The following is a 72,089-nucleotide window of genomic DNA, read 5'->3' on the forward strand; positions in this document are numbered from 1 at the left end:
CTATCACTAGCTTGTCCAATGCATAATGACAAGCTTATATAGATGAAGAAAGGAGGAGGATTCGATGAACCGGGACACCTTTTGTGGATTAACATTATCCCCAAAAGCCATTAAAGATGGAGATAGGATAGAGCTCGACATAAAGCTGATTTTTTATCCTCAAAAAAGCTCCATGTAATGAAGGAAACAACAGTCGGACGTGCGTTAAGGCAAAAAGCATGACTAAACTTGGTTGGCGCGACTGTTGCTCTAAGACAGAGCGCCAATGGTCGCGCCCTCTTTTGAGGATCTCCATGATTGGCGTGGGTAAGACACTGTGGACTTGCGCCAATGGAAAAAGAGCACTTTTCAGGGATAATCTGCAGAAGGTGTCTTCAGGGAACATGGAGTACATACTCAGGGGAACATAATGTAAGTGTTTTTAGACTTTGTCACTTCTTATAACTCCCGGGATGAGTCCTCCAAGGTACGACAAGAGGAGTAACAGGGATGGTGACAAATTACTGTGTAACACAGACCATTGCATACATCAGGCTACCGACTGCACTTGCATATGGAACACGGGACATGTCCTCTTCCTCTTCTTGTGTCTTGGGACACTGTTCAGCAGATAACCTCACACCTACATGAATAGGAACCTTCACCGGTTTACTATCCTGCATATTAAACCTCTGCAGTATTGTCTCGACATACTTCCTCTGGTTTAACCAGAGCTTCCTCTTTGCCTGATCTCTTTTAATTTCCATGCCCAAAATATAGTTTGCAGCACCAAGATCTTTCATGTCAAATTTGGAGGACAATTGGGTCTTCAAATCCTGGATAATTTCTTTGTCATTTCCAACCAGCAACATATCATCCACATACAAGACCAGATAAATAACACGGTCACCAATTAATTTAAAATACACACAATGATCTGCTTTGCTTCTGGTGAAGCCAAGTCCCCGTATAAATGTATCAAATTTCTGATACCACATCCTTGGTGACTGTTTTAACCCATACAAAGACTTCTTTAACTTGCATACCAGTTCTTTCTTACCCTTCACCGCAAAGCCTTCAGGTTGCCTCATGTAGATTTCCTCTTCCAAATCCCCGTGAAGAAATGTTGTCTTCACATCCATCTGTTCTACCTCAAAATAAAAAGCAGCGACAACAGATAAAAGTAATCTAATAGAAGCTACCTTGGCAACAGGAGAAAAAATATCACCAAAATCAATTCCCGGCACCTGGGAATAACCTTTTGCTACCAACCGAGCTTTGTATTTCTCCACCTTTCCTTCTGCATTAGTCTTCTTCTTGAACACCCATTTGCTGCCAATGGGTTTCCTTCCAGCCGGCAACTCTATCAGATCCCAAGCCTCATTTTTGTGCAAAGATGCCATTTCATCAACCATGGCCTCTTTCCAGAGTTTTCCATCCTCTGAATCCACTGCTTCCTTCACAGTTCTGGGATCATCATCAGTAACAGACAAAGCAAAATTTGAACTGAAAGCAGATGGACTATACCTTTCTGGCTGCCTTCTTTCTCGACCTGATCTTCTCACAGCCGGAGTTTGTGGCTCTGCTGCAGAGTCTGATTCTTCCTCCTTTGGCTCAAACTCTATCTTCTCAGGTTCCTTTGGTTGGACTTTAGATTGAATAACATCTTTTACCTCTCTGAACACCACATCTCGGTTGTACACAACCTTCCGTGTGACTGGGTTCCAAAGCTTATAACCCTTTAAACCATCCTTATACCCAATAAAGATGCACTTTTCAGATTTACTATCCAACTTGGTTCGTTTCTCCTTTGGAACATGTACATATGCATCACATCCAAATACCCTCAGATGTGAAAGAGAGGGTTTCTTACCAGTCCATACTTCTTGTGGAGTCTTATCCTCCAACGCTGATGAGGGTGATCTGTTGATCAGGTAACGTGCAGTATCCACCGCCTCTGCCCAGAATTCCTGTCCTAACCCGGCACCACTGAGCATGCTTCTTGCCCTTTCCATCAACGTCTTGTTCATTCTTTCTGCGACTCCATTTTGCTGAGGTGTATATGGAGTAGTCTTCTGCCGTGCTATACCACACTTCTTACAAAATTCTTCAAATTCCTTGCTGCAAAATTCTCCACCATTATCTGTCCTCAGCACCTTTATCTTCTTCTCTGTCTGATTTTCCACCAGAGCCTTAAATTCTTTAAACCTGTCAAAGACTTCAGATTTCTTCTTAAGGAAATATATCCATGTATTCCTTGAGAAGTCATCTATGAATGATACATAGTACACAGACTTACCCAGTGATGGAACCTTCACAGGTCCAAACACATCACTGTGCACAAGCTCTAATATCTGTTTCGTCCTCTTACCACCAGAGGGGAAACTCACTCGATTCTGCTTCCCATACACACAATTTTCACAGAAATCAAAATCCAGAGAGCTATCATTCATACCTTCTACCATACCTTTACCATGAAGTATTCGAAGGCCCTTCTCTCCAATATGTCCAAGCCTTTGATGCCACAACATGGTCTTCTCTCCAGAGACCACTAGATTTTCTACTCCATTTTCAGGAACCATAGAACTATTGCACCCATCAACAACAGTGCTACCTTGCAGCTTGTACAGAGTTCCAGTCCGAACTCCCTACATCAATATCAGTGCTCCTCGAACCATCTTGCAGGTATCTTTCTCGAACACCGTCTTTACACCTGCATCATCCAACTTGCTTACAGAAATCAGATTTCTAGCCAATGCAGGAATATGTAGAACACCCGGAAGTGTTCTAACCCTTCCACCTTGCAACTTCAACTTTACTTTTCCCCGACCAATGATTCTAGCCTTCCTATCATCTCCTAAGAAGACATCACCACCATCATATTTCTCATACTCGCAGAACCACTCTCTATGGGGAGTGAAGTGAAAGGATGCACCTGAGTCAATCAACCATGCCTCATGATCTACATGTGTACTTGAAGAAGCCAAGTACACATCCCCACCTTCATCTGAGGTGGTTTTCGCCTCTGCAGAAGGAGCATCATCAGATCCCTTTCCTTTATCAGGAGCTTTAGATTTACAATCCCTTTTGAAGTGCCCTTCCTTTCCGCATTTCCAGCACACCACCTTTGTAGGTTTTCCTGGAGATTTAGATCTCCCTCTAGATTTAGATCTCCCACTCGATGACTTATTTTTGTTTCTATTCTGGGACCGTCCTCGTACAGACAAGGCATCACCATTCTGGTTGTCCATATTCTTCCGTCTCATCTCCTCCGTCAGCAAGGCTGAGACTATTTCATCAAACTGCAAAGCAGTTGCATTGCTACCTATTGCAATAACCAGACTATCCCACGAATCTGGTAGAGAACATAATAGACTGATGCACTTATCTTCATCTGAAATTTTAATATCAACAGATAATAATTGACTTACCACAGTATTAAACGCATTCAGATGCTCTGTCACCGAGTCTCCATCTTTCATCCTCAGGTTATACAGCTTTTTCCGCAGGAACATTTTATTCACCAAAGACTTAGATTGGTACAAAGTCCCTAACTTGACCCACAAAGCCTTTGCTGTAGCTTCCCCTGATACATTCAGCAATACTGAATCTGAGACACACAATCGTATTGTGCTCTTTGCCTTCCGATCCAATTTCTTCCATTCTTCATCGGTCACTCCCGATGGTTTAGTACCCGGATCTACCACGATCCACTGATCTTTATCGACCAACAGATCCTCCATCTTGAGTTTCCACAACTCAAAACTCTGACCATTGAACTTCTCAATCTCGATCTTTCCACTGCTCGCCATCTTCTTTCACCACTAGAATCGATCTCGTAGATCTCCCACTGAACAGGGTCTACCACAGGCCCGAGCGAAACCCCTCAGCAACAAAGGCGTCCCCTTGAAGCCAAAATAGCTCCGATACCAAATGTAGGTTTTAACCCTGTACAGAAATTACCTGCATACGAATTCTTAAACAAAGAAAATAAACAATACGAGAGCATAACCCATAAAACACATATGCACAGAGATTTTTCCCTGGATCCCAAAACCGGGACTACCAGCTTGATTTTTCATTATGTTCCTTTCAATGTTACAATACATATTTATACATGCCGAAGCATCCAATACCATGGACCGAAAAACCATCGCGTCCAATACCATTTGCGAAAATCATGCACAAAACCATAGGTAGGTTCGCCCAACCTAATATAGGGTCCAAAAAAAAAATTTCCCGGGGCGCTGCGCAATCGGCGCAACGAAGGGGGGCTGCCGCCCCCCTCTAACCCCCCATTTAACTACGTGGGTTAGTCATGGAAAGAATATAACACAACCCAACAAAGAGAGTGAAAAGGGCATAGTTACATGAATCCTTTTCAACAGAACAAAAACACTGAACATGAAATTTTCCCACAAGTAGAGAAATAAAATTGAATTCTACCTAATCTCACTCAGAAAATTTCACTGGAAATGAACATGAATTGAATTATGAAACATAATGAAATACATATGAAAACATAAGAGACACATTTGCTACACTCACAACCACAAGAATCTCATGAAACAGAGCCGCTGCCTTTCATTAATTCTCTGTCAAAAATATACAATGAAGAAACAGAGTTTCTTTCCCACAGTCTCCTAGAAGTTACAAGCCAACCAACCCTTTGCAAATAGCTTACATACAATATATAGAATGTGCCATGAAGAGATAGAACGCCCAAGGGTTGGGGAGTTACTCGAATCATTACAAAATGGAAATGAAGAGCCAACCATCAGTTACAGGTGCAGCGTTACAAACATGACATTTGGCTTGGGTGACCGTTTGCCTTCCTTCGCGACTTGGATAGAAGCCCATCTAGAGAGAAAATGATTTAAATGCCACCATTGGTGCCAAAAAACCGAAGTGTAGATGAGCGGGCCCATTTGGAGAAGTCGTGAACTTAAATTTCGCGAAACGGAAGCAAATTTGGCAATTTTTCCTCTGTGTGCCGCACCATTTTCTCTGTGTGTTGTGATACTTTGGGGCCTATTTTGGGGCACTTGTAGGTGTCCAAATGTGCCCAAGTGGGCTTGTTGGAAATCCTGTCCTGTCTACTTTCTAACCCAACTAGAATTTTTGAATTTGGTGCTCATTTGCCCCTCCAAATATTCATTCTCCCAAGACTGCTTCCTGTGTGCCAAAAAAGGGGCAGAGAGGTCATTTTTTGGGTGTTTTTGACCTCTAGGGGACTCAGATCTTGCGCAAATTTCTTGTCCGGACACCAATAGTCGTGATTTTCCATGCTGAATCCAAAAATTCTAACCATTCCTCATTTGGAGCTCTAGATTTTTAGCGCGCACCAGTGGCACAGCGCACAGGGAGAAAAACCCTGTATTTTGCCCAAGAATTTGTCATGTGACCCAAAATGCCCCAAAAATGCTCCAAATTTCTTGTCCAAGCACCAGTAGTCATGATTTTTCATGTTGAATCCACAAATGCAAACCATTCCTCATTTGGAGTTCTAGATTTTTAGCGCACAGGGAAGTGGCACGGCGCACTGGGCTTGAGGCGCGGTGCATATAGCCTGTGCATAGTGGTTTTTGCAGGAGACTTTTGGAGGCCTTCCTGATGTCCAAATTGGGCGCAGGATAGCTCGTTAGAAATTTATTTGAGTCTATTTTCCAAACCTACCATAATTTGTCAATTTGGAGCTCATTTTACCTACAAAAAGTCAAATTGCACAAGACTGGTCAAAATGTGCCAAATGAGGCTGCCTAAAGGCAGAGTGCTGTTACAGTCAACGTTTGAATGCCTTCCTCAACTCCAAATTGATCTAATGATGGCTCATTGGAAATATATTTGTGTCTATTTATCATGTGACACATCAAACAAATCATTTGGCCAACTGAGCTAGGAGAAAATTTGATTTTCCCAAGGTCACTTCATAGGTGCATCAATTCTCCCGAGGCAACTATATTTTTGACATTTCTCCAAAACCATGACACCTGTGTAAAAAGTGAAGGAGGTTTTTCTTCCTTGGCATGTTTTGGACAGAAAATTCTCTCAATTTTCCCAATTTCATCTTTTATTGCTCAAAAACCGCATTTGAGTGAAACCTATCCCGATGCGTGGAACAAGGGATTTGTCAAAATGAAGTGAAATGAAGGGGATAGGGAGTTTCTAAATTCTTGAGGAAATTTTGGGAAGTAGGGAGGGATGTTAGGAAGTAGGGGAAATTTTAATCTCAGATATTGAGTGAGGGGAAGGGGTCCAAAAGGAAAAACACAGGTCCAACCTAGAAAATTGCCAGGTTGTAGCAAGAAACTAGGGATTGTGGGAAAATGAGGAATTTGGGGGATCTCAGTGATGGGAAGTGTTTGATAAGGTACATTATGGATAGGGGAAGGTGTATGAACATCAGGATACAAGTTGTTTCCAATGATTTGACCGTCCAAGAGAAATTAGCTTCAAAACCCTAGGAGAGGGAAATGAATCTTACCTAGGCGCAACTTAAGCATGAACAAGGTGTAAAATGACCCAGTGGAACTTGACATGATGATGAAAACCCTTTGAATGATGGTACACTCAGTTGAATGGTGACATGGAACGTCATTTGGACAACTTTGACAAGGGTAAAGTCAAACCCTAGACCTAATGCCTAGTGACCAAATTTTGCTTGAAGGCTCACTGAAATGACAAAATTTGACCTTGACACCTTAAAATCACTTTGTAAGAGAATGTTTGATCACTGGAGGAAGGCTGAAAAGACTAACACTAACACCAAGATCGGTAATCCGCGATGGTGTCCATTTACTGTAAGGTGACATCTTTCTGGAACCTGACTCTTGCCTCCATAACATCCAGGTACACTACTCAGGCTCCTCTGTCCAACTCGTCTGATAGCATGTGCATCATTGTTTTCAGAGTGGCTAAACCAGCAAGATACTTGCGCATGGTGTCTGCACTAATTGACAAGTCTAGGCTGGTGGCTATGTGCATTAACTCGTCAAAGTACGAGTCAAGCTCCATTTGGACCTGTGCCTTTGTCTTCGCCTAGGTGAGAATCCCAATAGATGGGATCGCATGTGCGCACACCACAACATCCATACTCTTGAATACACATTCATGGGAAGCCTGTAGACTAGTGATGAGTTGTGGGAGCTCTTCATAGTTTCAGATCTGACTATAGATGCATGCCTTCAGCTCGACCACTCTGGGCTTCATCATCTTAGGCAAGTGAAGTGGGGCTCTCTTGTATCTCATCGTCCATGTTTGCATGTAAGAAACAGTAGCATGCACATTCGACAGGATACATGCTCTTCTAGCACATCACTGATACCATCTGTTGAGATATACGACTGCCTTATGCACGGTACCAAACTTGGAATACAACGCCCGCATGACTGTGTCAAGGGAAAATACGTCATCTAGTATTGCCTTCTTAAATTCTTCTCGGGTGGACATTGTAACAAACTCTCCTCCTTGCTTGGATGTCTGTAGCTCCTTACCCTTTCTCTTATTCTTAGCTATCAGGAAGCAAACACTCAAGCTAGTGGCTTTGGCATATGCTCTAGTAGCATCGACCAATTCTGTTGGATGTTTGCGCATGTCAGAAATGATCACTCATTCCTTGAACTGCACAGGAGATGTATGATTATCTGGATTCGACACCCTATGAGATTTCAAAACTCTATGTTGAGACTCGTCGAATGGGATGTCGTGCATCTCTCCTTTCGAAAGATCTCTAATGATCTCAGTGTCTCCTTAGTCACTTGGTACTTGCTCATCTTCTAGATGCAGTGAAGTTGGTGGGTCGACCTCTTGGTGGTGAGGCATGAGGTCGATGTCTTGCTCCAACTCCTGCTACTCCATATCCATATCCATCTGTTCAAGTGCTCGCTCTATATCTTGAGCGAAGTCCTGATCCTGTGATGGTTCACCCTATCTACCTAATGCCATCTATTATGATAATTCCACTACCTATACGGGCACAATTTCATCTGTCTGCAAAAGTTGCACCCCCTTTTGTACCTATTCCTGTTGTGCTTCCTTCTCCAGTCTACGTAGCTCCTATTCCTTCCAGAGTTTCTCCTTCAACTCATGCAACTCCTTCTCTATTTCCTCCATTCTTTGTTTCTCTCTCTACCTTTGCGGGTTTTTCTTGTCGCGTTGTTGCCTCTTTGCCTCTATTTCCAAAGTTGCTTTCTACATAAGTGGATCTGCTTAGAACTTGCAGCTTTGATCTTTCTCCATGCAGTCGAAAATCTTCCTCTTGCCCTTGTTGTGCACTGGCATGTTCACCTCTATTGTTGTTGCTGCTTCACGCTATTTCGCTATCCATTCCACAGCAAGGTCGACCGGTTGATTGAGTTTGGAGGAGTTGTAACAATATCTGCATGAGTCTTCCTCCGCCCAATGACATGCCCCGTGGATCTAGATGAACTGTACTCTCGTGCGGTGATCTTTCACATGACAATGTGGGTCATACTGATTGTCACTTCGGAGGTCGAATGGATATTTATTCATCTGCCCTGCTTTGACATCTCTATGCTTGAAACTATGTATCTCGTATAACCCGGTCCACAACGAAAGAGCGGACCAAGGTGCCTTCTTCTTCTAGTGCAGCGTCGCTATCAATCCTGCCGAGATGTGATATGATACTTCATGCATGATGAGTTTGTCCAAGGAAAAATTCGGTAAAACATGCGAAGGCTTCTCCACGTTGTACATCCATATGAAGGTGTCGGACGGTGAGGCATACCAATCAACTATGTCGATCAATGCCTCCATTGTTGCCTTCGACATGTAGGGTGGATCCTGTTCGAATATCATCTTGTAAACTAGGGTGACAAAATAATCGGACAGTTGTGTGATAACTCCTTTGAAGCTGCATTCAGACAACATCTTACAATAAGTGTTCACAGTAGTCTCTGTCATTGTCCATGCCCACTTCAAGCCCAGGAACTCCTATCGGGCACAGATTGCATCCAAGATGTAGGCAGACATGTAGATCTCTGCTTGCATACCTTTGGGTAGCTATTGAGCGCTTGTTACCTGTTCCTTCAGCTGATGAGGCAACATGTCAGACCAGTTTCATGCTTTGCCTTCTCTGTCTAGTTGGTCCAATGCGATCACCAACTCTATGGGAATGTTTCCATGCTTTCTTAGCCATATAGTCGACATGCAAAGATGAACAATTATTGATATGCCTTCCACAGTATCTTCTTCTTGTAGAACTAGTTGGGTTTCATCCTGAACTTAATCGGCTCCTTCACCCAGTTCTTCAAGGTATCTATGGAGTTGGCATTGCTGCTAGGTAAGCTGAAGGGTGTCTCCATGATGATTACGAGCCCAACCATCTGATACATCTCATCATAATCTTGTGCCCTGAAGGTAGAAATCTTTGTCGTGCTAACACTGCTCAATTTCATCGTCTCAGGATCAGTGTGCGAGACAATCCAATGTATCATGTTCACACATGGGAGCATGGGATACCTACATGAAATCTGGTACAAACCGGACTTGTGGATGTTCATATAGACTTGGCGGTCTTCGAGGTATTATCCAAATGTGCCTACAAATGCATCATTGACCTCTTTCCATTTCAGCTTGATGTCCTTGTCTACAATCAGTTTGGTATCTTCATAGATCGGCAGACTTGTAGACACTCACTCAACTGCTGCTCTAGTTTCACTTAGGTCAGTGTCATTTGATCCTGCTCTCTTGGAGTCCATTGATCCTGGATTGTTAAGAGGCGTATGAACACCTGCTATAACTAGAGACAAAGCGACATGTATAGCAAGAAATCTATCAGTGAAAACAAAAGCAAATTTGAGGAACGACATGCAACATACTGGGAATGGACTGGCAAGGATTGCGCAATTTCTTTTGGGAGGCTCGCTGAATGGCTACCAGAACTGCGCAAAAGGTGCTTTGGGCCGTCTGGGGAGGTTGGATGGTTGTTTGAATTGTGCAATATGTAATCCAGGCTGGCCTACTTGCTGTTGGAACTGCACAATGCCCAATTTCAGCTGGTAGTGGTTGCAGGCCCAGTGACCTACATTGCACAATTTTCTGGGCTAGCAGTCATTGTCCCTCATAATTGAGCAATGTGATACTAGAGTACAGTTATTGGGCAGAAATGCGAATTTCCCGAGGGGAAGATAGAGCCTTCCTTCTCAGGTTTGCGCAATGTTTCCTTGGTGAGGCAGAGTCCGGGCGAAGGCTGCTGCTATGGGGTAAAATGTACGGGATGAAAACTACCCTCAAATGCCTTCCTGGGACCTGCGACAGACTGTAAGATTATCTGCAAAAGCTACCAGTTACACACGTGTTCATCTATCAAACATAAATTGACAGGGTATGGAAAGAGGATCACCTTTGGTTCCTTGTAGATTTGCTTGGCGATCTCTGTGCGGCAAGAAGAACTCCTTCTAAGCCGGCTCCAAGACAATTCCTGCACAAAGGACAAGGCAAACCAATCACAGCATACGCTTCTGAAAACAAATGTAAGAATCCGTAACAAACATGTATAAATGTATAACTTAACTACTCAACTCGACAAGCATCAGAATGAACAAATAAATGCACAATATCACCGACACTTTGGAGTAGGGAACACAACTGCAGTTCTATATTTAGAATGGAAGAGTGATTACAACAATCCATTGTATCAGCCTTCCTTACCCCTTCTTCCTCTCTCTCTCCTTCTTTCAGCTAGCTCCTTCAAGAATATGACAGTTCACAATAGCTCTATGGGTTATCCTTCCAAATGCTCTGATCCCTTTTGCAATGGCCCTCTCGTTGCTTATATAGCAGTTGAATTAGGGCTGCCAAGCTCCATCTAGAGTTCGTTAGGGAAAAAACCATGAACTTGCCTTGTTTACAAGCTTTTTCCCATTTGCCTTCATTCTCAGAATAAAATTTCTCCAAATATCTTGATTTTTGGAGTTTCCTTGCTTTTCTTGCACAAATTTAGGGATTTAATACCTAGATATTTATGAGCAGATTCGTTGGCATAACCTTTCGAACATCACTTAAGTTCACTAACGCTCCCCCTGGTCTACCCACAAGAGTTAGCAGGGTGACTAACACTCCTTTATGCTTGGTAACAAGCTTTATAAAGGAGGTTGTTAGTGTACAGAGAGCGTTAGTGTGGATTCTGGGCCTACAATTGTGGTCATTACTTCAGTCATCTTGTCTTTCACCTCTGAGTTGATTAGGAGGTCAATTTGTCCTATAACAGATGCCCCCTAAAGTGTGATATTACAGGCAGAGACAATGGTCAAAATACTTTATGAAAAAACATTGTAATTTGCTGTCAAAATCTTTGTAGAGAGAGAGAAAAGTTTTGGGCGGCAAGGAAAACCTGATACAACAAATATACATATATATAAACTGCTAAAATCATGTCCTGAGTCGGGTATTCCCATCCTCAGTAGTTATGTCAGAGTAATTTTCTCGTCAGAGATATAACAATGCTGGCCGCCAATATGGCACAGCGCAGATCCAGTGTCATAATATATCATCCTAAAATAGTTGTTTCCAAAGAGCAATATCGCAGCTTGGGAGAGGAAACAAGGTTGAATGATGCAAGCCTCTACCCAAGGTCTTGATTCCGCTTCACCAAACAGCATAGATCGGTACATGTGATAATATGTGTTGACATCGAACATGCACGAAATCATCTGATTACTATCCAATAATGGAGACTGTTAACAGATGCAAGGAAGGCCACCTATAATGGTGATGGTCTCCAAGATGCACAGTGCAAACTAAGGAGTGTGAAATATTTTTTGTTGTCGAACACTCTAGAATCGCTTAACCATGAGCCAATAATGAAAACCCATGATCAAACACAAGGTAACCTGCCACTAATGTCTGCAAGCACCAAGGCATTGAATGTGTTTATGGGTTATCGTCCTAGATAGAGTGTTGAAGTCGATAGGAAGAAACCTGTTGAAAGGTAGGCAATGACATGTCCTACATCAGTCGACACGAAATTGGACAAGGATGATATTGTTTTTTGAAGAATCTTTTGAGCTTTTGGGTCTAAACAATGGAGGGCATGATGAAAGGGTATGTAGGATCAGTTGATAGAGGAAACAAATGGGAACTCTTGAACAATAGAAGGCACAACAACGGTTTTAACTAGACAGCACTAGACTCATGAACACTACAGAGTGTTTAAGATATAGAGATGCAATTACATCACGGTATATAAGCTAAAAACTCATAGGTTAGTAGGGTTCATACTGAGAGGCTATCAAAATGACAGTTTATCTGAGGGAGTTCCATGTTCAAGGGAATGAATGATGCCAAACCACGCATTCGAATACAAGATACAGTTGTATTGTCCACTTTTCCCCATATGATTATTTAATGAGTCTAGACGGGTAAACTCATCAATCTTTTCATGTTTAAAGAGTCTGAAAAGGATTGCAAAAAGAATCGCTCTTTACCCTATATGATTAGTTTAATGAGTCCAGACAGGCAAACTCGTCAATTTTTTCATTTTTTATGAGTCTAAAAAGTATCGTAAAAAGAACGACTCTATATCTTGTCTGTGTATTTAAAGAGTCCAGACTAGACAACTTGTTGTTCTTTTCATATTTAGAGAGTCTGAAAAGATCATAAAGAAAGAATCCATGGTGGTCCCTTTGTCATAGTTGTTAACCGGGGGTGACAAAATTTTAATAGTATACCCAGATCGGTTACTTTTCCGTATTTTAATATATTGAACCCAGATAAAGAGAAACATTTTTCCAATAGATGTCGACCTCATTTTGTTATGAGTATGAGGCGATAGACTAAACTCATGTTTTTTCATGACACTTTAAAGAGCTCACTAACAAAAACTCAGAAGTTTCATTTTTTTAACGAGCAAGAAAAAGTACCTGAAAGAATGCTCAGGTCATCTTTAGCATGTTTAATGAGTAGCAAGACACAACTCATGATTTTTTCAGTTTAAAGAGCGAGAAAAAAGTGCCTAAAAAGGATCCTCCGTTGGTCTTTTTCAGTTTATGAGCTGGAACAAGATCAAAAAAAATCTCCACTTTTTTTCCCAAGAAAGTGCTCTGATACCACTTGTTATATATCTAATATGAAAATATATGAGAATACAAATATACCCAGAAATAATATGAAATGATTCTTTATTGATCAAAACCCTTAAGGTAGGGCAACACCATACATTCACTCTTTAAGGAAGGAGAGCACTCCACAAGCCATATGCCTGTTCATACAATAATCCTTGACAATATTCCTTGACCTCTCCCCATGTAGAATCTCTAGCCTCTATATAGGCCTCGTACATACAATACCATGGATCATTACCATGGTTCCCTCATACTATTGAACTAATACCATGGGCCCATTACATTATTACTAACTACTTGTGGTCCCTTACATGATATGGGTCAACCACCTTATTTATTACTATGGCCCATCCCATTATTACATTATTACCTTGGGTACCTCCCTTTGTACTCCATATTATCCCCCCTAGGTATATAACATTCCACCCCCCTTAGCATGTTTTGTCCCTGAACCATGGGAAGAACACAAATAATAAAATCTACTCAAAAGAGTAGTCCACTGGTACCATGTACGTGCATCTAGCCATCCAAGAGAAAGGTGAACCCTCGATCTAGCTGGTGCCTCGCTCGCTTGAGATGGAAGTTGATCCTTGTAGCTCTTCAGTGTTGATGTATAGTAGGTGGATCGTCGCCCCTCTCTATATGCCATGCAGGGGTTGTTGTCCTTGTAGCTAATTTCTTGCCATCTTGTTGGTTCTTTTATTGCTGGGTGTTGTGGGTGGTGATATGCTGACGGTGTATCTTTTTTTAATTCACCACCTAATGGAGCCTGATTGGTATCTAGTACATGTTGTGGTGCCTACTGTTGTTTCTTATCTTCCAATATTACCTCAACCACTGAGTCTTCATCCGATGTAACATTTTCTGCTTCAACCTCTTTGGAGTCTCCCTGTTTTTCTGGTACCTGGTTTGATGTTTGTGTTTGGTTGTCGACCATCAATGGCTCATCATCTGATATGTCAGTCCCTGGAACATCTTCTGCTTCAGCCTTCGTGGACTCTACCTGTTTATTGATGGAAATATCCTGTAATGTGATTTTATTCTTTTTATACCAGAGCTTCAGGAATTCCTTCTGCACACTAATATTGATAGTACTCACCTCTTCCATCCAAGGGTATCCCAAAACAACACCCACATTAGCCATATCTGAAGCATAAAAATTAGAATGCAATACATACTTGTCCATAGAAATCTTCAAATCTTTATAAACTTGAACATCCTCATTATCAATCTGTGCGGTTTGAATGTGTTTTGCTGGAACTTGCAATCTTTTTTCCAGATTAACACTTATAAGATTTTGCTTGCAACTAGGATTTATAGACACAACGATTTTCTCCTTCTGAATCAATCCATGAACCTGCAATAAAGATATACTAGTAGGAAATAACCACATTTGTTTCTCCTTATCTTGTTTTCTAGTATGAGACCATCGGTCTAAAAGGAATTTTTCAAATTCTTCATCAGGCAGTTTGTAACACTTCTTTTGGTTAAGTAATCCCCACCATGTGTCTGCATCATCTCTAAATAGTTGCACTACAAACCATTTCCAATTGTTTTCCATAACCTATTGTATTTTCAATAGTAGGACCATTATCTTTTCCTATAAAATATAGAACCGCCATGAAGAAGGTTTTGAAAAAAAAAAGTCACTTACTTGGCGAAAATTTGAAATGGCTACAATTCTATCAATATTGCTCAGAATCCCTATTATGACCTGTTTTCGGAAATGGAACAATCATTATGCATCTTCCCATGTGGTATAAATACCGATCTAGACACTGGAATTTCATATCTGTGCTACAACTCTCTCGTCGTCACCAAAAATTCTGAAAAAAGAGCTGATTTTAAATCAGCGATATCTCCCTCATCCGGACTCCGATTTGACTGATTTTTTTTTTGAAATTGGGTATTTTTTCACAAATAATCCATATCTACAATTATATTTTATAGATCTTTCACCAGGACATCCAGATATGTGCCGCAAACTCGCTGCCCTAAAAAATTGTCTACAACACCATTGATTTTTAAATCAGCGATATCTCCTTCATCCAGAGTCTGATTCAGCCAATTTTCTTTTTGAAATCGGGTATTTTTTCTCAAATAATCTAGATATTCAATTATATTTTTTAGATTTTTCCTCAAAACATACAGATCTGATCTGCAAACTCGCCGCCCCCGAAATCCTGCAAAAAAAATAAAAAATTCTCCACTTTTTTGCCCAAGAAAGTGCTCTGATACCACTTGTTATAGATCTAATATGAGAATACAAATATACCCAGAAATAATATGAAATGATTCTTTATTGATCAAAACCCTTAAGGTAGGGCAACACCATACATTCACTCCTTAAGGAAGGAGAGCACTCCACAAGCCATATGTCTGTTCATACAATAATCCTTGACCTCTCCCCATGTGGAGTCTCTAGCCTCTATATAGGCCTCATACATACAATACCATGGATCATTACCATGGTTATCTCATACCATCGAACTAATACCTTGGGCCCATTAGATTATTACTAACTACTTGTGGTCCCTTACATGATATGGGTTAACCACCTTATTTATTACTATGGCCCATCCCATTATTACATTATTACCTTGGGTACCTCCCTTTGTACTCCATATTATCCCCCCTAGGTATATAACATGCTCAGAGCATCGTTTGCATATATTTAACAAATGCAAATGATGAAAAACTCAAGGATGTTTATATTGTTTAAAGAGCGATAAAATATCCCTAAAAGTGCTTTACTAATTGTGGTATGGATGTTTAATGAACCCTACTACAAAAACTCATAGATGTTTATATTTTTTAAAGAGCAATAAAATGTCTCCAAAAGCTCTCTGCCATTGTTAGATAGATTTTAACAAGCTTAACGATGAAAACTCGGAGATGTTTGTATTTTTTAAAGAGCAATAAAATATCCCTGATAGTGCTCTATAAAGGATTGCATGTAGCTTTTACTACTTTTCATTCCTGAAAGTACTTTCATCAAAAGAAGCAAAAAGTATAAAAAAGCAGCAATTCCTATTATCTGGGTTTATGCATGATCAAAAATCATGTAGAATGGACTACTTCCTCTTTAATGATTTTTCAAAAAATCATGTCTCTCAAAGTTATATAAGGAGATGCTTTTAGCTTTCACATGCATCATTTTCACTATTTTGAAGATGTGAGAGCTTGTTGGAGCTAAAGAGGAGCAGATTTTCCGCAGACCATTGCAGGAGATCTGGGAAACCATTCGATGTGCTGTTAGTCCCAGGTGAGAGCTAAAACCTTACTCTATGCGTTTTTAGACCTTTTTTAACAATTTTATGGGTGGAAATTTATAGATCTGAGGTGCCCTAGAGCCATTTTTGCGTACTAACGCCCTCCAGATGGCCAGTAGAGAGCGTTAAACGCTTTGTACGAGCCACTAGAAGGCGTCAATCCTCCCTGTGCAGCATTGGGAGGGGCGTTAGGGTTGTAGGGCACATTTGAAACCCTCATGCATGGATTCATTAAGTGATTTTGCCCCATTTTCACTGTTTTTAGGGTTATTTTGTGCAGGTTTCAGGCTGAAATGACTCACTTATGGAGAGAACAGGCCCATGATAATGAGGAATTGCTGATGCGCAATGATCCAGCTTGCATACTTGCATTACACCGCTGTGGTTTGTTGAAGTATGTAGGGCTAGAGCTGATGAAAGTACAGGAGGTTTTACTGAGATGGATCATACAGTGCTGGAATGAACACGAGTAAGTGTTCAGAATTGGAGATCAAGAGCTGGCAATTGACCGGGATGATATTTACTTTTTGACTAGTTTGTCGTGCCATGGGGCACTAGAAAACCTCACCGGTGGTAGGTCAGATCCACGATCTACTTTAGAGCTGGTATAGATCTACTGCATCCCTGGGAGTGGGCTAGTCAGCAACAGAGTATCAATAGAGAGGATTCGATCTCGGTCTATGAGGGCAGTTTTATGGTTGATTGTGCATTTGGCGGGGTCAAAAAGTCCCCACGTAGCGACAAAGGCCCAACTATTGCTTTCCATTGACTATGTCCAACCCCAGATGTTCAACTGGTGTGAAGCAGTGCTTCGCTAGTTGAAGGTAGAATTGACAGCATGCAAGACACGTACCCAACATAGTTTTGGGTATGGTACTATCATAGTCTCATTTTTCCTTGAGAGGGTACCTGTCATGTGCCCACAGGTGAGCTTAGGTCCCTTTGATCCGAGGGAGCCAAGGCAAGGTCGTTGGTCATCACTTGATCCTCGCACAGGAGGAGGACCACTCCGGCACTTCTTTGACCAAGACTTCTTCTAGTGGCTTCGCAGCCAGATTGTGATTGTTGACGACTATGCCTATGAAGGCATGGACTTTACTGGCAACCCAGACTTGATGCTACTACCCGGGACCAACTGGGGTCCTCAAGGTGAGAATAATTTTGATAGTACTTAAGTATTTTTGTACTTTTGAATGTATATGTAATGTTTTTTAATGATGAGATAAGAACTGACATGAAACTTTTATGCTTAACACAGATGTGGCGCCAGTACGACCTGTAGGCGAACCTCGCTATGTGCGACGAGGCAGCCAACTACATGCTAGAGGGGGCGATGTCGATAGTCTCTGCGAGGTTCTGAGGAACCTAGAGGGTTTGACTATGGGTGTCCCCCCCCCTTCCTGTGAGGGAGATTCCCCCTCATATGCAGCGACACAACGTTGGTGTACTTGAGCGTTTTCTAGTTCCTCTTCGGAGGGTAGCTAGAGTTGTTTTAGCTCTTGAGAAATAGACTCATTTTAGCAGGTGTTCTGGCATAGTCATATGAGTGTTTGTAGCTGGGCTTTGAGCCATTTTTTACTTAAATCATCCAAGTTTTGGAATATTTTGATGTAAAAAACTATATTTCGATATATATATATATATATATATATATATATATATATATATATATATAGATAGATAGATAGATAGATAGATAGATAGATAGATAGATAGATATATAGATATTTTTGGTATTTTGGTGGTGTAAATGTGTTTTAAAATATTTTTTGAGACAAATTTTTAACTTTAGTAAATGTTTTACTTCTCATGCATGCTGCTATAAAAAATGAGACAAATGCCAATCTAATACATAGTTAGCTAACAAATCAGCAACTGTGTTTAATTCTCGAGGAACATGTTCATATGTGATTATTTCAAATCGAAGTTCCAAGAGTCGCACCCTTAGATAGTTACGTAACAAGGCTGGATTACGGATGTGATAATGGTTTTTAAATTGCATAACGACCAGCTGGGAGTCTAACCTGACCACCATATTGGAGATGCCCCTTGATGATGCTTCCGTGAGAAGCGAAATTATGGACATGTACTCAACAATATTGTTGGTAGCAGTACCAAGGAAGACTCCCCCGGAGCAAAATAGTTCCGAATCAGGTGTATAGATGACCCAAGCAGCTGATGCAATGTGCTGTGTCTGACGACTGGCACCATCCACGTATCCTACATATGCTAAGGGCAACGACGACATCTGCATTACGAGAAGAATGTATGAGACAAGTACTCCACTAAATAAAAAAACAATCCAATCACATCAAAAAGGTAAGCAAAACTTATGAATACATAAAATTACAAAGCACATGCCCAGCACAACACTAGGCACAATACTCTTTCACATAGAGCCCATATGTGGGCTCCTTGAGTGGGATTCTGTCCTAGTCCTATAGTTCATATACCCCCGAGGGGAGGACTTTTGTTATGACATAGGGACCTAGCCATATGGGTCGAAGCGTGCATGCCTCCAAGAGATTATCTTTTGGATGATATAGTGATACGAAATCGCCCTCTCGGAAAGAACTAATCCTAACTGCCTTTGCAAATTGGGTTTTTACCCACTCCTTGTGAGCTGCAAGTGCCAAATCGGCATTTCAACGGGTTTTATCCAGCTGTTTGAGGTATAGTAGGTGTTCTTCTTCGGTAGTGGGGCCGGGCATGGGTTCAACGGCTATTTTGAGGGAAGGAATTGGCCACCCATTTCGTTTTTCCTTGTCATAAATTTGGATCTCATGCGCGACAAATAACGGATTAAAGTCAGTCATTTCCTCATGAGACCAAACAAATTCTTCATGGAATTCCTCATGTAGGCAGGTGGAGCTTGCAATTTCCTCAGGACTGTAATCTGCTCTCATCTAGGTGTCTTCCATGGTGCCTGTCGTGACTGAAATATCTATTGGCAATGACCTAGAAGTGTCGTCCATATTTTCATCCACCCCAAGAGTTTGAATGCTTGTATAGGGTAGGGAAATGATTTTGTTTGTGTCAGAGGATAGGACTTGATGAGGCATCATGTCCGAGTCAGATGTCAGACCCCAAATATACTAATCCTCCCAATGTTGCTCTCCAAAACTCGTGATTTCTCGAACGACTTCGTCCATTGATGGGAGTTGATCGCATGGATCTAAAGGAGGAGCGGTTATGGGAAGGGGGGTGGTACCGTCAGTTGATTGAATTCCTTCGTACGCCGATTCAACTGGTGACACCGACATTTGGTCTCCGAATGTGTCAAGGTCTGAAGGCGTCGTTAGGATCCAGGGATCGGTCAGTTCATGAGGAATTGATGAAAGCATGTTGACCAATTGTGGAACCTGTGGCGACAGAAGAGGAAAACAACCCATCAAGGAGGGAGCCTTCAACAGACCGGTACCTATACTGACAAAAACGTCAGTTACACCTCCTACTAGGGGTATGGATCCATTTGGTAATGGTGAATAATCAAGGGTGTAGAAAGACAACTAATCCATTGTAATGACCTTTCCATCTAATGGAAATAGTATGATACAAAAGACAGTGGATACGATGGCCGTCATAGCATATGTCCAACTACGACCTAGCAACATGTTATAGTTGAGTCTCTTGTCCACGACTTTTACATCCACCATTATTTTTTTCCCAGCCAAAGTGATGGGAAAACTGGCTAAGTATCCTTTTGGGACAAAGGTGTGGCTGTCGAAAGCATTAAGGGAGTTCAATGACGGGGAGAGGGTTGGGGAACCCAAGGCGAGCCAACATGATGCCAACATGACGCAGGTTGAAGCACCTTCGTAGATGACAGTTTGGTGTATACCTTTACCTTTTGAAGTGATATGCACCTGAAATGCAAGCTGGTGGGAAAGTGTTGTGTGTTTTGTTCAGAGATCTTTGTTTCAGCCGGATGTATTCCCCAGGAAGTTTGTACACCCCTCCACGTGGGGGGGTGCAGGGGGGACTTGTCCCCCCCCGTGGGGGTCCGGGGGAGCCGATCCCCCCTGGCTGGGGGGTCCGGGGGCCAGCAGTCCCCCGGCGGGGGCTCGGGGGCAGCACCCCCGAAGCTAAAAACAGCTGTAAAATTGCCTAGTAAAAGTATAGTAATTTCTAGTCAATCTAGGCCGTTCATTAGGCGGATGATTTGACGGTAGAACTTATGTTTAGATTAGGGTTTTTTACCCTAGAAGGCAACCCCTCTCTTTGTATGAGGGTATTTTATTTGAGGCTGTGTGATAGATGTGTATTATGTGAGCAAGAAATAGAGAGGTGAGACTGTGAGAGAAAATAGAGGATATTACAGTGGATTTGTTGTAGGTTGTGTCTCTTCATTTTGCTGGATAATAGAAAGGAAGGACTGGCTGTTCGGGGTGGACGTAGCCCAAACTGGGTGAACCACGTATATCTGTGTCTCTCTTGTTTTGTGCATTTTTTGTGTTTATATTTCTGCAATATTTTATGTGTTCCATTGCTCCGTAATATATAATTTTCTAACAACTGGTATCAGAGCCGAAGGTCTATTTGGCTGATAAACTCGCAGGAAAGAAGGGTTCCTGGTTTGAGTGGGAGCAATGGCGGAAGATGGTAAGTTTAGGGTCAAGAAATTTAACGGCCAAAACTTCTCGCTGTGGAAGATGCAGATGGAAGATTATCTGTATCAGGAAGATCTATACCTACCATTGGGCAGAAAAACAAAGATGCCGACGGGTATGAAAGACGAAGAATGGAACCTTCTCGATAGAAAGGAACTCGGAACAATACGGTTGTGCCTTGTTGTGTCAGTCGCCTTCAACATTTCAAAGGAAACCACGATAGAGGGTTTGATGCAGATGTTGTCGAAACTATATGAAAAACCCTCGGCCTCAAACAAGGTATTTCTTATGAAACAGTTATTTAATATGAATATGTCGGAAGGTGGATCTGTTGCAAACCATTTAAATGATTTTAATACAGTTACAAGTCAGTTAAGTTCTGTAGGGGTAAACTTTGATGATGAAGTTAGAGCTCTGTTATTCTTGTGCTCATTACCAGAAAGTTGGAATGGTTTGATAATGGTCATTAGTAACTCCGTTTCTGGATCTAGTACTTTAAAGTTTGATGATGTTGTCGGTGCTATCCTTAGCGAGGAAATGCGACGGAAAAGCTCCAGTGAGACATCAGGAAATGCTTTGAGTGCACAATCTAGAGGAAGAAAAATGGAAAGAGGAAAGAGCTCAAGATATCGCAGTAAATCAAGGAAAGTTAGATCCAAGTCCAGATCGGGGATAGTGTGCTGGAAATGTGGAAAGAAAGGACACCTAAAGAAAGACTATAGATCTCGGAGGGGAAAAGAAGGAGATGCACAACAAGAAAACAATCATGAAGAAAATGTGACAGGTGAGGTGTTACAAGATGCTTTGATTCTTTCTTTCGAAAATATTACTGATTCCTGGGTGGTAGATTCAGGGGCTTCATTCCATGCCACACCTGATAAGAAATACTTTCATGACTATGTTCAAGGAGATTTTGGACAAGTTCGTCTGGGTGATGATAAACCCTGTAAAATCGTTGGAATGGGTAAGGTTCTTGTAAAACAGCAAATGGAAACCAATGGCTATTAAAGGAGGTAAGGCATGTTCCAGATCTAAAGAAAAATATGATTTCAACAGGGCAGTTAGGCGGTGAAGGTTGTGTGACAACTTTCACAGATAAAGCTTGGAAGGTCACCAAAGGAGCCCTGGTAATAGCAAAAGGCGAAAAGGTTGGTACATTGTATTTATGCAATGGTATTTCTAACTCTGTTAATGCTTTAACTTCCAAAGGAGCAGATGCAGCATTATGGCATCATAGGCTCGGACACATGAATGAAAAGGGGATGAAGATTCTTCACTCAAGGAATTTGTTGCCGGGTTTGAAGAATGTTGATTTGGACTTTTGTGAGAACTGCATTTATGGAAAACAGAAGAGAGTCAGATTTCTCAGAGTTGGGAAAGAAAAGAAGAATGAAAAATTAGAGCTTTTGAATACAGACATATGGGGACCTGCTCAGGTATCATCTCTCAGTGGCTCTCGTTATTATGTTACCTTTATTGATGATGCAACTAGAAAAACTTGGATTTATTGTATTAAGAATAAATCTGATGTATTTGATACTTTCAAGAAATGGAAAGCTTTGGTTGAGATTGAGACAGGAAAGAAATTGAAGTGTCTTAGATCAGACAATGGAGGTGAATATTGCAGCAAAGAGTTTGATAGGTACTGTTTAGAACATGGAATTCACAGAGAGAAGATAGTTCCAAGAACACCACAAGAAAATGGTGTGTCAGAAAGGATGAACAGAACAATCATGGAGCGTGCAAGGTGCATGAGATTGCATGCAGGATTGCCTTTACAGTTTTGGGCAGATGCTGTAGATACTGTTGTTTATCTAATAAACAGAGGGCCTTCAAGTTCCTTGGATGGTGGTTTTCCAGACGAAGCATGGACAGGTAAAAAGGTAAACTACTCTTTTTTAAAGCCTTTTGGTTGTGAGGCCTTTGTCCATATTGATAAAGAAAATAGAACAAAGCTTGAGGCAAAATCAAAGAAATGTACCTTTATTGGATATGGTGTTAATGATTTTGGTTATCGCTTATATGATTATGGAAATCACAAAATCATTAGGAGCAGAGATGTAATATTCAATGAAAAGGTATTGTATAAGAATCAGTTGCAGGAAAAGAAGAAAGAAAACGAAAACAAGGAATACACAGTTCTTGATGACATCACTGAAAAGGTAAAGGTGCCTGAAAATAATAATAATCAACAACAGCAACCACCACAACAGCGACAGGCACCCCAAACACCTGAAAGTGGTGTTAGAAGATCTACCAGGATAAGTAGACACCCTGAACGATACTCTCCTTCATTATATTATTTATTATTGACTGATTCTGGTGAACCCGAATGTTATGAAGAAGCAATGCAGGTTGAAAGCAGGAAGAAGTGGGAGGTAGCCATGGAAGAAGAGATGGACTCCTTAATGCATAACCAGACTTGGGATTTAGTCAGGTTTCCTGCAGGAAAAACTACATTGAAGAATAAATGGGTTTACAAGCTGAAGGAAGAAGATGGAGGAAAACAGAGGTAAAAAACTAGACTTGTGGTGAAGGGGTTTGCACAGAAGAAAGGTATTGATTTTGATGAAATATTTTCTCCTGTTGTTAAAATGACTTCAATCAGAACTATTTTAAGTCTTGTAGCAGCTGAAGATTTGCATCTTGAGCAGTTAGATGTAAAGACAACCTTTCTCCATGGGGATTTGGAGGAAGAGATATATATGCAGCAGCCACAAGGATATGAGGTGAAAGGGAAGGAGAAACTAGTGTGCAAGTTGAAGGAGAGCTTGTATGGCTTCAAACAGGCTCCAAGGCAGTGGTATCTAAAATTTGACAAGTTTATGTCTGAACAAGGTTATACTAGATGTCACTCTGATCATTTTGTTTATCTGAAAAAGAAAAATGATGGTAGCTATATTATATTGTTATTGTATGTGGATAGCATGCTTGTTGCAGGATCTAACATGCAGGAAATAAATGTACTCAAAAGAAAATTGGAAAATTCATTTGCAATGAAGGATTTGGGAGCTGCAAAACAAATCCTTGGTATGAGAATCACTAGAGACAGGAAAAATCGCAAATTAACATTGTCTCAGAATGAGTACATACAAAAGGTGTTGAAAAGATTTAACATGCTCAATGCAAAACCAGTTAGTACACCTTTTGCTAGCCATTTCAAACTTAGTAAGGAAATGTGCCCAAAGACCCAAGAAGACATGGATTATATGTCTAAAGTTCAATATGCATCAGCTATTGGAAGCTTAATGTATGCAATGGTCTGCACAAGGCCTGATATTTCACATGCAGTGGGAGTTGTAAGCAGGTACATGAACAATCCAGGAAAGGAACATTGGATGGCAGTGAAATGGATTCTCAGATATTTGAAAGGTACCACAAATCAAGCATTATGCTTTGGTGGTGCAAACATTTCTCTACAGGGATATGTTGATGCAGATATGGCAGGTGACAGGGATAACAGGAGGAGCACTACAGGATATGTATTTACTGTTGGTGGAACAACTGTCAGTTGGATTTCAAAAATCCAAAGTGTTGTTGCACTTTGAACAACAGAAGCAGAGTATGTTGCTGCTACAGAGGCTAGTAAAGAAATGATTTGGTTACAAAGGTGTATGGGTGAATTGGGTAAGGAGCATGATATGGGCACGTTATACAGTGATAGCCATTCATCTTGCAAAGAACTCATTCTAGGACTAAACACATACAGCTCAAGTACCATTTCATACGATCAGTGTTGGAAGATGGAGAGTTGAAGCTGGAAAAGATACACACTAGCCATAATCCTGCAGATATGCTAACAAAAGTTGTAACCAGCGAGAAACTGAGAATATGCTCAGTTTCAATTGGTCTTCAAGGATGACGATGAAGATGAGAAATAGCCAGGTCCAAAGAGGAGTCATTGTCCATCAAATGAAGCAGCGGTGGAGTTTCTGCAATCATTCTCCAAGTGGGAGATTGTTGTGTGTGGAGCATGATTGTTCAGAGATCTTTGTTTCAGCCAGATGTATACCCCAGGAAGTTTGTACACCCCTCCATGCGGGTGGGTGCGGGGGGGACTTGTACACCCCTCCACACGGGGGCTCGGGGGCAGTGCCCCCGAAGCTAAAAATAGCTATATAATTGCCTTGTAAAAGTATAGTAATTTCTAGTCAATATGGGTCGTTCATTAGGCGGATGATCTGACGGTAGAACTTATGTTCAGATTAGGGTTTTTTGCCCTAGAAGGAAACCCCTCTCTTTGTATGAGGGTATTGTATTTGAGGCTGTGTGATAGATGTGTATTATGTGAGTGAGAAACAGAGAGGTGAGACTGTGAGAGAAAACAGAGGATATTACAGCGGATTTGTTGTAGGTTGTGTCTCTTCATTTTGCTGGATAATAGAAAGGAAGGACTGGCTGTTCGGGGTGGACGTAGCCCAAACTGGGTGAACCACGTATATCTATGTCTCTCTTGTTTTGTGCGTTTTTTGTGTTTATATTTCTGCAATATTTTATGTGTTCCATTGCTCCATAATATATAATTTTCTAACAGAAATGGGAGGTTTACACTTGTCCATGTTGAAAATAGCAAGCATGGAATCCGTAGGTTCAATACCCCTGATAGCCGAAAGCAAAGCTTTCCTTTGGCTGGGGCATGTTTGTAAGACTTCGAGCGCTGACATAGCCGATGGCACTTGCGCCAAATCCTCTACAATGTTGTAGTGTTGGGCGGCACGTGCAGATGTGTTGTGTGTTGTGCATCGAAGTGCCCCCTTGGGGGGTCGAATTACAAAGTCCTCAACCAGCCTTTCGATATGAAAATCATTCGGTGGTGATGGGTTTTGACCTACGGATGGTTCTGCTACCAGAGTGACAAGAGCTCCATAAGATTTGGCTCTTGTGGCTAGTTCTACCGTTTCAAATGTGTAAACTGTAGAACTTCCTTCACCAGCTGAAGGATGTTGAGAACCGTCGCTACCCCCTGACATGGGTTGTGGTTGGTTGGCAACGAGATTTTTTTTGCTGTTGAGTAGGAAAAGCATTTCTAAGGACAGCAGGTGCCTTACCAGAATCTTTCTTGGCAAGGTAATTCATGCATTCTTGAAGACACGGACAACGCCCGGTTACGTGTTCTTTAAGACATAGTTTGCACGAATAGTTGGTGCCTTTATCCTTTTCCACATCAGTAGGCACAGCGACCTTCTATTTCAGGTTGGGCTACTTAGATGACTGCTCCTCAGAAGGAGCGGTCTTGTTCTTATTCTTCTTGTTCTTGCTACTGGATTTTTGTGTAGACTGCACAGAATTAACCGCGGTGGCAGGAAGAGCAGTCGCTTTGGTAGAGGGGTCCACTGCCAACTTGGCAATGGAGCCACTTAGTTGTTTTACAGAGACCCCGGAGGTTGCACCGACGATCCCGTCGGCATGTACTCCATGGTGCTGAGTGGTGGCAGGATTGGGGTGACCGGGAGCATAGGGGATAATGTTATAGAGAGTGCCAGACTGTGCATAAATCAAATCTAAGTGCTGGGCATGACGTATGGATTGGTCCTCTATGACCACACCACCTAGAGCGACATCTCTAGTGATTTGTTAGAGTAACGACTTATAGAACCAGTCTGTTAAGATAAAATTAGGGATGGGAGCTTTGACTAACCTCCACCTACGTCACCATTCATGGATATGATCAGAGATGTGGGTGGCAATATCCTGACGAAACGAAGTAAGGAGCTCTGTCCTTGTCTCATAACGGATAGGTAACTGAAAGTGCTTTAGGAACTCCATCGCTAAAGCGTCAAAGGTATTCACTGACACGCGTGGTAACTCAATATACCACTTTGTAGCATTGCCAGTGAGGGTGCGGGGAAAAAGATGTAACCGGACACTGTCATCCACCATAGAGTTAGAAACACACTAGAGATGGTAGGTGGTGACATGAGTGCCCGAATCCTCCCCTTGTTTTCTATCGAACTTGAGAATGTCCGTCAGTATTTTATGTAGGATCGGTGGCCATTGTAAGTTGTGGTAGATGGGTTCGCTTCTCATCTTGTATAAGTTGGGGATATCAAATGTTGCCAAAAAAGGCAAATTGTTGGGTGCCCCCGACTCGGACCATGGTGATGATGGATGACGTGAGGAGCTCTGTGCTCCTCCCATCGTTTGGTTCCCCATGGTGTACATGGGTTGCATGGTGTAACAATTTCTTTGCGGTATGGTGTTGTAGATGGTATTTCCATGAGGATTTTGATACTGGGGTATGAAATTGCCCCCAATATAAGCAGTGCCCCCTTTACTCATCTGAGCTTGTGAATAGGGTGCCCCCATGGATTCGGTGGGAATCCCTTGTGGATTCCCAACCGACACAGAACTAGCCGTATGGATTTGATTGACAGAGGGAACAGTCATGTCAATCAACGACTATCTATGCATGCCTGAGAACGGCGGGGTAACTGTGACATTCCCTGCTGGCATGTGCATATTGGGAACCGCCCCAGATATTTGAATCTAGGGGTTGGAACTATACATTGGCGGCCGACCTTGGTGTTGGTAAACTAGAACCACACCCATAGTGTCATATTGAGTGTTATATGGAGCACTATATATGGCACTAGTCAAAGGTATGCTTTGTGGCACCATAGGATTGGAGCCTGGCATCTGTTGGGTTCCACTTATAGAGGGTGTTATGTGAGTTGCAGTACCTGGAACGAACAGGATAACAGGATTCCACATTACCGGTGTTGTAATGACCGTCGACTGGGGAAGTGGTAGAGGACCAACAGTGTCTCTATAATTCCACAACCCTTGAGGCATCGACTGGATAGATGGGAAAGTTCCACCTACTGAAGAAGGAAGTACTGGTACTGTGGGAGTAACGATAGGTTCCGACAGATCTATAAGCGGAGTGTTAAAATGAGGAAGAAATCCTTCCGTAAAGAAATCCTCTGGCAAATTAGAATCGTCAGTCATCCACATAGACCCCGTGTGCGATTTAGGAGACTGATTCCTCGAAGATGAGGAATCCGAGTCAATGGAACTCGGCAGATCCTCCACAGTGAGTGGAGGAAGTCCTAACAATCGTCTGGATTGACGATGAGGGCTGGATGTAGCCACAATGATTGTTAAGTTTTATCAAATAGATTTTAATGTGATATTCTTTAAAGTCTCGAAAATGATAGCACTCAAGTACCTAAAAAGAAAAAATACACTAAATATGTCAATCAGCAAACAGAGGGAAATTACCTTGTCTGATAAACACCGATTACTGGAGATGAAACCCAGTCTCTCAATGAGTAACAGAGAAGGATGGCCAAATGTATGGTTACAGTTACTTTTGAGCTTCGCCCGAACCTCATATTGAGGGGCCAAGTACTCTCGTGAAGACGAGAGCCCTCCCAAAAACTAAAGACAAAGTAGATCCATCCATTTGAGGTACCAGGACAGCTCATCCCAGTCACCCTAGGTAAGTACCTAGAAGTTTTGGCCACTAGAGATACCTCAAATCATAGATATTACCAAAGGGGACATAGTCATAGATAGCACCCTGTGTGGGCAGGATACCTGAGTCCCTGACTCAGTTCCAAAATCCCCAAAGGGACCCCCAATACATAGAATGCCCAAAGGAGTTGTAAGAGAAGGCGGGCTACCTTCAACCACAGTCTGATGTTGTCTCGTATTTTGCTCCGTTGTGAGTGGAGTGGTCCTAGTAATATGAGTGCAGAAGGATTTTTCACTCGTTAACGACACTAGTTTTGATTTTCAACCTTAGGCAATTCACTCACATGCTTATCCCAAGGTGCTAATCTAGCTAATGTTGGTTTGCTCAAAAAAGAGTAACTGATTGATTTTAATGTAAATTTTAGTGTACTTGCTTATTTTTCTTTGGTAGGGATGTTGACGTATGAATATGGTGAGACTCTCGACTCAATAAACCATGCAAAACATTGCTTTGAAAAAAAATTTCAATTTCTTATGCAAACAAGTCTTATTCTATGCATGTATCATTTCACATATTCATGGATTCATCAGTGCATCTAAAGTCATTCAACACTTGCATAATCGAAAGTTTCTTTTCTAAATATTCCCTAACAACTACTGAAAACCAAAATGAAGCAGCCTACAACTATTTCGACAGAAGGAGATATATAGTTTATCAGCTTTTCTTTCAAAAAAAAAAAGACTTTTAAGAGAGAAAAACTAAAACATTTTCTTAAAAATAAATTTTTAAGACACCAAATTTGTTAACATGATACTGTTGCAGATCTTACTTTAGCCCTTGAGACAAGTTCTCCCCGCTTTTGGTCCACAAAATCTTCTAAAAAACGTGGAAATGGGAGACTAACGCTCTGTTTCTGTGTAAACAGAGAGTTAGTTTGGCCACTAACGCTCCCTGTGCACAGTCAAAGAGCTTTATAAAGCTCTATGTAGACTAGAAACCTGCGTTAGTGAGGGAAATAGCTCAAAAAGAGGGCTTTTAGGATCAGTTTCTGAGGAGAATGCAACTTTGCAGGATGCAACAAGATAGATGGTGGATCATAAAAGGATTTGAAGAAGTGGAAGCTCGTAGAAGAAAGAGAAGAACTGAGAGGAGTCCAGGTTGACCGGGAACTAGATGTATAGTCTCTAGTAGAGTCACCAATTCTGCTATGGGGTAAAATGCACGGGATGAAAACTAACCTCAAAGGCCTTCCCGGGACCTTCAACAGACTATAAGATTATCTGCAAAAGCTACCAGTTACACACATGTTCATCTATCAAACATAATCAACATGGTATGGAAAGAGGATCACCTTTGTTTCCTTCTAGATTTGCTTGGGGATCTCCGTGCGGCAAGAAGAACTCCTTCTAAGCCGGCTCCAAGACAATTCCTACACAAAGGACAAGGCAAACCAATCACAACATACGCTAAAAAAATGTAAGAATCCATAACAAACATGTATAAATGTATAACTTAACTATTCAACTCGATAAGCATCAGAATGAACAAATAAATGCACAATATCACCGACATTTTGGAGTAGGGAACACAACTACAGTTCTATATTCAGAATGGAAGAGTGATTACAACAATCCATTGTATTAGCCTTCCTTACCCCTTCTTCCTCTCTCTCTCTCCTTCTTTCAGCTAGCTCCTTCAAGAATATGATAGTTGACAACAGCTCTATGGGCTATGCTTCCAAATGCTCTGATCCCTTTGGCAATGGCCCTCTGTTTGCTTATATAGCAATCGAATTAGGGCTGCCAAGCTCCATCTAGAATTCATTAGGGAAAAAACCATGAACCTACCTTGTTTACAAGCTTTTTCCCATTTGCCTTCATTCTCAGAATACAATTTATCCAAATATCTTGATTTTTGGAGTTTCCTTGCTTTTTTTGCACAAATTTAGAGATTTAATACCTAGATATTTATGAGCAGATTCATTGGCATAACCTTTTGAACATCACTTAAGTTCACTAATGCTCCCCCTGGTCTAATTACAAGAGTTAGCAGGGTGATTAACGCTCCTTTATGCTTGGTAAAAAGATTTATAAAGTAGGTTGTTAGTGTACAAAGAGCATTAGTGTGGATTCTAGGCATGCAATTGTGGTCATTGCTTCAGTCATCTTGTCTTTCACCTCTGAGTTGATTAGGAGGTCAATTTGTCCTATAACAGCTGCCCAGACCCATCGACAGGCAACTGAAAGAAAATGTGATTGTGAATGCATGGAGATACTGAGTGTAAGCAGGAGTGAATGAGTATACATGCAAATAGTGAATAAAAGATTCAGGAAACGAAACAACATGCATGTGGCTGAAGTGAGTCATCGAATGAGCAACTGTTCGTGCAAAATAGTTTCATGCATGCGACAACAGTGAGATGCTAACGAAAACTGAAACGGTGCAACTGCAAGCTATTATACATGTAAACAACAGCAAGCATTCACAGAAATCAAGCAAACAACACTCACACAAGCAAAAACACAAAAATCGACAGAAATGTTGCGAAAGACAAGTTAAGCCAACTTACCCATGAATAGCTCAGCTGGATGTGTCGAAGACTCTTGGATGTGTTGTGGGATGTTAGAGCTCCAAGATCGATGTGAAGAAATGAGCTATGATGTGTCGAATAACTAAGTTTGAAGCTCATGATGCGCATGCCACAATTCTAGGAAAATGCAACACTTGGGGGAATGATTCTGAAATGATCTTTGCGTGTAACCTCCAGATGCTGAAAATATCTCCCTAAAATATAGGGATGCTTTTTGCATGTTGCTTTTTCTATTCTGGGAAAAATCCGCCCATGCATGCAAGTTAAGTTTTCTTGATCCCAGGTGGAACTGGTCAACTCAACTACACATGCAACAGTCTACTCATCTGGGAGGAAAAAATGTGCATTTTTGGGAGGGAGTTGGGCTAGTTGCCCACAAGATTTGCGCAATTTCTAGGCAGAGCAGCTGACCCCTGCCTAGGATTGCTCAAATTCTAGGTTGAGCAGTCCTGCTGCGAGGAATTGCATTATCTTCTCAATGAAGCTTGATTGGAAGATTTGCACAATTTTTTAGCCCAATAGGCTGTCAGATAGAATTGCACAATTTTTGGAGGGAAGGTTGGTTCCCCTCCAAAATTACACAATTTCTTAAGGGAGCTGCTCAGCTTGCAACTGGACCAAGTCCAGAGAAACAACCTGTGAGGGGAGTGAAACAAGCTCTCATGGACCGGTTGTCATTCTGCAAGAAAATCACTGAAGCTTGTGTACTTGACAAGGAAAGACATGTTGTTGTGAAAGGTTGGTAGGGAGGCTCCAAAACGAAGCTAAGGAAAAAATTTGGAGGGTGGTTGTAGCCGCTACAACCAAATGTAACCAACTAGTGGCTTCCAGGTCACCTTTACCAAAGATAAAATCTTTTCATGGGAAAAGGTGATGTAATCAAACTTACCAACAAGGGCTTGGGTGGTTAGAGATTCAACCTTGTCTAAGTTTACATATTCCCCTAGGGTTAGTTCTTTCATTGTGGAAAGACCCTTAAAAAATTTCCAAGAAGGTTTTCTTCATTCCTTTTCCCCCGATCACTTTGGAGTTTTCCATGTTTCTCTCGCTCCTAACTCCCTAATTTCTACCTGACAAAGTTGTTCAGCGTTGACACACCTATTAGATGGTAGTATCATACCCTTGGAATCCCATGACAAGAAGAGTGTTTCTTTTATGCCCGCAGTAAGATGGAAACCCTAGCTCCTCAAAGGTAGTAACCCTAGTTCCAAAATACATTTAATATACACCCATTGCACATATTTCCAACCGACGGTCGAATGGAAAAACTTCCTGTAGAAAAACATAATAAGGAAAAAGAGGCAGTGTGCTACAAGGTTTCATAGATATCAAGCATCTAAAATATTCCAAGAAAAATATTTTGAGACAAGTAGAATGCTCAAGGCCTAGCCTTATCTAAACCCTTATGTAGAGTTCACTTTGTCCAACTTTAGTACCATACCGCTAACTTGAAAATGATTTGTCACACAATGCATTTCTATTGAACCATTACTTAACAATTTTCTAGTGACCTACAATTTTTTGTTTGGTTTTATTTATGTCCTCTTTTAAATTCAATAAATTCACAATTTTATTTTGTATTGTTGGTAAGCACTTAATACTTTTTTCTTGTTGTGATTGCAATGAAGGTAGAAATATGTTAGATAGTAAAATTGTCTCTTTGTTATATATCAAAAAGTATGGGGATGTGCCAAATAGTACATTACACATAATTAACCCATAATGTGTTGGAGAGTACATTATGATGATTGCAATGATGGTTAGCCTTCTTGATAATCTTGATCAAGTTTTTGTTTGTTGATTCAAAGAAAACATTCCCTTAGTAATAATAGCTAGCTTAAAATCATAAGGAAATGCCTTTCCTGGTTACATCTACAAATGAAAAGTTTGATACAATATCAAACTATAGTATAGATGGGACACCAAGCCTAGTGATGATATGTTTTTACAAGAATTGAATCATTGTCATGTCATTGAAATTTATTAGTGTAACTTCTTTTACAATGTGAAGAAATTTATTGGAATCAATATGTACTTTTGTTACTTTGAGGAGTTAGGATTAATATTTACCATTACATCGAATCCCCATTTCTCAAAAGGTTATCAATAGAAAAAGAGTTGCAATGATATCACTAGTTTTCTTCGTTTTAATCCCTTCTTGCACATTTTTGACATATTCAACACTATTGGACATGTGCATGCACATATTAGAATAACATTGGTTATTAGTGCCCAATTTTTAAAACCTAATGTGTGGTGGTATCTCCAAAGAATGTCCACCTATTGAACCATGATGTAAATCAATGAATACTTTCTCAACATCATTGTCCTCCAAAACATCTCAATAACATGTTGTCATAGTTCTTCCTATAAATAATTATGTTGACTAGATAGTGTTGAGTAGATTTCAATCTTAATGCTCTTCGTTTCTTTACAGCTAGGTGACTAGGACTAGATCCATGTTGCAAATAGTGTTTCAAATCATGATAGCATGAATTTGTCTATAGGTACAAAAAGGACATTAGTTGTAAAAAATATTCTTCCAAACCACTTTGTCAGTGTAAGCTTGATCTTAAGCTCCGACTTCTAGTTTTCCTTAGAATCCTTGTGCTTGAACGATGGTTGTAATTTTAATATCTAGATTGTATTCCTAGAAAGTCGTCATCTAGTTCCTACACTTTCACCAAGTTCCATCTCCATAAATATAAATCTCATAACTGAATGTGGACAATCAATTTTTATGTATATTTAGAACATAAAGTTTTAGTTATTTCACTACTTTGACTACAACTTATGCTTGTTTTTCAACTTCCAAATAATTTAGTTCAACACCTTGTAGTCTGATGCTCATAAAAAATTTTAAAAATCGACTCCCTACTTCATCCTTCTAAGTAAGCACAACATCAAGGGAGTGGTCAGATTCAAATTTATGGAGATAAAAATATTTTCTCAAGCCCATATTTTTTAAGGATGGAGTGGCATCAATAACTATCTTGATTTCCTCAAAAGTTCCTTTCTCAACCTTATCATATTAAAAGAGTACATCTTACTTCATCATCTTTTATAGGGGTTTAATGATTTCAACAGTCATAGATGTATCAACTTATGAAATTAATATTCCCAGAAAAGGATTACATCGATTTCCTATTACATGTTTGTGAAATTTGCATGGATTTTGTTCTTTCTAGATCTACTAATATTTCATATTTTGAAATGATATTCCCAAACAATTTTATTTTTGCAAGAAAGAAAATTATGTTCTTAGAATTTAGTTAGATCCATATTTTATGCACCTATCAAACATTTGCTTCAATTGTCGTATATGATCAAAGAACCTCTTCTATTAAATGTTGACATTGTATATATAGAAAACCATGCTTTGATTAAAAAGGCGAAAGCTATATCTTTCACATATTGGAAAGTGGCATTGGCATTCATTAGTCCAAATGATTTCCATTTAGATGTGTACTTTTATGTGTCCCATTTGGTCTTGAAAGTGGTTTTCAATCTATCCTCATTAGAAATAAGAACCTAATTGTATCCCAAAGATCCATCCAAGAATGAGAGCATTTCGAAACCTATTAATAGCTACAAATTTACTAGTTCCTAAATCTTTGTTAGCAATCATAACATTGTCTAGAATTGTGAGAAACATCACCTCACCACCTTCAGTTCTATGAAGGAAATTAATTTCTTTATGAAATAAATAGGTTAAGCTAGAAAATAGTTTCCAAAAAAAACTTCCAATTTTTTTTTAGTTTGGTTCCTCCTTTAAATTCCATGACCATGTATGTCATGTTCCTTTCCTAATTTATTTATTAACCTTTTCATTTACTATTTTAAATTCAACCTTGGATTGAAAATGTATTTATTTAGTAGTTTATTAATCTCTATTAAGATTTCATAATTTTGGAATTTCTTGTCACCCACAATGCCTTCTATAATTATCTTAATTCTTATTACTATGTTTTAGTTTCATTCTTTTTAACTTCTCAATTTATCTTAAAAGAATGTGAATAAATCCATATATAATGAACTAATTTCCCTTCATATTTTTAAAAAATCATTTTTATTATCCATATATTTTACATACCATTTCAACTCTTTTTTCTTCTTTATAAATTCTTATTTATATGCTTTAAATTTTCCCAAATGAGATGGTTTCATTTTTCTTTTCAAATCTTTTAAAATTGTATTTTTTTTCTCAATAAAATCTTACTAATAATAACTCTTTTTATCTTTTAAATATATATAAGTATGATATATAAATTTTTCAATTTCTCTAGCAAATATACAACTATTTATTATTATAAAAACATTTTTATTTTTATAAATTCAATTATCATTTTAATTTCAAATTTAAAATATTATATATATTTTTTAAATATTTTCACTTTCATTCTAATAATTTTAAATTTTTTTATCATTTAAAAAAATCAATTTAACTAAACAAACATTTTTAATTAAGTTATTATCTAAATTTTCTTAAATTTATATATATATATATATATATCCTTTCTTTTCCTTTAATACAATAACTCGATTCATGGCTCAAACAAGTTGAAGGCCTCCTTCAACTTCCATGGTTCCATGGTTCCTCCTGTTTCAGCTGTAAGGAAACATAATTGGCAACATCAAATTGAATTACAGGCAGAGCAATTGGTATTATAGTGCAGTTATTAATTGACAGGCCAAGAGGTAAAAATTGATTGAAGAGGGTGCTATGTTTCACAATTTCATCGTCGTCATACACCAAACAGAGTTCAGTGAAAGGGAGAGATCGAAATTACCCAAGGGAAAGCCTCATTGTTTCCACATGCAACATGAAATAATGAACCGCCTGACAGTTGCATCCATGGCTTCAAAAACTTAAGAAAACTGCTCGCACCAAAAACAAAGAAGTAGTTGGTTATCCAACAACCATTGAAGAAATACACCAGCAAGCCAACCTCCCGAGCATGGTCACTCATGTAGTGTTTTGCGCAGTGCAAAACTAAAATTTCAAATTTGAAATAGAGGGGTGCTCAAAACTGAAATTTGAAATTTGAAATAGAGCTACGTGCAGGGTCTGGAAAATATTTGTCAATTTTTTAATTAAGTCGTCCCGATATCTGTCAGTGGTTTAGTTGAATCGCCTAGATTGGACAGTGACAACGAGTCATGTTCTTTGAAAGACCTCGAGAATGATGGATTCACCATGTATGAAAACTAGAGTCGCGAGGAAGAGCTAGAAAAAGAAGCTACTGGGAAATCGGGATAACCTGTAATATTTGCCATGCTATGGGATGACCATCATCGATGGAAACATCAAATCTTCTCCAAAAAGTCACATTATAGACTACTTCGGATATTTTCTTATTTTACGGTTGGTTGTGGCCCCGGAACAGTGGCGAACCCTGGTCATGGGGCAGTGAAAAATAATGGCTTCAGTCATAATAAGATGGTTGGTTAATAAAATACGCTTGTCAAGGACCAGGACTATGTAGAAATGTGATGCTAGGATTCTAAATCGATTGGACCTAAAACCAACTATTGGTGGTCTTTGTGGATGTGGTGGGAAAGAAGTACAATGTACTCGCTACATTTGGTATCAAGACATGGAGGTTATGCTCTACTTAGGGACAAAATTTTTGGGCCATGTAGAATGTTGACATTGTTATCAACTATATCACTTTGACAAAGACTAAGCAAGTGTTTCAGGAAAATCTTAGATATTGGATTGAGAGGAGGAGATTTGTGAGTGCCAGGATTTCTGATCCGTCAAAGTGAATCATATATAAAGACCGATGGATGAGTTGCAGTTCATAGAGAAGTTGTGTGTAGTAGTAATGATAATTGATAGATGATGTGTTAATGAGAGATCGTGTGGACCAGGCTAAATCATGTTAAAAATCCAATTCACGGGAAAGATATAGAAGTTGATAGAGTGGTCATTGGATGAGAAATAATGAAGATGGAGTGAGTGAAGGATCCAATGTGTGACGTGTGGATACTGTAAGGGTTTTGGTCCAATTTGTGAAATATTTTAATAGGTAGGTGTATTCCTCTAGGAATTTGTAAGATATGATGTTCAAGAAGACATGTTTCATGCGAGCACGCATTTTTGTAAGGTCTTAAGAGTTTGTTGAGGCATACATGCAGTGCAGTGGCACATGAAGTCATCAAGTTGTGGAATGAACCACTTTGAGAGATACCAAAGTGGCAAGTGTACTAGTATGGTATTTGACTTGAAGAGGGGAATGTGATATCCCAAGTGTGAGATGGTTGATGAATGATTAGAACCAGGTCAATTTCCCTGAGTCATGTTTAAGGGGGCGATTGTTAGCGTGGTTCAAGTAAACTTGACTCGGTCAAGTTATCGGTGGTTTTCAGGCTCCAGGGATATGACAACCCATGGTTTTTCCTATGATATTATTCTCCAATGTAACCTCTTTAAAGGCCAAACAGATTCCATGTTAAGTTGTCTCACCACCAAATTCCGTGTTTTTGGTTTTAGGTTATTAGATCAAATTTTAATTATAATCTGAATTTGATAACTGTTTAATGTTATACCAAGTGCTTTTAACACTATTGGAACATATTTCTAAGGTTACAAGTAGTTTTAATTTTTTTGTCGGAGTGATGATACCTATAATATTTTAGAAAATAAAAATATATTATGGTGGACATAAAGACCACATTAGAGCCTCTTTGTTAATCCATTTTTAAGGTGCATAACTATAGAAAATAATTGATAATTGATTCGGCATTAGTTTTAATTTGTCCATATATTACATAATTTTTAATATTAGATATAAAAAACAATATATATATATATATATATATATATATATATATATATATATATATATATATATAGATATAGATATAGATATAGATATATATATATAATATGATTATTTTAGTTTTTATTATTTGGGGTTTTATTGTGAGCTTTATTGTTTGAAATGTATTTTTATTTGGAAAAAATACTTACATTAGTAAATAAGTAATATTTGGTTTGTTGATTGGTTTGGTTGTTGAGATATTTTCTTAACAATCAATCTCATAGTTTAGAAATTTTTGGATCTCATAAATATGCAAAGTAGTGATTTTGATGTGTAATAGAAAATTTTCTTGTGTATTTTATGTATTATGGTTGCTCTTCCAATTTCTTTGTTTGTATCAAAACCACTATGGACCTGACTACTTCAAGGGAAATTCCATGAAGATGGGAAAATTGTGATTCCTACTCCATTATAAATAATTAGATTAGTATAGCGTGATTTAGCTTGTAAGTTTAGATTAGTTCACTTGTAATATTTCAGTGTGTGTCTGTATGTTTTGCATGGTTGGTGGATCTGTGTATCGACGCAGAGCAATGTTACAATCGATTTCAGTCTGTCTTTAACCACGATAGAGTTTGAATTATTACATTTGTGCTTTGGTCTTTGCACAGTGAGTGAACTACTACTCTATCATGAGCGAGCTCAGATCGATGTCTCTATTTCTGCTAGTATTCATGAGACGCGTGGAAGCAGTGGATCATAGATGGAACTAGAATGGTCTAGGAGGGGTTAACTTCAAAGTTCGTTGTAGAGACCTTCGTCTAAGGTTTTCCATTTTTTAGCACTAGAGACACAAGAGAAAGCCATGGCTACGTATCGATCTGAGCCAGTCTTTTCCTCTGAATTTTCTATGGGCTCCATACGACCTCTTTCGGCCTGCTTATCATTATTTAGATGCTATCATGCTTGTTTGTGATGGGATGTATGCCACAATAATTATGGGAAGCCTCTTGGGAGGTTCGCTCAAATCTATCTCTATTGCTACGAGATGTCTTGGAATGTCCCATAAATTTTAACGTATCAGACAGGAGTAGAATTAACATGATGAGGATGCTCGTGAGCATGGGAAATATCCATTTTCTTTCTGAAATGGTGATTCCTATTGAAACTTGCTTCATTTTTCTCGTGAACTTCAATGAAACATTGATTGGTTTCTAAATGAATTTGTTGCTAGATCGTTCAATGGCAGCCAACCTGAATGCATATTCCCACATATATGGTCGAAAAAGAAAATTGTTGTTGGTACGGAGAGGATTACGTGTATATGGTGTCGATGAGGTCAAAATCATCATTCTCGACAAAAAAAATTTCTGAACTTACATTCATCGGATGCACCACACCATTGTCCGAACCTAGCCATTGTTGAAATTATAATTTCAACTGCAGTGAACAGAACAGCAGCAGCTACTTTATTCATTTGTCGTGATCCGGCGCCCCACATTTTTTCCTGATCTTTTAAGTCACCGCCATTACCATCTTTTCACTCTTTAATTATTTTTGAGTTCACGAAGGATGAAGATCAGATACAGCACTACATCATTACTTCTCAACAACCATATTAATGAGCAGAGCAGCTGAAAGAGAAAAGAACCACCCTCGAGCCGACGTAGCATTTATCAGTCATAGATTTCATCACCACCGACTCAAGAAATACAGCAAAAGATCAAATCTGTTAATCATGAGCAGCAGAGACTTCATCAGCAAGTTAAAGCGGTGAAGACCCTTTCCCGCACTATAAATAGAAACAGAAACAGAAGTAGAATACAGAGGAAATATATTGAAAGTCCTTTTGTAACACACAGCAGTGTAGAACAAGAGAGTTTTTTTTTGTATTGCACAACAGTGCTGAAATTTTCTGAGATAGTTGTTTTGTGGAACTGAAGCGTTCCTGTTGTAATCCCTCTGTCAAGAGGAAGATGCTCTTTAGCATAATATTTTGTGAAGATCCCTCTACGTGAGGAAGACTTATTTTATCAGTTAGTTTATCATTCATAAATAGAAGTTTTTTTTTGCTTGCTGTTACACCGTAAGTCGAAAAATACTTGACGTCAAAAATCCTTGTTGCTGTTACACCGTAACTCAAAAAATACTTGACGTAAAAAATTTACGTTGCTGCAACACCACAAACAGCGTTGCTGCAACACAAGTTATAGCAACTGAAAAAAAACTGTGTTGCTGCAACACCGTTTCCAGAGAACGAATTTTTTTGTTTTTCTGAGTTAAAAACAGAGTATTTTTCTGTGTCAAAAACAGAGTATTATTTTGATCAGTTTTTGATCCTGAGGCAAAGTAAAGTATTATTTTATGTTATGTTCTTGTGTTTTTGAATTATCAGAAAACAGAGTATTACTCTCTGTTCATATTTTTGTTGTTTCGGAATTTATCATAAAATTCTCAATAGTGGAAACAGAGGATTTTTCCACTGTATTTTGTTTGGAATAACCAGAAATTCCAACATGGTATCAGAGCTTGTCCAGGCTCTTTGAAGTGTCAAAGAAGCTGAAGGAAGATTTCTTGTTGCAGCAACTTCTCCAGCAGCGTGAAGACTCAGCCAAGAAAGAATCTAAGGTATTTCTCAAGAATTTTTCTGTGTTACTGTTGAAGACAGAGAGTGATTTTTAAATACAGTCAAGTATTTTAAGCATAATTTAAAGTGTAAGGAATGGCCAGCGTCAGCACTAGCATGAGTATGTTTAATACTCATCTCCCACAGTTCAATGGGAAAAATTATGACTACTGGGCAATAACCATGAGAGCCCTGTTTGCCTCACAAGTTTTATGGGAACTTGTTGAATATGGATTTGAAGAGCCAACAAATGAAGAAGAGTTTATTGGATTAACTCAAGCAGAGAAAGAGCTGTTGAAGAGCAATAAGAAGAAGGACTCAAAAGCCTTTGTACTTTTATATCAAGCAGTTCATGAGAGTGTGTTTCCGAGGATAGCAGCAGCCAAGACATCCAGAGAAGCATGGCAAACTCTCAAGACAGCCTATCAAGGCATGGAGAAAGTGAAGACAGCAAAACTACAGTTGCTGAGGAAAGATTTTGAGAACCTACGTATGAAGGATTCAGACAATATTGACTCATTCTTCACATAAGCAATTGGTTTGGTCACACAGATAAGGTCTCATGGAGAAACTCTTGAAGAAAGGAGGATTGTGGAGAAACTATTGAGGTGCCTACCCTCAAAGTTTGATGTGATTGTCACCACCATAGAAGAGACAAAGGATCTCTCAAATTTTTCAGTTGATGAACTTCATGCATCACTGATAACACATGATCAGAGGTTGAGTAGAAATGAAAACTCATCTCTAGAGCAAGCCTTCAAGACCCAGATGTCATTTCGAAGAGGAAGAGGTCAAGGCAGAGGAAACAAGAGAGGAAGAGGCAGAACCCAATACAAAGGCGGAAGAAATAGTCCAGCAAACGTTCAAGGAAGAGGCAGCAATCCAAATCAGAACCAAGGCCATGGCAGCAGTCAACAAAGTGGACAACATCATGCTCAAGGACAAAGGTATGAAAAATCCAATGTCCAATGTTATTATTGTAAAAAATATGGGCACTATGCAAATGAATGTAGGAAGAAGCAGCATGATATGAGTAATAGATCTAGTGCAAATATCACTAGAGAAAATATGAGTCAAGATAATGTGTTGTTAGTTTGTAATATGTCTTAAACAAACAGTGAGGATATATGGTTTGTAGATTCTGGTTGCAGCAACCATATGACAGGAAACATAGCCCTGTTTTATGTTTTAGATCAGAGTGTGCAGTCACAAGTCACACTTGGGACTGATAGTAAAATTTATGTTATGGGAAAAGGAGAAGTTAAAATATTTACAAAGAAAGGTGAAAATAAAACCATAGCAGATGTCTATTATGTTCCTGGAATGAAGTGTAATCTCTTGAGTATTGGACAACTTGTTCAGAAGGGTTACAATGTTTTCTTTAAGAATGATGTATGCACCATCATGGACAAATTACCCAGCAAACATTGTATTGTTGAAGTGAAGATGACAAGGAACAGGATGTTCCCTCTCAGAATAAAAGCAGATTTGAAAAATAAAGAAGTAGTTGCAGCAGTGACACAAGAGGCTCTCCAAAGCGTACCAAAGGATGAAAATTGGTTATGGCATTTGAGATTTGGACATCTCAACTTTGGAGGTCTTAATTTGTTGAGTAGAAGAGGAATGGTAAGAGGATTACCATTGATAGAAAAGCCAGACAGCCTTTGTGAAGGTTGTATATTGGGAAAACAACACAGAGAAAGTTTTCCAACTGGGAAAAGCATAAGGGCAAAAGCACCCTTAGAAATTGTCCACTCAGATTTATGTGGACCGATGCAAGCTCCATCACTTGCAGGCAGCCAATATTTTCTAACATTTATTGATGACTTTACGAGAAAGACTTGGGTTTATTTTCTGAAGAATAAGAGTGAAGTGTTTGAAAATTTTCAAAATTTTAAAGCACTTGTAGAAAATCAAAGTGGGTTGCGTATCAAGGTTTTGAGAACTAACAGAGGAGGTGAGTATATCTCCAAAGAATTTTTACGTTTTTGCAGAGAAAATGGAATTCATAAGCAATTTACAGCAAGGTACACCCCGTAGCAAAATGGAGTTGCTGAAAGGAAAAACAGAACAATCATGGATATGGCGAGGAGCATGTTGAAGGCAAAGCATTTGCCAAATGATTATTGGGCTGAAGCTGTACACTGTGCAGTATATATTTTGAATAGATGTCCTACAAAAGCAGTGATGAACAAAGTGCCAGAAGAAGCATGGAGTAGGAGAAAGCAAGGAGTCACCCACATGAAAGTTTTTGGTTGTGTGGCTTATGCACACATTCCAGATCAGCTAAGGAAGAAATTGGACATCAAAGGGGAGAAATGTATTTTCATTGGATACAGTGAAGAATCCAAAGCTTACATGTTATATATCCCATCCACCAAGAAGTTTTTTGTGAGCAGAGATGTTCAATTTATTGAGGAGGAAGCTTGCGATGGAAGCATAGAGAAAACAGTTAATGTTAAAAACTGTTTGTCTCATGATGATGATGATGAGGAGTTGGCTGAAACACATCCCCATATATCAGCGTCAACAACAGAACAGCAAGAGACACCCTTGAGGATAAATGAGAGTGCTTCTCCAAGCACACCACAAGGAGGAAATTCAAGTGCATCTACAAGCACTTGCACACCGAATGAAAGAGGTAAGAAATTCATAAATTTAAGTGATATCTATGATGAAGGAATGAATTCCTTGTTTGCTTTGTATTGTCACGTTGATGACCCTGTTCATTTCGAAGAAGCAATTAAAGATAAGAAATGGATAGAAGCTATGGATGAGGAGATGAATGCAATAGAAAGAAATAAGACATGGGATTTAGTTGAGCTACCAAAAGGTAAAGAAGTCATTGGAGTTAAATGGGTCTACAAGACCAAGAGTAATGTTGAAGGCAAGATAGAAAGGCATAAGGCAAGACTTGTTGTCAAGGGATACAAGCAGCAATATGGGAGAGATTATGAGGAGACTTTCGCACCAGTTGCAAGAATGGAAACAGTAAGAGCAGTGTTGTCCATAGCAGCACAAAACAAATGGAAAGTTTACCAAATGGACGTGAAGTCAGCATTCTTGAATGGAGTATTAATGGAAGAGGTTTACATCGAGCAACCTCTAGGCTATGAGAAGAAAGGCCAAGAGCACAAAGTCTGCAGATTGAAGAAAGCTCTTTATGGGCTGAAGCAAGCACCAAGAGCGTGGTACAGTAGGATAGATTCCTATCTACTGGAGAACGGATTTGAGAAGTTTGAGGGAGAACCCACTGTTTACATCAAAGAAAAGGACTGTAAAATTTTAATTGTTGTGTTATATGTTGATGATGTGATTTTTACAAGTAATGATGACTACCTCATTGAAAATTTCAAATCAGTCATGAAAGAAGAATTTGAGATGACTGACATGGGTTTGCTGAGATACTTCTTAGGAATAGAAGTAGATCAAAATGAAAATGGAATTTTTATTTCACAGGAAAAATATGTAAATGAAGTGTTGAGCAGATTTAACATGCAGGACAGCAAGGAAGCAATCACTCCCACAGTGATGGGATTAAAACTCAGCAAAGAGGACAACAGCAAATATTTTGACCCTAGTGTGTACAAGAGCATAGTTGGCAGCCTCATGTATTTGACTGCAACTAGGCCAGACATAATGTATGCTGTTAGTTTAATTTCCAGATTCATGGAGAAGCCAAAAGAAACACATTGGCAGGCAGAAAAGAGAATTCTGAGGTATGTTAAAGGTACAAAAAGGTATGGCATATTTTATACTGTTTCAGAATGTTCAGATTTAGTTGGATACACAGATAGTGATTCGGTTGGAAGTGTAGATGACCGGAAAAGCACATCTGGTTACATTTTTCACATAGGTTCAGGAGCCATTTCATGGGCTTCCAAGAAACAGCCATATGTGGCATTGTCTACAGCAGAAGCAGAGTATGTGGCAGCTACAGCAGCATCATGTCAAGCAGTTTGGATGAGGAGAATGTTGAGAAGTCTATGCCACGAGCAGGCAACAGCAACAGTTATTTTTTGTGATAATAGCTCAGCTATTGCATTATCCAAGAACTCTGTATTCCACAAGAGAACAAAACACATAGACACAAAGTTTCACTACATCAGAGAATTGGTGAACAATGGAGAAATCATTTACAACATTGTAGGACTCAGGAACAGGTTGCGGATATTCTGACAAAGCCATTGGATCAGAAAAGTTTTGAGTTTTTAAGGAAACTTTTGGGTATGACTGATAACCCAGCAGTTGAAATTAAAGGGGAGTGTTGAAATTATAATTTCAACTGCAGTGAACAGAACAGCAGCAGCTACTTTATTCATTTGTCGTGATTCGGCGCCCCACATTTTTTCCTGATCTTTTAAGTCACCGCCATTACCATCTTTTCACTCTTTAATTATTTTTGAGTTCCCGAAGGATGAAGATCAGATACAGCACTACATCATTACTTCTCAACAACCATATTAATGAGCAGAACGGCTGAAAGAGAAAAGAACCAGCCTCGAGCCGACGTAGCATTTATCAGTCATAGATTTCATCACCACCGACTCAAGAAATACAGCAAAAGATCAAATCTGTTAATCATGAGCAGCAGAGACTTCATCAGCAAGTTAAAGCGGTGAAGACCCTTTCCCGCACTATAAATAGAAACAGAAACAGAAGTAGAATACAGAGGAAATAGATTGAAAGTCCTTTTGTAACACACAGCAGTGTAGAACAAGAGAGTTTTTTTTTGTATTGCACAGCAGTGCTGAAATTTTCTGAGATAGTTGTTTTGTGGAACTGAAGCGTTCCTGTTGTAATCCCTCTGTCAAGAGGAAGATGCTCTTTAGCATAATATTTTGTGAAGATCCCTCTACGTGAGGAAGACTTATTTTATCAGTTAGTTTATCGTTCATAAATAGAAGTTTTTTTTTGCCTGTTGCTGTTACACCGTAAGTCGAAAAATACTTGACGTCAAAAATCCCTGTTGCTGTTACACCGTAACTCGAAAAATACTTGACGTAAAAAATTTACGTTGTTGCAACACCACAAACAGCGTTGCTGCAACACAAGTTACAGCAACTGAAAAAAAACTGTGTTGCTGCAACACCGTTTCCAGAGAACGAATTTTTCTGTTTTTCTGAGTTAAAAACAGAGTATTTTTCTGTGTCAAAAACAGAGTATTATTTTGATCAGTTTTTGATCCTGAGGCAAAGTAAAGTATTATTTTATGCTTTGTTCTTGTGTTTTTGAATTATCAGAAAACAGAGTATTACTCTCTGTTCATATTTTTGTTGTTTCGGAATTTATCAGAAAATTCTCAACAGTGGAAACAGAGGATTTTTCCACTGTATTTTGTTTGGAATAACCAGAAATTCCGACAGCCATGGTTTGACCCGCAGCTCAAAGGCTCCAAAGGAAATCTCTCACTCCATATTTTCCTTGTATCTTTCTAGTGAATCAATTTCGCTTTTGGACTTAAAAAGTAGAGGCTTGCCGATAATTCTTCAAAAACGTGAAATGAAGTATCCATGATGCTAGTGTCTGTGTTGGGCTAATTTATTAACATAAATTAAAAAAATATTTTATTATCACACCAGGTTTGTAGAACTTGGAGGCATGTCTAAAATGTATGGATATTAAATGTAGTCAAGGTTAAAAGATAAAATATGAAAAACTAAGGAAATACATATTATAAATATAAATTTAATTAAGCGATTTCTAATTCACTTACGCAATATATGTGAGATGAAGTGGCTCCTAACTTAGGAGAACTAGTGGTGTCCTTCCTCTACACTATTACTTGATGAATGGAAATAAAAAACCATTAATTGAAAACAGCTTAAGATACACAAATCAATAATGAAAGAGGCTCATAACTTAGGATATCCTTATTATTCCTCATCACAAATTCATTCATCATAATGCTATTGTTATAAAACTGAAACTTCATAAAATAACTTGAAAGCAAGAAGGATAAATTTTAGTTTTTATTCATTAATCCAATAAAAGGAGGGTTCAACTTAAACACTTGGTTGCCCCTTCATATAAATATGATAAATAAACCAAGATTCATCAGCAAACATAAATCATCATACATTAAATCAAGTAAACAAATCTGAAGCAACTAGTTTATGAAAATCAAGCTAGATTAACCATGAAGTGTACTTAGCTTAGAGTGAGGGCCCTCCACCCTTGCCTTGCACACTTGAAAATATTATCAACTACTGCAAATTCAATCAATCATCCACACCATTGAACAACAAAATGAAGGTAGAATAGGTTTCTCAAATTAACTCAAAGTATTCAGATGTCTCAACATAAAATCATACGAATTCTACATACCATAAGCCTTCAAAGTTTTGGTTTAAATAGAATATTATGAAACAAATTGATCTAAATAATCTCTAGCAACTAAATCTATCCATATCCACCTATCTAAGTCGAACTCATCCAACCTATCACTAAAAATATGGAAAATACTAAGAAATCATAAAACTGCCCCATTTCCTAGGGATTTTCTGAATGATTGGTCTTGTTTGACCAGGCTTGATTGAGTTTGGTTTGACCGAACCAATAGGATTTAGTTCAGTCCTAGTTCCCAAGCTTTCCATAAATGTATCCAACTCGTGCCCAGGTATCCTACAAATATTACATTCATATAGCCATTACGGAATTTCTGATCCTGTCCAAAAATGCACTTGAAATTCAATTTTCGTAAAAACTTCTAAAAATTGCAAAATTAAATTTACATACTTGAATATGCATAAATACATCAAAATGAAGTGGATCTGATGGAAAATGGATTAAAAATATAGAAATTAAGTATGTTTTCTTAAGCAAAACTAGACCAAAAACTAAGGCCAACATATCCCCTTTGCTGATTCATAAGCATGTCCTCATGCTTGTTTCTTCCTCTTCGATCTTCTGACCTTTGTTGTGAACCCTGTGCCTGACCCTAAAGCTTCCTGTTGTGTTTCCTCTAGAAGATAATCTATCCCCTTGCACTGTTCTTCCTTGTAAATAGTAACTTTGACCTTTTGTTTCTCATACTTGTTTTTCCACATATTTTTATCTTTAACCCACTTGAAACCCTGTTTGCAAAGTATATCATTTTTTCTTTTTAATTTGCCTACCTCCTCATTTATTTTTTCAGTCTCCCTCACTAACTTTTCATTATTTTTCTTGTATGCTTTATTTTCTTCCTTTAAGTGCTTCTCTAAGATCTTGTTTATTTCTAACTGATTTGTCAATTCATTTATCTTACTCAAGTGCAACTCTTTTTCTAATTCCTGTGTATCTTTTGCAAATGATGTTTCCTCTACATTATCAAACTATGAGTATTTTTCTAAAGCTTCTTTCTCGACTATTTCAATTATGTCTTCTAGTTGTTTTTCTGTAGAAAGTGTGTTTACAATCTGCACTTCAGGGCCTTAGTTACTTGATTTTGTTGGGCTCTTTCACCTATGCCTCCTAAGAGTGGATATGAAGGATGTTTCCTTCTCAATCATGACAGTGTTGTGTTTCTTTTTAGATCTGGTTCTTAGATAGAGTGGTGAATTCATGATGCCTCTAGTTTCCTGATCTATTTTGTACTACTCCTCTATGACCTATTCTTCATGTTGGTTTTGTACTAAAAACTCTTTCCAAATTATACCTTGAGTTTTTACTTGATGCTCTACAAGAATTTTTATAAGTCCCTAATGATAAACTTGAGCTTCTTTTGGTTTAGTTTCATTTTTTTACTGACTCTATCATCTTGATCAAATTCTAGGAGAAGAAATATGGCAAGTTTATTTTTACTTTTCCTTAATTTGTTGGAGCAGCCTGACATGGTAAAGGTGTGCCACATTATGGCCTCCATAACATGTCAAAAAAGTTTGAATGATAAAAACTAACTCTCCCCATGGCTCATTGAACCATTCCCTGGGTATGCGTTTAGTTCTATAAAAGGCTCCCTTCCTATTCTTCTCTAAGAAGAAATTCCATGCTTTCTCTTTAAAGTGTAAACCTTTATGATAGTTTTCTCCTGTCAATGGAAGATCTAATGCTTGGGAGATGTATTCTGGAGTCAATGGAATGATTAAATTTCCTACCATAGTTTGATCTTGGGCATAGTTGTTTACAAACTCCTTGGTTATACTCTCACTATGCCCATTAAACCTCTGAAGAAAACCTATAAGCCCAGCTTGATATAATTTCTCTATTGTTTCCTTCTTCCACTGCTCAATCTAGAATTTTGGTTCTATTCTTGTGGTCATGTTTTCTGAAAACCAATTGATATATCCCTCTACTGTCATTAATCTCATTTTTTAAAATGAAAATAAAAATCATTCATGCATAGAGATCTTTTTTATTCAGTTATACATTGTAGTAGTAGGGCTTACCTTTTTCTTGATACTCTTTAGAAACAATGAATTCAAGCTTGTTTAATCTTTGTCTCACTGCAACAATAAGTCACTATTCTTTTCAAAACATTACTCTTTGTAGATGAAAAACAAAAAAAAAACATCCTGCTTATTCTCTGATGCAAAAAAAAAACCACTCTGTATTCTATTCTCTTTCACCCAAAACTCTGCTATGTCCATATAAATGAAATGTTCTTCTTATGCATATCATTCATTATATTCACTGTTTATAGGAAAAGAAATTGAAAATCGAAACTCTGTTTTGATTTTGAACCTTTTTTATATATAAAAAAAAAATCATGCCATAGCTTCTCCTTTCGATTTTCATTTATATAACCCTTTCCTATGGTTAACAAATTCATTTATATGTCAAACTGAAGTTATTTTCGAGTTCACTGTTTGTGCAATCAAACTATAATTAATTCACTTTGTATTCAACACTTTGTTTCATCAACTAACTATGAATATCTTGATAGTCTCTTTAAACGTCGGAGCCCACAAAACACATCGCTATTGGTGCATATTACATGAAACAATAAAAAAACACTCATCTCCCCTTCCCGATTGCAATCATGATTTCCCACATCACACGCTCCTCTACTGATAAAGTTCCTCTGCCAATATCGCTCCTCTACCGATAAAGTCCCGCTCCTTGATAGTTCTCGCCGATTGCGATAAACTGCTTCCCCTCCACAATGCGATGTGATCAAAGCCCGACTTGACCCGACGAGATTATAAATTGTATTTTGAAATGTTTTGGGTCCAGTTTGTGGTTAAGTTCGTGATCCGAATCGGATCCATAAACGATTGTCATAGAACCGTGACTAAATTAAGTCGAACAAACCCTTGAAGAATCCAAAACAACAATCAAAAACAACCTGAACCAATGGCCATGGCAGCCGGCGTGGAACGATGAGGACCTCGGTCAAAGCGCGCTGACCGAGGCCCATGGAGACTGCGCAGGAGGTCAAAATAGCCCCTGGGAGCCCCGGATTGGGAAAAGGAGCTGATTTTCGATGCGCGTTAGCACATCACTAGGCAAACAGGGCTGAAATGGTAGGGCTTAAGCACTCGGTCATGTTGGGAGCCATAGGACCGTGGGCAGAAAAAGGTAAAGCGCCATAGTACGAAGGTGGGATCCACACCATGGAAACCGACGGTTTGATCGGGGCACCCTTGAATGGTAAGCGGTTTTGGAGAAAACGAGGCGAGCACCCTCAGTGATCGACGCGTGGCAGCAAAGGTGAGAGAAAAACCGTCGCGATCGCGCGTTATCGATTAAGCAAGTCAACCGCACTCAGCGTTCGAATGACGTTGGATTTGGAGGAGCCTAGATCGGACGGCTGAGATTGCGTCCGATAGATAGAGCGGAATTGACAGGGAATTAAGCCGCGATTTAAGGGGATTTGAGATCCGTTGATCGCCACGGTGGAGAAAGCAACGAATCGACGAGCGGGCTCACATAATTTCGATGGAGACACGTGGCTACTTCCTGCGCATTTATGCTAATGCCGAACAGGGAATTCCAAGCATGCATGCGACAGGCGAATCGATGCAGGCGGGAGAGGAAACGAACAGGCATGGAGGTCGAATGGCTAAAGCCACGAACAGAGATAGTGAACGACATCAGAAGAGAGATTCAGATCGAAGAGTCCAAGTGACCAAGAGAGAGTGAACAGTGAACCCTGAGAGGAGGACTAAGCACAGAGAGCAGTAAAGCCAAGCAGAGGAGACAGAGGGCCAAGCTAACCATAGACAGCATCGAGCACCAAAGAGCTTGAAGAATCATGCCTTCCCATAGAGGAATCTGTCCAGATTGAGCATCACAGTTGGCTCTTTCCACTGTAGACTGAGGGTCACAGAGCTGGTAGGAAGAATAAGAGTTTGTGTACTCCAAGTGGCTTGGGGAATCCAAGAACCACCCTGCCAAGCAAAATATGCTTCAGGAGAACTCATATTGAGTACCTGTATTGTAATCTCTCTGCTCAAAGACATAATAAAATAAGGCCACCACTGAAGCTGGACCGGAGACGTAGCCTTAGAGAATAGGGTGAACTCCTTATTAAAAATTGTTTGTGTCTTTGTGTTCCTTACTGTATTTCTCTGTTGTCTTTCCATTTATGCTCTGTGTATTGGAAATCTAATCGATCCGTTGTTTCAATAACACAGAACACACACACCAGCACATGGGTCTGTAATACATTTTGTTTAATAAATCTTCACTAAGGTCACTCATAGGGTGATTAACAGATCAGTCTGAGTCCTAATGCGATAATTTATACGGTGAATTTAATGGGTTGTCTTGTCCTTGCTCCTGATCACAATCTACTTTCCATCGGACAGCCCCCAAGCCTTTTCATTCCCTCCCCCCCACCATGTTTCCCTTTACCGATGGGGGTGGGGGGGGGGGGTTTGAAAAGCGGTTTCCCCACCGCTACGTGTCCTCCCCTCATCATTTCGCACCCCCCCATCTCAATATTGTATACCACTCCTACCCCCCTCTGAAAACTACTCATCCTCACACTCTGTCCGCCAAACCCCTTCCCACTCCCCGATGGCGATGTGCAATTTCCTTTGGACGCGATATGTTATATATTGCGATTTTTTAATTTTTAGGTTCGTCTTCTTTGTGAAGCAGGAAATATTTGTGTAAAGGATCCTCTCTATATTGTGATTGCGATGCTATACAGGCCCATCCCAGATGTGATTGTGATAAGGATCAACAACCCAGCTTTGATCGGCCTAGATCAGACAGCTCAAATCAACGGTTCATAATTCTTCTCGATGGAAAATATCAATTCATTTTTTCATGCCCTCAGCCACAATTTCTCGTTGTTTTCATATAACTTTCCATATTTTCTCAACTGAAAGACCACAACCTCCATTCATAGAGCACCAGATCACTCATTTTGGTGCCATTCAGAGGACAATGAGGACCTTTTCAAAACGTTTTAAGAAGCAAATGGAGACAACATTTCACATTCATTACAACAGTTTTCAAAACCGAATGTAGTAAAAATTGGAACAACAGTGCAATTCATTAGCTAGTAGGATTAACATAAATGTCTATTCGAGGCCTCGGTTACACCAGAATGCCCAGAACATCACCAGAGCTCAGCTGAATGATATTTTTAGCAATTTGAACTATTTTTATGAATTTTTATAACAAATTTTGAATTCTGTTTCAAGATATTTTTCTGTAAATAATTGTATAAATACTTCAAATTTCGAAGTATTGGGGGTTGGATGTTTGTGAATCATAATCTTGGAGCTAGTGTACATTTTGTAGTAATATAACAGACAATTACAATTATTATCTTGGGATTCTTGTGGTATGTTTATGTGACAGTGTTTTCTCTAATATTTCTTTTCCTACTATCTCTATGCTTTTCTTGTGATCATCTCATGAGTTTTAGACATAATTCATAGGTTATATGCTCTATTTTGTTGAGATTTCCATGCTAGTGTTATTTCTTCTTGATGAATGAATTCATGGTTACATGCTCATTCTGATCAACTATATTTTCATCTATGCACCACCCTAACAACCTATTTTTGTCAATGACCATGCCTACCTTGCCCCATTATATCTCTGCAATTGATCATTAGAAACCTTAGCCTAGTTCCTAGATCTATGAGCTTCATCGAGCAAACTTTAAAATCAAACACCATTGAGCTTAATATCTAGCCTAACATCTTAATTTCCTCTCGAGTCACTTCATTGGCTGTGAGATTCTTGAGAGAGCCCTCTCTGATTTGGTAGGGCTAGCTACCAAGTCTAAAGATTGGTTTGAGGTTACCTCCTTGGCTTCCTTTCTCAACCTTGGGACATTGAGGAGTGCTAACAGATGGTACAAATTCAGCATATTTGTAGACTGTTAGTTCCTATAAATGATTTTATTGTGTGGGGGACATATTATTGGTAGCTATAAAATGAGTTGATTTTCGAGTGTACATGTTCTGTGTTGATTGGAATCAATGCGTAGATATTTTCAATCTCATTGCGTAGATCTTTTCAATCCGAATCTACTGCAATTTGAATGGACCAAAATGGACTCCAGATGAAGGAGTTATTGTAAAATGAAAATTGTCCAATGCCCTTAGAAAAGGAGACAATTTCATTAATCTTCAAACTATATTGAAAATGTCGATTTTTGGTATAAGAAAACGGGCCAATCCACAACTGACACATGGCAGGTCGAGATTGGGCCACATGGCCTTATTTGATTGGTTGAAAAGGAAATCGGGCAATATTATTTCACATCGCAAAAATCCAAAGGGAATACTTAACCAAATGTGTGAAGACTTGCGACGAGTCGATTGCGATGAGCGTTGTCAGCGGTCGGATCAAAAGGGAATCAACGGTCGAGATGCGATCGGTGATCACAAATTGGAGAGGCAAGACTGCAGACCATGGAACCAACGATATTCCGACTGCCGATGTGCCGAAACGCCAATAAGAGATATTGTGATACTCCAATAGCGCTAATCGGAGCGATCAGAGATCTGATCACATGCGATGGGGCTGATATGCCAATAAAGCGACTCGGGATATGCCGATAAAGTGATCGGAAATATTGATCGCATCGGGGAAAAAGGCATGGGAGGTAGACCTTTGGCCCTTACGCAACGCGATTGTGACTTGCGATAAAGCGTGGACCGATGGGATTATAAATGCAACTGCATATAATTTGAAATCTAGGTTATGCGAATTTCTGTGTGTTTCCTGTGTATTGAGGTTTTGACCTCCCGCCTGTGCAATTACGATATTGCGACGAAAGGTGGACCCGATGGGATTATCAATGCGATTGGATAAAATTTTAGTTCCGATGAAAAGCGTTTTGTTGGGTTTTTCTATGTATTCCTTTATATTTCCATTACGAATGAAATATGCGTTATTTCGCAAATTTTGTTCTGTAAAAAGGCCGCCTGTGTATTTTCTTTGTAACGGCTCCCATTCTCCTTACCACGTTGTAAGCGGGAATTTGTAATAGGAATGCATTATGTAACACACAGAGCCAGAGGGCCAGACGCAGAGCCACAGAGCTAGTGAGCCAGAGGGCCAGCCGCAGAGACACAGAGCCACAGAGCCAGATGGCCAAACACAGAGCCACAAAGCCACAGAGCCAGAGGGCCAAACGTAGAGCCACAGAGCCAGAAGGCTAGACACAGAGCCACAAGGAGCAGAAGAAGCCATAGAGCCACAAAGGAATGATTGCACAGAGCATAACAGAGAGAGGAACGGATGGAAGCCGCAGAGTTGGAGGATTCCTCAAAAGCCAGATAGCCAAGTGAGAGAGGGGACACACTCTCTCCCCTCGAAGAGATCTTAGAAGGACTCAGAAGTGAGAGCCAGAGCCAGAGCCAGAGCTAAGAGCCAGAGCCAAGAGCCAGAGCCAGAGCCAGAGCCAGAGCCAAGAGCTAGAGCTAGAGCCAGAGCCAGAGCCAAGAGCCAGAGCTAGAGCCAAAGCCAAGAGCCAGAGCCAGAGCCAGATCTGAGAGCCAGAGCTAGAGCCAAAGCCAGAGCCGAGAACTAGAGCTAGGAGCTGAGAGCTAGAGAGCCAAATGGCCAGGGATAAAAATGGTATTCTAAGCCCAATGGTTCAGTCGTAACTTATTGGAGTTGAGTGTGGAACTTGTAAAGAATTCAGCCATAATCCCAAATAGTATAATCGAGTTGATTAGAGCTTAAGGAGATGTAGCCCAAGAGGTTTGGGTGAACTCCATATTATATTGTTTTTATGTGTGATTGCTTATTGCTGCATTGTATTTGTTGTTATATGTTTTATATCAGTTCAAGCAAATAAACTTAAAGCACTTAATAGTTAAAGGCAAACAAAATCACACACCTAATTCAAGTCCTTTAATTCCACAAATTGTCAATCATAAGCATAGATCTTGGGAATATATAAGCTTTGGAGTGGGAGAGGTTCTTGTAAGTTGACAAGAAGCCTTTAGTGCCCCATTTCAGATCAGGTGGTGTCAGAGCAGTTATATCAAAGCATCAGGTTGATTAACCCCACCTTCAAAGAAGGTTATATCAGAGCAAGTTATATCATGATGCAAGTGGTATCAGATCAGAATTCTTGATTGACAGAGCAATCTATTTGCTTGCTTAACTTGGAAGGTGTTTAAACAGTCAAGGATCGATTGTTTGATTGTTTGTAAACTGACTATTGTTTGAGTTTGCAAAGGATCAGGTAAAGCTGTTGCTAGCTAAGTCCAAGGGAGGACAAGAAGGAATAAGGGCTGAAGGCATTCTTCTTATTCCAAAGGACCTCAAAGCAATACTTGAAGCACAAGAGGTTTGTTGCAAAAGGTTGCTTGAACAATCTCTTTGTTAATCTTGTTTGAAGTTCTTTTGTTCATTTTGATAATGACAACTTCTACAAGTGAGTCCTCAAATTCTTCTTTCTTCACAAGAGTCTTTGATGAAGATATGAAGCAAGAATTGTTCATCATGATGGATATGGTGAGATAAATGTATGAGGATGGAAGGAAGAGCACCAGACTTAGAGAGCAGTTGCTTTCTAACAAATTGCAGGAAGTGGAAGGCCAACTTCATATTGCAAATATGAACTTGAAAAGGGTGCATGAGTTGGAGACACAGCTCCTTGTTACCAAAGAAGCCTTAGTCAACTATCAGCTTGAAGAAGAGGTAAATAATTCCAGTTTATCTTCAATTTCCTCTAAGAATGTTTATGTTGGTTCTTTTGAAAAACATACCAAAGACATAGGTTCCAAGTTAATGTCCAAGATGGGCTATGAAGGAAAAGGCTTGGGAAAACATGCACAAGGTATTGTTGAGCCAATAATGGTTGAGGAAAGGCCTAATTATTTGGGTCTTGGCTATGGACAATCTTATCGAGAAAGTTCCAAAGCTGTCACGAAGACAATTGAAACAGTTCCAAGAAGGAGTTTCATTTTAGGTCTTCTACCTCAAGAGCGTAAAGATTGTATTCATGGGGAATGCAATAGCTTGAAACATCATTTGCAGGAAGAAGGTGTTCATAAGCATACACTTGAACCAAATATTTGTGGAAACTCTGAAATCCTTGAACAGATTGATGGTGTTCCAAAGGGAGCCACTTCTTCATTTGATTCACCTCCTCATGAAGGTAATAAAGGTGAAAAAGAAAGGTATAAATCTGGTTCTAATCTTATTCCTTTTGATTATGTTAAGCATGGTAAATTTCCATATAAACATTGGAAAAGAATTTCATGTTCCTTTTTTGGTTGGGATAACCATAATGTTTCTAGCTGTTGGAAGAGGATGGCCACATGCAAGAAACTTTGGAAGGAAAAGAAGCAAGAAGCCAAAGGTCCATTAGACAAGGCAAATCATGTTGTTGAGGAGATGCACATGTGTTGCACTTACTGCCATAAGCAAGGACATATTGCTGAAAAATGTTGGACTCTAAATCCAACAATGCTTCCACGAAACTTGAAGAAGGTGGAAAGAAAGAATGGCAGGAATGGAAAGAAAGATTCCATAAATGATGTGTTTCAAGATGATTCACATGTTGTTGTTGATGTGCAGACAAAGGAAGGACCTTTGAAATGTATTGGTAAGAAATTGTTAGAGTTATTATCCAATTAAAGTTGCATATCTTTTGATGTGAAAAGAAATGTATCACATCTATTTGCATTTCTTTGTTAATAGAATGCAAGTTGCGGGGTTTTACCAAGAAGGTGAATGGAAAAGTTGAGTAGGAGACTCACTTTATTGTTGCAACATTATATTCATTTCAGCTTCTAAAGTAAGTGTGCTTAAGCGAAAGTTGAAAGATGAAATGCATGCATAAGCATGATATGCATGAACATAGGGATGTTGATGATTTCCTTGTATTTGAACATGTATGTGTGATTAACTTGAAGGGTTGATTACTTTGTTGTAAACATGCATGTCATGCAATATTGACTTAGAAAAAGTTGATTTGGTCTCTAATATGGAGATAATGATGAAGTGTTTCATCTTTGAAAAAGAATCCTAAAGTTCTTTTTCTACATGCTTGACTTGAAGGGTCAATTTTTTTAAAGGCATGTTTTGTTGGCTTGTTATCTAGACAATCATTTGTATGTAGATGTAAAGACATGGAGGTGTTCAGAAGATGTGAAAATCTGTTTCTCTTGTTGAAGCAGAAGTTTAAGCCATCCAGTTTTTGTCTGTAATTTTGTTGTTGTTAATAGTTGTTGTTGACAGCATGTCAAACAGGTACAAATGATTGTGAAGTAGACGTAACTTCACATTGGTTTGAGCCACCTTGGATCAATGATCAAGGCAGAAAATTTCAAACTAACTTCTGTAACCTTCTCAGCAAGAGTTCTGCATGAAGTCAAGGAGGAAGACAGTTCTTCCCAGGAGGACCAGCACATGCAGGAATGAAGTGTTCAAAGGCTTTGGTTCAGAGGCAATATGCAAGGCAAGTGTATGGAGGCTAAAAGAAGAGGGTGAGGTACTCTCATTTATTGTTTAGATCAGTATATCAGTCTTTTGGAGTCCAAAAGCTTATCAGTGGGAAGGCGTGATCCAAAATGGATCTAGTATAGACTTCTAAGTCTAAAAATATTCCTCATAGAGGAAAATGAAAGTCAAAGGATACTCTTAGGAATAGTCTCAATGTGTATGTCTTTTCAATCTGAATCTACTGCAATTTGAATGGACCAAAACGAACTCCGGATGAAGGAGTTATTGTAAAATGAAAATTATCTAATGTCCTTAGAAAAGGAGATAATTTCATTAATCTTCAAACTATATTGAAAATGTTGATTTTTGGTATAGGCTCACGGGCCAATCCATAGCTGACACATGGCAGGTCGGTATTGGGCCATGTGGCCTTGTTTGATTGGTCGAAAAGGAAATCCGCCAATATTATATCGCATCGCAAAAAGCCAAAGGGAAGACTTAACCAAAGACGTGAAGACTTGTGATGAGCCGATTACGATGAGCGTTGTCAGCCGTCAAATCAAAAGGGAACCAATGGTTGAGATGTGATTGGTGATTGCAAATCGGAGAGGCAATACTGCGGGCCATGGAACCAGCGATATGCCGATCGCTGATGTGCCGAAATGCCGATAAGCGATATTGTGATAATCCGATAGTGCCGATCGGAGCAATTGGAGATTGGATCACATGTGATGGGGTTGATATGCCGATAAAGTGACTCGCGATATGTTGATATAGCGATCGATGATATTGATCGCATCGAGGAAAAAGGCATGGGTGGTAGACCTTTGGCCCTTACACAACACAATTGCGGTTTGCGATAAAGCGCAGACCCGATGGGATTATAAATGCGACTGCATATAATTTGAAATCCGGGTTATGCGGATTTCTTTGTGTTTCCCGTGTATTGAGGTTTCAACCTCTCGCCTGTGCGATTGCAATATTGCGACCAAAGGCAGACCCGATGGGATTATGGACGTGATTGGATAACGTTTGAGTTCCGATGAAAAGTGGTTTGTCAGGTTTTTCTGTGTATTCCTTTGTATTTCCATTACGAATGAAATATGCGTTATTTTTCAGTTTTTGTTTAGGAAAAAGGCCACCTATGTATTTTCTTTGTAACAGATCCCATTCTCCTTTCCACGTCGTAAGCAGGCATTTGTAATAGGAATACGTTATGTAACACGCAAAGCTAGAGGGCCAGACGCAAAGCCACAGAGCTAGTGAGCCAGAGGGCCAGTCATAGAGACACAGAGCCACAGAGCCAGATGGCTAGAAGTAGAGCCACAGAACCACAGAGCTAGAGGGCTAGACACAAAGCCACCAGGAGCAGAAGAAGCTGTAGAGCCGTAGAGGAATGATTGCACAAAGAAGAACGGATGGAAGCCGCAGAGTCGGAGGATTCCTCAAAAGCTAGAGAGCCAAGTGATAGAGGGGACATACTCTCTCACTCCAAAGAGCTCTCAGAAGGACTCAGAAGCGAGAGCCAGAGCCAGAGCCGAGACCCAGAGCCAGAGCCAGAGCCGAGAGCTAAAGCTAAGAGCCAGAGCTAGAGCCAGATCCAGAACCGAGAGCCAGAGCCAGAGCCAAAGCCAAGAGCCAAAGACAGAGACAGAGCCAGAGCGAAAGTCAGAGCCAGAGTTGAGAGCGAGAGCTAGAGCCAGAGCCAGAGTCGAGAACCAGAGCTAGAGCCAGAGCCAGAGCTAGAGCCAAATCCAAGATCCAGAGCCAAGGGCCGAGAGCCAGAGAGCCAAACAACCAGGGATAAAAATGGTATTCTAAGCCCAATGGTTCAGTCGTAACCTATTGGAGTTGAGTGTGGAACTTGTAAAAGAATTCAGCCATAATCCCAAAGAGTCTAATCAAGTTGATTAGAGCTCAAGGAGACGTAGCCCAAGAGGTTTGGGTGAACTCCATATTATATTGTTGTTATGTGTGATTGCTTATTACTACATTGTATTTGTTGTTATATGTTTTATATCAGTTCAAGAAAATAAACTTAAAGCACTTAATAGTTAAAGGCAAACAAAAGCATACACCTAATTCAAGTCCTTTAGTTCCGCAAATTGTCAATCATAAGCATAGATCTGAGGAATATATAAGCTTTGGAGTGGGAGAGGTTCTTGTAAGTTGACAAGAAGCCTTTAGTGCCCCATTTCATATCAGTAATAAAGAGAAGAATAAACCATCACACATAAGAAATGAAACATCACATGAGAACACCAGGATTTTTAGGTGGAAACTCAATTTGGGATAAAACCACCATTTCCATTGTATGTCTTCTTTCTTATTATATAAAGAAAATATTCTTAACAATCTTGTACTGGCGTAGATTCTTACCAACATGTAGACACCCACCTACAGGAGGCTACAACCTCCACTCATTCTCTAGCACCCACAGGAAGGGAGCTCCAACCTCCTAATCTCATTTATCGGCTCTTATTGGAAGGGATCACCTACCGCCTGAACAAATCTACCAATTACCACTGGAAGGAAGCTATAACTCCCTTACTGAAGGCTCCAACACTCAACACTCCTTTGTGGACCATGTTTCATAATATTTCATACTGGATCCACCTAACTCAAAACATCAAAACCTATAGGCCACCTTTCATCATATTTGCAAACTGGACCCACACCCAACATTATGCTCAATACCAAACTGAATACTGAAACTGAAATACAATCATAGAACCAACCAAGTCATCATATGATCAAAAAAATAATCACTAAACTGAACCTCAACCAACTATTGCAACCAGATCAAACCAATCCATATCATCATAATCATATTATACCAATGCACAACCACTCATAGATATACCTGTCCATATATTGTTAACTATGATAGAAACAAAGTGTTGTCACCATAAATCCTGATCAAATTTACTTCAGAATGCATGTGTTTTTGTTGTGAAGTAGACCCATGTATGTACGCACTTCCTCTGTATTACACCTGCGTACATATCTCAAAATACTGAAAACTAAAACATCAATCACTAGAACATAAATAGATCATTTTGGGTGTGGAGGCTGATTATATTCCTGATTGTTCAGAGGTTTTTTGTTTTCCGTCCATTTAATCGTCATCAGGGGGTCCAAGGGGGGACGAAGGAGAATTTTATGTGACCCCCTTAGTGGGGATTTAGGGGCAACACCCCTGAAGCTTAAAATAGATGAAAATTTACCTTGTAAAGTATAATAATTTCGTAGGCAATCTGGGCCTTTCATTAGGCAAATTATTTGATGATAGAAGTTATGTTAATTTAGGGTTTTTTCTCTAGAAGGAAACCCTCAGTTTATATTAGGGAATTTCTTTTCAATTGTGTATTATGATTTTGAGCGAGAAAGGGAGAGGAGACTATGTGAGAGCAAAGAGGAAATTACAACAGATATGTTGTAGGTCATATCTCTTCATTTTATTGGATAATATAAAAGGAAGGATTGGGTGTTTCTCCATGGAAATTGGGTGAACCACATATATTTGTGTCTCTCTTGTTTTATGTGCTTCTGTATTTGTGTTTCGCAATATTTTATGTATTTCATTGCTTTTTTAATTAATTTATAACATATCATTACACCAATTACAGATCACCAAATCAATCAAAAATTATTGAACAAGTCATAGATCACCACATTGCAACATCATTACCATTCCATATTTAACATATCAACAATCTCAGACATAGATCATCAACATAGAGACATCATTGGCAGACATCAATAAATAGAGAAGAATTCATCAAATGTCATCATCAATCCACACTGCGAAACCATAGAACAAATACGCGACATCGATGAAGCATATCAACGTATGTACGCAACTATCATACATATCACCTATGTATAGATATCAACATACTGAAGACCTATTGTAGCGTCTACAACCACCCTCCAAAATTTTTCCTATGATTTGATTTTTGAGCCTTCCTTTCTATTTACATGAACTTACCTTTGAATTCTATTAAGTATTCATTATTTGATCAAGACTTATTCATTTTCATTTGTGCTTGTGTTTTCTTCTTTCCACACTTATTTGATCTTTATAAGTCACAAGATAACCTCCCCAATTGGTCTTACAACAGTTCTGGGCTTGCCTCCAGAAACTGTGCAATCCATGAGAGCAGGTCAGCCTTGATGATTGGAATTGTGCAATCCAGACTAACGTATATGCCTTCAGCTCAGAAACTACACAAGCCCAAAAACTACACAATCCATCACTGAGATCAGAAACTACGTTGTGCACTAAGCCAGAAAGTTGTTGAGTTCCCCAGAATAGTGCAATATTTCCTAGCAGTGCACATGGAAAGTTTTCCGAAAAAATAAAAAAGTAGAAACTAAAAGTGAAAAAGTAATTCCTAGAATATAGGGATTCATCATTAGTTTCCTGAAGGTAGCACAATCCCTATTTTTAGAAATTTCCGCCAAGTGTCTCTTTTTCCTTGATTTTAGGCATGTGCATCATAAACCCTAATTCGCTCAAATCTATTTAATAGACACCTCTATAGCTCATTTGTGCATTTTATCTTGAAGCTCTACCACTCCTTAGGAGATCAAGGAACCTTCGATGGAGTTGTCGTCACTTTTTTGGGTGAGTTTTTCTTTTGTCGTTGTTTGCTTATTTTTTGGTCATTTTTTGTCGTTTCACTTCTCTGAGCGTTTTTTTTTCTTGTTTCTCTTCGTGGTTGCTGGAATTTTAACTTGTATTAACTTGTAGAAGTGTTTTTTTTGTTTTTCATTTGCCTTTCATAAGTGTCACATTGATTTTCTTGTTTTTTCACACTAGTGATCATTGTTTCAACGAATCTCCTCACACATTTGTTTTCCCTTCCATTTGTTACATTTATGCACTTGATTCACATTGATTCATCTATACTTAGTCAGATCTACACTCAAACTCACATCATCACTTAGATCTACTTGTTTCCCACACTTGCACCAGGAAAATCCACACTTTCCTTGGCTGCTTTTCACAGTGCCCAACTGAGCATTGCACAATTCATAAGCACAAGATGAGGCTTGGCCTTTGAGACTATGTAGTGCATAGTATAGGCTGGCCCAACTTCCCATTACACAGTTCCACGGCTCAGTCTATCCCTTTCCACTGAGACTGCACAATGCGTAGTCTCTCCCAGTCACTACCCAGGGTGGACTGTGCATTTTGCAGTCTTAAGCCTTAGGCTATCCCTTGACTACCGGGACTGTGCAATCACAGTTCCCACTACCAATCTCCTTCACTTTCCCAAGAAAATTGTGCAATTTTTCTCACTAGTGCACCAATTTGCTGCTTGATCTTATTGCGAAGATAGATTTACAAAAGGCTAATGTTTTCTTTCCATGAGTGTATTTTTTGTCCCACAGGTACCAAAGTTGTTGAGAACTTCTCTCCAATAGTTACTGTTACCATGGCACCTAAGAGAACTTCAAAAGATACCAATAAGAGTAGTATCAGGAAGCAGTTGAGAAAATGTTAGTAAAATTGCCCGTGTACTCAGACACTCAACTATATGTAGAAAAGGACTTAGATCTTACATGGTAGAAAGTTAATGAGGCTTTTTCAATGAAGTACTTCGCAATAAACCTAGAGAACCAGTAGGTATACATTAATTTCTAGAGATTAGGGCTACATAGGGTTTCATGCAGATATCCAACCTTCCCATGTGCAGAAGTCATCGGCAAGATTGTCTCATATAGTGATGTGAAGAGCATGAATTTGAGTAGTACTAGGAGACAGAGGCTTGATACTTTTCTATAGCAAATTACTGACATATGTACCATTTTCGTTAGCCAGGGGAACACATGGATTCACTCTTATATGCCATCAACATCTCTGTGGTCATGAGGGCTTGAGGTAGGACTATGGGATTAATTTATTTAGAAATTCATTTATTTATGCTAGGGTTTGAGTATATATAAAGATAGATAGATAGATAGATAGGGTTTTATTGGTATTTTTAGCAAGTCTGAGGCATCATGAAACTAGGGCTTTTTATCTAGGATTTCTTCATTTTTATTAATTTTCCTAGGGTTGATTTCAACAAAATATTGTTGGAAATACTGAGAGGGGAGGTGAATAAATATTTATTTTCAAGTGTTATTTTTACCAATTAGATCACTTATATAAAATGAACAATAAAAATAAATGCTTTTATTAATATAATATTTACAATGAATCAAGTACAATTTATATAAGGCTCAAACCCTAGATGAAGAAATCGATCTTCAATCTTCTAGGCTCCAACCTATTACTAAGAACCAACTTGGACTTTCCAAGGCACCGACCTTGTCAATTCTGAGGTACTGACCCCAAGGACTCCAATCCTATATCTTCTTCGGGCATCGACATAGTTTCTTGAGGACTCCAATCCTCCAGGGCTCCAACCCTATCCTTTGAGGCGCCAACCCTGTCAGTTTTAGGGCACCGACCCCAAGGACTCCAATCCTTTATCTTCTTTAGGCACCAACCCAGATTCTTGAGGGCTTCAATCCTCTAGGGCTCCAACCCTATTCTCCAAGGCACCGACCTTGTTGTTCGAGGCTCCAATCTCCAGGCACCAACCCTATGAGCTCCAACCCACTCTCGTACTTCGTCTAGATGTGTTTGTGTTAAAATATGGTATGTTCTATGCTTAGAGCAATTTACTTTTTTTCTTATTATTATTCATATATTAGCAATCAAATGTGCATAAGTAAAGTGCAGATAGAACATTAAACGATCAACAGAAAATAAGCCAAGACAAGAGACACAAGATGTGGCAGCTAGCCAAGGACAAACCCCACAATGTGTGGGGAAACCCTTTGATCAAATCTTCTTTTATATTCAATAATTCAGCAGAGAGAAATAGTACAATAAATATGATTTATATCAGCAGTAGCAAACCCTAGATTAGTAGCATCAACATTAGCAGCTTCATCATCAAATCTAGGGCAGTCGATATCTCCCAAACCAACCATCGGATCGGCTTGATTCCATCACCAAAAAATGCGGCCTTCAGAGGATGTCCAGATGGACCTACAGCGTAGTTCAAAGGAGGAGATCTAATGGTCAATGCTGGTTAAACTTTGGATCTGCAGTTGCAGCTTCAGGTTCAGCAACTTCCTTCCACATGTGTGAGAGAGAGTCTCTTTTTTGCGTAGTAGAGAAGAGCCTCCTTTCTACGTAGGAGAGAGAGAAAGAGATATGTGATGAGATGAGCGAATTCAAATGAGGAAAAGTACTCCTATATTTATACGCAATTGTTGGGCTTCTAAGCCTACATGAGTTGTAGGTTGGCTTGATAATAATTCCATAATCAAAATAAATTTATATCTCTATAAATACTTATAGAAATCGGATGATCTTTAGATCAATCCTACACCTCTCGATGAGAGGAATCTAATAAAAATATTATCAACCATGAATAAGATGACCCACATGGAGTTTGGCCCTAGTTTCCAATTTTAACACTCCCTCTCAACTAGGGAGAACTCCATCTGTAATCTGTCTGTCGATCGCTACTATTCATCCATCAAATGCATTGCCTTATATAGCTTGACCCCTACTCTGCTTTGCTCTACCCTACTTGCTCTACTCTATTCTGCCTGCTCTTCTCTGTTCTGTTCTGCCCTATTCTGATCTGCTCTACTCTGTTCTTCTCTGCTCTGCTTTGTTCTGTTCTGCTATGCTCTTGTCCGAATTATGAAGAAGAAGAAATGATCGAGGATGCATCATACTGACTCAAATTCAGTCTCAGAGTATGTACCATTGGTCCTAGACCAGTCTCAACCAACCCAAAGTCAATGTCATAGTGAGTAAAACTCCTACCACTGGTCCTAGACTATATCATCCTCCACTGACTCAAAATCAGTCTCAGAGTGCGTACCATTGGTCCCAGACCAGTCTCAACCGACCCGAGGTCAGTTTCATAGTATGCACCACTCCTACCACTGGTCCCAGACCAGTGTCATAGTCTCAAAGAGTGTACCACTGGTCCCAAACCAGTCTCAACAGAGCCGAAGTCAGCATCATAGTATGTACCACTCTTACTAGTCCCAGACCAGTCCTGCATTGACCCGAGGTCAGTCTCAGAGTATGTACCACTGGTCCCAAACCAGTCTCAACCAACCTGAGGTCAGTGTCATAGTGGTTACAACTCCTACCACTAGTCCTAGACCAGTATCATTGATCCCAAATCAATGAAGGTCATCCTATCATAGGGAGTACGGTATATACAGCGATGCGTCCATCGGTACTACTATGGTCCCTAACTTCATTTCCCTGCTCATTGATCAGATGAGAGGTACTTCCCATGATTCCCTAACTGCATGGGTAAGATGCCTTGATAGGAGAACTTAATCAATCCCGTCCTCACAGGAGAACTAATCATCATGCTATACAATCGCCATGGAGAACACATCATCCAGGCCTCACAGGAGAACTAATCATCATGGAGAACACATCATCCAGACCTCACAGGAGAATCAATCATCCTGCTACATAGTCATCATGGAGAACACACCATCTAGACCTCATAGGAGAACCAATCATCCTACTACATAGTCACCACGGGGTGTACATGTACACCACCAAGGGATAGAGAATCACCCTGTGGTCATATGTCACTCCAAGAAGTACCCCACACCCACCTGGAGCTCCCAGAGCTCAATGCATCATATAGGTCCCTCATCAGAGGGTCTTTGAACAACACCAAGTTGTTCTCAGAAATTCAGGAATTTGACTTTCCCTAGGGGCTTTTTCAGAATGTCGGTGACCTATTCATCTGTACCGATATGTTGGAGCCTTATAGCTCCCCGCTGCACCATATCTCGAATATAGTGATACCTGATATCGATATGTTTGGAGAGATCATGAAATACGATATTATCTGACAAACGAATCCCACTCTGGTTGTCACAAAGGATCATGGTGGTATCCAATGTAAATCCAAACAGCTCACTTAAGAGCTTTCGCAACCAGATTGCCTAACAGGAGGCCATGCTAGCAGCAATATATTCTGCTTCAGCGGTGCTCAAAGCCACCGACTTCTGCTTCCTGCTCATCCAGGATATCGAAGAAGATCCCCAGGAGAAACAACACCCGGAAGTGCTCTTACGGTCCTCCACATTGCTTGCCCAATCAGCATCAGTATACCCAAGTAGTCATCTCCGGCAGTGTATCTTAACCCATAAGTGATTGTGCCACGAAGATATCTCAACAGATTCTTGGCACCAATCCAATGTATGTGGTGAGGTTCAACCATGTGTTGACTCAATGTGTTGACTGCAAAGCATATGTCTGAACAGGAGTTCACTAAGAACATTAATGCTCTGACGAGTTGTCGATACTCAATAGCATTTCGTAAAACAGGTCCAGCAGCACTACCGCTTAACTTCTTGAAGTCAAGCTCCATCGGGGTAGTTATAGGCTTGCAGTCTACCGTATCAAATCTTTCCAATATCTTCACCACATATTTTCCTTGAGATAGGAAAATTTCCCCTAGCTTCTACCATACTTCAAGTCCAAGGAAATAGTGCATCAGTCCTAGATCCTTCATTTCAAATTCAGAAGCCAACTCCCTCTTACATTTGTGAATAAGAGGGTCTGCGCCTATTAGGAAGAGGTCATCTACATACAACACCAGTATGAGAGGTTTGTCATCTTCAACCTTAAAGTAAAGGTTAGGATCGGCTTCACTCCTAATGAATCTCAGCTTCATCAAGTAGCTATCAATCCTCTCATACCATGGTCGAGGTGCTTGCTTCAGCCCATAGAGAGCTTTCTTCAACCTGCATACATGAGATTTTCGATCATAAATCTCAAATCCTTCGGGTTACTCTACGTAGACCTCTTCTTTGATTGAACCATGCAAGAACGCTGTCTTGACATCCATCTGATGTAGGTTCCATCCTTGTGAAGTTGCAAGGGCTATGATAGAGCAAATGGTCATATATCTGGTAACAGGTGCAAATACCTCATCATAGTCTATACCTTCCTTCTGATAAAAACCACGAGCAACAAAACGAGCCTTATATTTTTCCGTACTTCCATCTGTTGCATACTTTATCTTGTAAAGCCATTTTGAAGTGACAATTGTCTTGTCCTGGGGTCTGGGAACTACTTCCCAGACATCATTCTTCATAATAGACTCATATTCTTCGGTCATAACATCCTTCCATACTTGATGCTTGACAACATCTGATAATGATGAAGGCTCATTTTGTATGATCGTGCTCATGATAGTCAGGTATCCCTGATACCTGTTAGGTTTCTTACTTTCACGGAAGGTTCCTCGAGGCGCAGCATTTCCTTCAGCATCATCAAGTAGGCCCCTAAGCCATGAAGGCCTCTTCCTAGAAGAGGAAGGCTCAAGTGGATAAATAGGATCCATGGGTTCCTCCACATCAAACATTGTTACATCATCTACCCATAGAAACTTCGGAAGTCTTTGATCATGGAGCATGGCACGGACAACTTCCACACTCATATGGTTCTTCCTTTCCGCCACAACATTCTACTCAGGAGTATGTGGTGTAGTAGTCTCCCTCTTAATGCCACTCTCGAATATGTACCTTGTAGCCTTTGTCTTCCATTGCCGAGATGGACACCAGGTTCTTTTTGAGGTCAGGTACATATAATACATCCTGTAAGTGAATCATATTACCTTGATTCAATTTGAGAGAGACATTGCCTACATCTTTCACGGGATATTTCATATTATCTCCAAGGACAATCTCCAGGTTAGTTTCTTTCTCTATCAAATTATGGAGAAATTCTTTGTAACTAGTGAAGTGCCTTGAGGCACCACTATCAATGAGCCAAATTCCCATTGAGTCCAAAGGAGCAGAGGTAGCTAGAGCAGCTGGTAGATAATATCCATCCTGCTTATTTTCAACAATGTTGGATTCATACCTGGAATTTCTAGTCTTCTTGAATGGTTGTCCTCTTCCTTGACTTCCAGCACCCCTTTTACCTTTGCTATTGAATTTTCCATTCCTTTGATTTCCATGAGAGGGATTTTGATCATCATCCTGGTGTGAGTCCTTTCTATCAGGTCACTCCCTTGAATAGTGACCTGCTTTTTCACAAATGTAACATCATCCTTTTCTTCCACCATTAGTTCCAACCTTTCTTTTTTATTTAGTCCCGGAAGTGTTTCTTTTCTTAGCATGAGAAGAAAAGGCAGCAGGAGGACCTTTAGGCATGGGCATTTCTTGCTCTTCTACCCTTGTTTCTTCTTGGATGCATCTAACCATTAATTCCTCGAAACCAGGAATTACAATATTGTTTAGAAGAGTAGTCCTGAACACGTACCATTCAAATGGTAATACTCCAAGATACGTGAGTGCCATTTCCCTATCAAGAATAGTCTCACCAATAGATAGGAGATCGTTCCTGATCTTGGTGATTCTTAAGAAGTATGTTTTCATACTCTCATCTTTACCCTTCTTAATTTCCTTCAACTTATTTCTAAGAAACAAAACTTGATTTTTATCATTAACTTTAAATAAACTCACCAATCTATCCTATATTTCCTTGGAGGTGTTCAGGTCGGAGATGTAGGCCACCAAGCGCTTGTCAATAGAGTCCCAGGTGATCTTCTTTGCTTTGACTTCTCCGGTCTTCCATTTGTTCCTGACAGCAGCGAATGCATTTGATGGAGGCCCAACAATATTGTCTCTCACATCAACCAACACTCCTTGATCTTCTAACGTTAGATAGATAGAAATCTTCCATCTGTGATAGTCAGCTTTCTCACAGAGCTTGTCATCGGCAAGAAAGAGTGATGAGGACCCCATAGTTCTTTTAGGATAGCCTTTCCAATCTTCTCTTCGGTGATTTCTCTTGCTCTTGCTCGGGTTTTGTCTTCACCTCAGCTCTGATACCATGTTAAGTTATGGTATGTTCTTTGCTTAGAGCAATTTAATTTGATTTCTTATTATTATTCATAGATTAGCAGTCACATGTGCATAAGTAAAGTGCAGATAGAACATTAAACGATCAATAGAAAACAAGCCAATACAAGAGACACAAGATGTGGCGGTGTTGATGCCTCGAAAATCGCTGCAACAACATTGGAGATAACCACCTAGTCCGGACCTTACTACAGGTCCTTTTCCATTTGGAATGGTGGCTCCGACTGGGGATAATGGGACCAGTTTCCCAGCAATGGATAAACGGGATGAATAGATAATTGATTGACTAATCTATTGATGGGCGGATAACTAAATATATCAACAAAAATATAAGAACTATGACTTATCCCGGGAACTTATTGAGCTTTGAAGTGTAGCGCTTGATGGTCTGTGTCTATGGATAGGCATATAGATGACTCCATCTAACAGACATAGACATTAATGCATTCAAGGATTACTTTACTTAAATAGTTAAGCAAAGCGATTAAAGCAACATTACTACACTTGTCATTTATATCATCAACACATATATGATTAAAAGGAAAGCACACCATAAACATCCAATAGTGGAAGGAATACAGAACTGTTGTTAAAACACATATATATAATCGATAATAGCAAAGATAATCAAATAACAATTCATATGAAAGGAATGAATTCAGACATAGATAGAAATACCATATGAGCTGCTGGACACTCCCAATATCAATCGCTACTTGTGATTCTTCCTTCAACGCAGAAAGACTTTCAAACAAAGACAATAGTGCACAATTGCATAAAAAGCTTCCTTGTCAAATTAAGAACAACTGGTCCAGTTTCATAAAAGAATATGACTGAAGCACAATAGTGAAACTTCAGTCTTTAAGTCAGGTACAAAACTTTACGACCCTTTCCAAAACAATGAAAGGGTCTATAAATACTTAATTAATCTACCTATCTATAAAACAGAAATCCTACTTAATTGGTATCAATAAATCTTGATCCTATTTTCTTCAGCGATCTGGCAGTCGGCGGCATGATTCATCAAGTAGGCTGCTTGCCTTTATATCTGAGCTGACTTATCGCAAGCATTGGCTCCACTTCAGGTGGTTTGTTGAGGCGCGAGCTGAGCTGGGCGGCATAGGTGGCATCCTGAATATCGGGGATAATATACCCGATTGCATCCGTTAGGCACTTGAGGGCGGCTCTCTGTGTGTGCGACTTTACCAGGAAGAACCAATAGGTGTCCCAGGTTAAACTGTTAATCCCAGCGATTAATCTCCCCTTTTCTTCTAGATCTGGATAACATGATTGCTCCAATGTTTTCATCGTTTTCAACTTTCCTGGTGTGCATTGGGAAATCATGTTTGATAAGTAGAGAGTATTATTGACTAATTCAACTAAATTGCTAGAAGTTGATTTACATCTTGAAACCGCTCTCTCTGCTTTCATTAACTGGGACTGCCATTCTGTGAAGAGTATATCTTTATGTGATTCTAAGATCCTGGGTAAATTCACCGTTTGTCCTTGATCATAATCTTGCCAGTCGAGAAATGCAGCTATTGTCTCTTCAGCTTGATCCAATTCAGTTCTGGCCTTGTCTACTTGCTTAACTATGGATGCCGTTAATTCACATAGTGGCTCTGCCTGGGCAATTTGTTGACATAGAAGCTTAATTTGGGATATTAATGCAGTATTTATTTGTAATGCTTCTGCTCTAAATTCAGCCACTTATGGAACGCCCTTTATTTTTTCGAGCTGTGATGATAATTGAGCAATTTGCTCATCTTTTGTTTTCACCATTTGCTCATTTTCTGCCTTCAATTGTGCCAATGCCTCTGATAATTCTTTCTACTTTTGGATTGCGCTTTGGTCAATCCTTTGTTTTTATGCCTGCAATTGTTGAGTTAGTTGACTGTTTAATTGTTGTTGCGTCAACAATTGTTGCTCTGCCTGCTCCGCTTTCTGCTTTGTTTCAGTTGACTATGCCTGTAATGAGAAAATCTCCTGATCCTTTGTTTTCAGTAAAAGGCTTACCTCCGACACCTTATCTATTGTCGCTTCCGAATAAGCTCCCGCATACTGTGACAGTTTTGTCAGGTCATCGGAGGGGTCAAATTCCTCCTTCCAAACCACATTGCCCATGACAGTTTGCTCTGGGAAAAGGGAAGGTTGATCAGTCCTTCTTCTTTTCCTTTATCGTTTAACCACCGCTTTATGCCTTGGGCTGTAGAAGACATCCAGGGGAGGAATATCTTCTACCTGTAAAATGATTTGGTCGGAGGGGTCCTTTGGTATTATCTCTACCTCTTTAGAAATGGGTGGGCCGCTGGTTCCACTTAGAACCTTTGGTGAAGTGATTTCCTGTGTGTCTGTTACCTTTGAAGTGTCTGTGTCCTTTCAACATTCCAAACCATTGATAATGGAATCAAATTTCTTCCATTCCTGGAGCAATTTAGGGTCAATATGAGTATCCACATTGACATCAATGGTGGTCTGTTTTTCCTTTTCATCTTGGGTCTCTTCTCGCACTTTTTCCTGCTCTCTCTTCTGCTTTTCCTCCTGCTCTCTCCTCTGCTTTTCCTCTTCTTCTTTCTTCTACTTTTCCTCCTGTTCTTTCTTCTGCTTTTCCTCCTGTTCTTTCTCTTTTTATTTTGTTATAACTGGAGGTTCCTTTGACTGTTGCCGATCAGGCTCGCTTGACGATGTCGCTAGGGTTGTCGCTAGTAGATCTAGAGGTAGAGTTTGCAACCTCTGTTCTCTAAGTTTATTAAATTTAGTCAACCCTTCATCATTATATTTCATTTTGGCCAATGCTTTAACCTGCATTATTGTCTCAGCTGAAGAGAACAGGTCGTCAAACATATCTTCTTTATGATCAAATTTTGACAATTTGGCCTGTTCTAGTGCATTATAGGCAACTTTGTTTGGATCAAATTGCCTATTTGGGAGAGTCACCAGAGTTAATGATTTAATATTCGTGGCTTCCTTTTCTGCATGTTTGAGATCATGCAGAGTATAGACACCGCATCTTAAAGG

Source organism: Pinus tabuliformis, chromosome 9 (assembly GCF_031772625.1).
Source record: "Pinus tabuliformis cultivar Carrire ecotype Pingquan chromosome 9, CPIR1, whole genome shotgun sequence".
NCBI lineage: Eukaryota > Viridiplantae > Streptophyta > Pinopsida > Pinales > Pinaceae > Pinus > Pinus tabuliformis.